This window comes from Megalobrama amblycephala, linkage group LG3 (assembly GCF_018812025.1).
Source record: "Megalobrama amblycephala isolate DHTTF-2021 linkage group LG3, ASM1881202v1, whole genome shotgun sequence".
In the NCBI taxonomy this organism is placed as follows: domain Eukaryota; kingdom Metazoa; phylum Chordata; class Actinopteri; order Cypriniformes; family Xenocyprididae; genus Megalobrama; species Megalobrama amblycephala.
Genome location: NC_063046.1, coordinates 51,596,783 through 51,656,053, shown reverse-complemented (window position 1 = coordinate 51,656,053; position 59,271 = coordinate 51,596,783). Strand labels below are relative to the sequence as shown.

Here is a 59,271-nt window from a genome sequence, read left to right as displayed (position 1 = left end):
CTTAACAAAAATTCTGTAAAACTGAAATAAATAACAACGAAACAAACTTGATTCAAACAAGAAACGTTACTTGGGTAGCCAGGAGCAAGGACAAATAAAATTAATAATTACGCACAATAGTTTCTTAATTTTAAGTGCAATAGTGTTGTAAACACTCTTCAGATTTGCGTGGAAATTGAAACTATACGCCCTTCCTTGTTCTCACACCTGGCAGAACACATCATTTATTACAGGATCACCTGAGCAAAACATTGTGTTCAGCAAATCGTTGAGTACATTTAAATTATAAAACTGCTAAATATGCTATAAACAATAAAATCTTGTATATATCTTTAGGAGACTGGTTACCAATTGTGTAGACTTTGTGATCTTTGTTATTGTAACAATAACAAAAGGATTAGAAAATATATGTTACAATAAAATAACAATAGAACAGATAACAGCTCACCTGCTCCGTCCTGCAGTTCTGCATGAGTTAGGCGTTATTATCAAATCTTTGCCTTTTTGTGGCTGCTCTAACCACACCTGTCCAAAGTTCTCCTTAAGCAAAGTTTAAAATGTAAGAGCCAAACAAGTTTTATCTGCAACACTGAAGAGAGACGATTGTAGGATGTTTCAAAATGGGTTAGGCCTACGCTTTATTTCGATAGTCCACTTTAGACATTCTACTAAATATAAGTAACTTTGCAACTACATGTCAACTAATCTCATTAGAGTATTAGTAGACTGTTAGATTAGAGTTAGTGTTAGTAGCATAAGTTGACATGTACTTGAAAAGTTACATATAGTCAGTGGTATTTGTCGGGGAGCATTAAAATAAAGTGTGAGCAGATAATAAGCAGACAGTCTACTAAATCTCTAATGACTGGTAGTTGACATGTAGTTGTTACAGTACAGAAGGGACGGAGACAGGAGATCACAGATATTGGAGTTTATTGAAACCAGTATGAGTAAACAGCAGTGCAGGTGAGTGATAGGTGCAGCAATGGAGATACTTGTAGTGCAGAATGGTAATACTGACCTTTTGTTGTTGTAGATGCAATAGATCTTGATGCTGATGGAGATGGAGATCGCTGGAGACAAGGAACACTCACAGAGAGACAGGGAGTCACACGAGGAGAACAGGAGACGCTGGAGACAGGTAAGTAGATCACTGGGAGTCCTTAACCCTCAGGGGTCTGAGGCTGATTTGGGGCCTGGAGAAGTTTTGACATGCCCTGACATTTGTGCTTTTTTCAGTTGTTCATAAACATATTAATGGAAAAAGTGTCATTACACTGTATTCAGCACAAACTAGGCTACAATAATATGTAAGGAACATGTATGTACATGTTTGTATTTTTGAAGGAATAACGTTTATGCGTGGTTATTGAAAAAACAAAAAACTTAAGTCACTGAAATAAAGCCAAAAAATATATATTAAATCTGTGTTCACAAGACTTCTGGGTATTGGAGGTTGTAGACTAGAGTTTTTGCTTCAAAAATATGTAAAAATTATCCTTCCTACTCCTTCATATAAAACAATAGAGAGATTTAAATTTTCTAAAACATCTTTGGTCAAGAAACACAGTATGCGTGGAGGCGTGAATAATCATGAATAATGGGTGATTCTCACCTGAGAAGACAAAAGAATCAGATAAAGAGCTCTAATGACCTGCATAAATAATGAGCTCTTTCAGTCAGATAGGCTGTGAAAAAACCCTCTGTTGATCATGTCTCAAGCTCATCATAATGTAAATCAAACATACAGAAAAAACAGCAATACTGTGAAATATTATTACAATTTACAATAATGGTATTCTATTATTAAAATATAATGCATTTCTATGATACAAAGTGTCTGAACAGTTATGTTACCTCTATGGCATTTCATATAGGCTTTTAGCTTAAAAGCATGCACATTTGGAGAAATATTGATGGATTCTCATATTTATGTCAATTTTCTATACAGAGGAGTATTTATTCATTATTTATTGTCATTATTATGAGTGCTGGATACTGTGTTTACAATTCATACTTGCAGCCGGAGGGCGCTCTGTACACTTTTAGTCCACAAATGCCAATGCTAAAGAAGAATAGGCAATCCAGGAAATAACTGAACTAACAGAGGCCAGAGATCGCTAACTATGGCTATTCAAAACACTTTTCAAGACAATAAATACACGATTGAGACGATGAATGCATGTATTGACTGAATTTGCCTCTGAATAGCGCTGGCTCCGTGGGCGTGGCCGCATTAGCGGATAATGAGCTGAATCAAGGACTTCTGACATGGCTCTCTTTTCATACAGATTACATAAACACAGGTTTGTTTTCGTTTTGACTTACACGATTTAAAGGTCCCGTTCTTCGTGATCCCATGTTTCAAACTTTAGTTAGTGTGTAATGTTGTTGTTAGAGTATAAATAAAATCTGTAAAATTTTAAAGCTCAAAGTTCAATGCCAAGCGAGATATTTTATTTAACAGAAGTCGCCTACATCGAACGGCCAGTTTGGACTACATCCCTCTACTTCCTTCTTTAATGACGTCACTAAAACAGTTTTTGACTAACCTCCGCCCACAGGAATACACAAGAGTTGCGTTTGTAGAGTGTGTTTGTCGCCATGTTGTCGAAACGCTGTTATTTTCATCCCGCAGTCCAATCACCGGGTCTGATTCCGGCTCAAATTGATAGGGTAAAATTAAAGACATGTTTACAATAACACTGAGCGCATGCATCTCCACTTTATGGTAAGAGGCGTGACCTTTCTGGGACCTTTCTGCTAAGCTGCTGTCGAATCACAACACAGGAACCACTGGCACAATCAGAACTTGTTACGTATTTCTGAGGGAGGGACTTCATAGAACAAGGAAGTCATCAGCCCGTTTTTATGACAGTGGAAACAGCGGTATACAGATAAGTAAATTATGTGAAAAATACTGTGTTTTTTTACACGCGAAACATGAACACGTTATATTGCACACTATAAACACAATCAAAGCTTCAAAAAAACACGAAAAACGGGACCTTTAAAACCTGACATTTCAATGTCTCTTTAGACACAAGTATAATTTTTTTGTGATTAGTATTCACTAAGTTACAGTTCATTTTCTGAGAACTATCAGATTGGAGTTCGTTCAGAGGGAGACGAGAGATCACGCATCATGTTTGTTTTCTTTATTTTACAAAAAGCACAACATTTTGTTTTTACTCTGAGTGTACACAAATAAAAGAAAATATTCCACAGATTAAAATGGTGTATAACTCTTAATTGTATGTGCAACACTGACAGAGTATTTTGAGTCTCTTTCACACTGGTTAGAAAAAAAATGCGGTGATCACGCCGGCGTGACCGCCGACCCCAGAGTGTTAAGGTAAGCATACAGGTAAGTCTTAATAAAAACAAGACCGGACGAAGACTGTGTGTGAGTGTGAGTCCTTTATACTGTTAGGTGATTGCTGTGTTGATGAGGTGCAGGTGTTGGTGATTAGTACTCTGGTGATTGGGTGCGCTGTGATTGGTGGATGGTGGACCCTGACGTGTCTGTGACAGTACCCCCCCCCTCCACGGCCCGCTCCTGAGTGGTCGTGGTGGCCGTCCTCTTCCACGTGGGGCAGGCCTGTCAGGATGATTGGTGTGGAAGGTTTGAAGTAAGTTGGGATCAAGTATGTCGTTTCTGGGGACCCAAGAGCGTTCCTCAGGGCCATAACCTTCCCAGTCCACAAGATATTCCAGCTGGCCACCACGGCGCTGGGAGTCCAAGATCTTGTGAACCTCATAAGCTGCACCGTCCTCCAGGATGAGTGGAAGGGGGGTTCGGCGGCTGCCACGTCAGGCCCTGTGAGACATGGAATGTAGGGTGAATACGATACTGTGGAGGGAGTTGTAGCTGATAAGTGGTCGGGTTGATCTGCCTGGGGATGGTGAACGGGCCAATGAACCTGGGACTCAGCTTCTTGCAGGGCAGACGCAGTCTGATGTCTCGGGTAGACAGCCAGACCTTCTGTCCCGGTTGGTAGGAGGGAGCGTTGGAACGACGAAGGTCGGCTGTCATCCTGTGTCTGCGCAGGGCTCGCTGCAGTTGGTGGTGTGCTGAGTCCCAGACCCTCTCGCTCTCTCAGAACCAGTAATCCACAGCTGGTTCCCCGGTCCAGGGGAACAGTGGGGGTTGGTAGCCGAGTACACACTGGAATGGAGTGAGTCCTGTAGATGGCTGACGCAGGGAGTTTTGTGCGTACTCGGCCCAACCCAGATACTGGTTCCAAGAGTCCTGGTGGTCGTGGCAGAAGGTACGGAGGAAGCGGCCGATCTCCTGGATCTTCCTCTCCGTCTGCCCGTTCGACTGGGGATGGTAGCCGGATGATAGACTGACGGTCACACCTAGGAGCGAGTGGAAGGCCTTCCATACCCGGGAAATGAACTGAGGTCCTCTGTCTGAAACAATATCCTCAGGTATTCCGAAATATCTGAACACGTGATTAAACATTAGTTCAGCTAATGTTTAATTAGTCTCCATGGCTGTGGGTAAACCTCTCAGTGGAATCCGACGACATGACTTGGAGAATCGATCGATGATAACGAGGATGCAGGTACAGTCATTGGATGCTGGCAGGTCGGTGATGAAGTCCACTCCTAGGTGTGACCAGGGTCGGTTAGGAACGGGCAGAGGATGGAGCTTGCCGGATGGAAGATGGCGTGGACTCTTGGAGATGACACAGCCCTGCACATACCTTCTGACATCTGCTGCCATGTTCGGCCACCAGAAGCGCTCCTTCAGCAGCGAGAGGGTTTCATTGACCCCCGGGTGGCCAGTGCCAAGTGACGTGTGGGCTGTGTGAATAAGTGGAGTGCGTCGTGCCCTGGTGATGTATAGCAAGCCCGGTGGGCAACCCAACGGAGCGTTCGTGGAGGCATTGGAGGAGGATAATGTCTTTTCCGACCAGGAAATTGGACTCACGATGATGGAGCTTGGGAGGATGGTTTCTGGTTCTTCGGGTTTCTCCTCTGGAGAATGGAGATGAGAGAGAGCATCCGCTTCAACATTTTTAGAGCCTGGACGATAGGAGATGGAGAAGTCAAAACGGGAAAAGAACAGGGCCCAGCGTGCCTGTCTTGGGTTCAGTCTTTTAGCAGCACGTAGGTACTCCAAGTTCTTATGATCAGTAAGGACAAGGAATGGATGTTTTGCTCCCTCCAACCAATGCCTCCATTCTTCCAATGCCTACTTCACGGCTAGGAGTTCTCGGTTGCCAATGTCGTAGTTGACCTCCGCCGGGTTGAGCTTGCGGGAGAAGAAGGCGCATGGATGGAGTCTACTTGGGGTCCCCTGCTGCTGAGACAGGACCGCTCCCACTCCTGTGGTGGAGGCGTCCACCTCCACTACAAACGGCAGCTCTGGATTGGGGTGGACGAGGAGGGGAGCGGTGGTGAAGGCTTCCCTGAGAGTGTTGAAGGTGTTGGTGGCAGCTGGGGTCCAGGACAGAGACTTGGGCTGGTTACGGAGCAGGTTGGTGAGTGGATGAGCGGTAGTTCTTGATGAATCGACAGTAGAAATTTGCAAAACCAAGGAAGCGTTGGAGTTCTTTGATGGATGATGGAGTTGGCCAGGTCTTGATGGCTTCCACCTTCCCCTCGTCCATCCGGATGCCACTGTGGTCGATGATGTACCCGAGGAAGTGTATGGAGGGTTGGTGGAATGAACATTTTTCAGCCTTCAGGAAGAGATGGAATTGTCTCAGACGCTTGAGGACCTCCGCAACGTGGTGGCGATGTTCGGCCAGGCTCCGGGAGTAAATTAAGATGTTGTCGATGTAGACCAGTACGAACTTATGGAGGAACTCCCGGAGCACCTAATGAATGAAATCCTGGAATACGGAAGGGGCACTGACCAGGCCATACGGCATAGTAGCAATGTTATAGTTACAGTAGAATGTAGAAACTAGACTATTGAAAGTGATACCAAAGATAAAATGAAGAAAATGAAAAACTGAATAGAACAACAGAGAAAGTTTGAAGGTGGTTTGTAGGAACAGTTTACTTATTTATTTATTTTTATTATTTTTTATTATTTTTTTATTAATTTTGCAATTATAAACTTACAATTTATATATACAGACTGACATATTACACAATAAGTCAGAACATACCAAGATAACAAATACAACAAGAAGAGGGGGAAGTCTATTAGTATGTTTTTCCCCTTTATTCCTCCTTCCCCACCCTGTAACAGATATTTACATATTTCCACAAGATAAAGCAAGAACTGAAATTGCCCTGTTTTCAAATGTACTACTGACTCTTGGTTTTTTATATTGTGCCTCTTTAACAGTTAATGTTTTTTAGTTGTCAGGACCTCACTTCCCCCAAAACAATGGATCTTAGCTCATATTCCATCTGTCCCTACATTTAAACTCATTCATGAAATACATTCATGATGCAAAATCAATGTACATACTGTAACCAAAAATAACAACAATCAAATATATGGAACTGAGCTGAAGAACTTTTTCAGACTCGCCCTGGAGTTCCATCCTCTCTCCTTTGCAAATTTGAACACACTCCCAAAGAGATCAGGGAATGAATCCATCAGGTTGATGCTCTCTGCATCATCTGGACTATGTAGAGAAAAGAGACACCAAAAACATGGTCTGACACACAATATTACTAAATTATTGAACAAATGTGCATCATGTTACATGTAACTCACTAATGCTCATGTAGGTTGCGTATGAAACGCAGCAGGCCCAGTGTGTTCTCAGGATAGACTTTCTTCTTACCATCCAGTTTCTGGACAAGCTCAGATGGCAACTGACAAAAGAAATACGTTTTTAAAAGTAAAAAGATTTTCAAACCAAGTGTAAAGAATGCCGTGAACTACATCCAAATGATTTGTAACAAGGAAATTCTTGAAGACATGATATCAGTTTTTTAAGTTGTCACTATTTTAATTAAATATTAATAATTAAAATGTGTCTTTATTTATACAAATATGTTTGAATATGTCTGCACTGAAATTAGACTCACTTTAGTTTTCCATTCGGAAAAGCTTTTCCCTTCTGTGTATTTTTCAATAGCATGAAGGAGCTCCTCATCAACATTACGACAGCTCTCGGCTTCATTCTGGTTCCCCATTTTTTTCAAATACTCTACTCTCCTGACAGGATTTTAAAAAAAGTACAATCTCTTCAGCTGATAAAGTATCTACAGTAGATGCAATTTCTACTTCATTTCATTAAAAAAATAATCATAATAAGCCAGTATAAGCAGTGCTGAACCTCTCTGGCTTATTTAGACTGATAAATGTCATTGCCAAATCAATGGAATATTCTACCTTTCATCAGTCCAGAAGAAGGGGTGTGCAAGGGTCTGCTCCACAGTTGGTCTGTTGTTTGGATCTTCATTGATCATCCACTCAATAAGATCCTTCACTACATCATCATCCAGATGTTCCAGTGAGTATCTTCCTTGTAGAATGTTGACTTCACAAAATGGACCTTTACCAAATGGATGATGTCCTCTAGAGAGAATGTAGTACACTAACATCACAGCAACCTGGTTACAGTGATACAAGTTTAGAATTTTCATCAAATACAATTAAAATTAATTAATTAATTTGTAATTGTGTATTAATAAGGAAGCCCTGAACCGCATTGTGGGAAAAAAAAAACAGAAAACTTATGGTGGGGAGGAAAAAAAAGAAAACTTATCTCATTATTACGACATAAGTCATTATTTCGACATAAGTCATTATTTCGAGATCTCTAGGCCTTTATTCCATGTAGTTTACATAACACTGGATATTCTATTAATTTATACTTTTTATACTAATTCATACTTCTAATACGTGGCTGTAACGATGTGTACTCAGGCAGATGAGGATGACGAGGAATAGGTACAAACACAGTTTAATAAGAATATATCAGAACAGGAACAGGGATTCACACACTCAACAATATACGAGACCGGACAAGGAACAACAGACAGGCAGGAACTTAAGTAGTGCAGGTGATGAGGTGCTTAATGATGAACAGCTGACACGGGTGAACTCATAACGATGGTGACCATGGAGATGGAAGACAGGCGGGAACACAAACAAAGGAACATGTGACAGATGAAAACCAAACTGAAAGTTCATGAAAACTGAAACTAACGTGACAATATGCCCCCTCCGGCAAGCCGCATCCTAGTGCCGTGGAATGTAGAAGGATGGAGAGATGGCAGAGGTTTAGGAGGAGGACGAGGATGTGGCGAAGGGCTGGAGAGAAGGGGAGGTGACGGGATGGCAGCAGCAGGCAGATTGGACCGTGGAGACGCAGATGGGTGGTGCCAGAAGTTGCCGACCCAGAGCATGACCAGGACGATAGCCCACGGCGGAGTAGATGGAGGGAGGAGCCATGGTGGTGACTTGCAGGGCATCATCCTGGTGATGATTGACAGATGCTCAGCCGCTGGGAGAAGAGCCCCTCACGCAGACGAAGAGCCGAGGGAGCGAAGAAGCGCCAATGACCCTGGTGACCGTGACTGAGCCGCAGCGAAGACCCCCCTGAGAAGGAAGCGGGGATCCTGAGGGCTGAGACTGAGCCAGTGCGACTGAGGGCGTAGGTGAAGAATGAGGGAAGGCGGAGCTAGCCGGAGCCAAAGGGGTGGAGGGCCGGAGGGCCCGCAAGTCCGCAGTGGAGGCGTGGCGAGGTCTGACCCAGGCTGAGCCGATGGTCCGTGGGAGCCCGGCGAGGTCGAATGGCCGAAGGTCAACGCTGGAGTCGAGGGAGGAAGGAGCGCAGGTGCAGGAGCCACGGCGACGGGTCGAGGTGAGTCTGAGTACTCCGAGGCTAGAGGTGGAGCCACAGGCTCAGACCGCCCAGGTGGGATTGGCTCCTTGCTGGTCCAGGGTGGAACCACGGCACTGAGAGGAGGTGACACAATGGGACTAGTGGGAGACAATGACGTCTGGGTGGTATCAGTGGCTGAGGACTGAGGACGGGCATAGAAAGATGAGCAAAATCCAATGAAAAATAAAGTGCTACCAACAGCAGTAAGGAGAGGTGATGGGAGAGGGAGGCTGGGCGGGGTTAACTTGACTGAAGATGATGATTGATATACAGGTGAGTTCATGGGGTAACAAGGATCCAACACTCCGGGTTCTTGAAAAATGTCCAGAAAGTCTAGCTGGTACTCACTCTCAGTGACGGGAGGGTGGGCGTGGCTCACTTCCATTCCCTCAAACTCCATGAGGACTCCCTCGGCGATGGACGGTGTTGCCGGCTCACACCCCAGGTCAGACTCTCCAGGATGCTTTGGCTCTGGGGCGATAGCGGGCATTGTCCTATCTTCATTGGGCTCTGGCTCACATGTTGCAGCAGGCAGAAGCTTCCAGTCTGCGGGGGGCTCTGGTGTGAGATCCATCGATCGGGGTGGTGGTGCTGGGATAGGCTCTGGGTCGGGCAGTGGCGGCTGTATGGATCGGGGGTTTACCCTGATCCATACAGTGATTTCAGCGTCTCTTCGTCGTAGGGAGAGCGATCTGTGAGACGGCAGAACTCCACGGTGAAATCTCTGATGTTATCACTGCTGCTGGCTGCTGCAGCAATCTTCGCTGCAAAATCAATTTCTTGGTCCGGTCTTCTGTAACGATGTTTGCACAGGCAGATAAGGACGACGAGGAATCAGGTACAAACACAGTTTAATAAGAATATATCAGAACAGGAACAGGGATTCACACACTCAACAATATACGAGACCGGACAAGGAACAACAGACAGGCAGTAGTGCAGGTGATGAGGTGCTTAATTATGAACAGCTGACAGATGACATGGGTGAACTCATAACGATGGTGACCATGGAGACGGAAGACAGGCGGGAACACAAAAAGGGACATGTGACAGATGAAAACCAAACTGAAAGTCCATGAAAACTGAAACTAACGTGACAGTGGCCTAATAATTAAAGCTACAATATGTACATTTTTTTGTCGCCTATTCAAAACAAAGGCATAGACTGATGATGCAGAGACTGAGCACGGAATCTTGGGAAATGTCATCTTCACCCCACAGCCAGTGGAAACGAATCAGGATGGGACTCAAGCAGAAAACACGTTCATTGATGAGATTATTAACGTTAATGTAGTATGAAGCAGCGCGGGGCCAAGTGATGTTGGAGCTGAACGAGGCCGCTGGAGCGATTGCTAATGAGAGACGAACACGACACACGCCTCGCAAACAGCTGAACTTTTATTATGCTGCAATCGCCAACTCCGCTTCTAGCGGTCAAGCGTACGAGGTAACACAGCGCTGCTTATTAAGGTTGTAAAACCTGACAAATGTGTGCTGGCATGACCATCCAGCTGCATCACAAATGTCGTTGATGGATACACCTGACATCAAAGCTTTTGATGCCGCCATACCCCTGGTAGAGTGGGCCCGGACATTTAAAGGAGAGGGCTGACCAGCCGCTTCATAAGCAAGTGAGATGGCCTCGACCACCCACTTGCTCATCCTCTGCTTGGATGCTGGGCCCCCTTTCCTAGGGGACCCATAACAGACAAACAGCTGATCTGATTTACGCCACAGGGCAGCTCTGTGCACGTAAGCATCCAAAGCTCTTACTGGGCAGAGCAGATTCAGTTTTTCCTGATCCGAAGATTCAAAGGAAGGAGGATAAAAGGCCTGGAGCACAATGGGACCTGGAACATGGGTAGGGACCTTTGGGACATAGCCAGGTCTAGAATACAGGAATGCCTTCACCATTCCTGGAGCAAATTTAAGATATGAAGGAGCAACTGAAAGTGCTTGTAGATCTCCTATCCTTTTCAAAGAAGTGATAGCTAGCAGCAGAACAGTTTTCAGAGTGAGGAACCTCTCAGGAACCTCCTCTAGTGGTTCAAAGGGAGCCTCAGCCAACCCTTGTAAAACCACGGCCAAGTCCCAGGCCGGAACCCTTGTGCGCACTGGAGGCCTCAACCTCAGTGTGCCACGGAGGAAGCGTGTGACAAGGGGGTCTCGTCCTACTGAGGAATCCCCCTTAAGAGGAGAATGATAGGCCAATATGGCCGCAACATAAACCTTCAAGGTTGAATGAGATAAACCCTCCGAGAACTTTTCTTGGAGAAATCTTAGCACGGAGCTAATAGAGGAATGGACTGGGTCCGTATTGTTTTGTCTACACCAGGTAGCAAATAAGTTCTACCAGAAAGACTCGGAAAGCAAAGAAACGTTTGAATACGATTTATTCAACAGTATGAATGTAAATATCAATGATAAATGATAAAGTTCTTTGGCGTAGGCCCCGTCCATAGTACAATCCGGAGGGTAGCAGACATTTGCAGATCCTGCCTTAAGATGAAGGCAGGGGCGGAGCCTACCCCCGTTGTATGGACAGGGACAGACCTGGTGGTGGTGGGGAGGATGGGGGTGAACGCCGGCGATGGTATCTGCGAACACAATAGTGGGTGGGAACAGAACTTATATACTCAGGTGACGTGTAATGATTGGTTAGATAATGAGCAATGACGTGCATTAGAGTCTTCCGGGTAGAACTTCCGCTAAACGCTCCCATTTCCATTTATATGAATACAGCTTCCCCGTGGCGGGAGCTCTGGAGTTAAGAATGGTCTCCACAACCTCAGTTGGGAGACCGGCGTCTATGAGCCTGGCCCCCTCAGAGGCCAGGCCCAGAGCTTCCAAAGTTCTGGGCGGGGATGTATTATCATACCGCCCGCTTGTGACAGGAGGTCCTGTCTGAGAGGAAGCTCCATCGGGGAGCCATCTAGAAGGGACACTAAGTCCAAGAACCATATCCTGGTTGGCCAGAAGGGAGCCACCAGTATTAGGCTGACTCCCTCCCAGCGTACTTTGTCCAGAACTCCCGGGAGCAGAGCGATAGGGGGAAAAGTGTACAGACGTAGCCTTGGCCCTGCTGTACCATGGCATCCAGCCCTAAGGGTGCTGGATGAGTTAGGGAGTACCAGAGTGGACACTGGGTTGACTCTCCCGAAGCAAACAGGTCGACCTCTGCACGACCAAAATTATTCCATAGGAGGTCCACCACTTCTGGGTGAAGCCTCCACTCCCCGGGCCTCGGCCCCTGCCTCGACAGGGCGTCTGCTCCCACATTTTGATACCCTGGGATGTGCGCTGCCCTCAGAGAGAGCAGCTTCCCCTGGGACCACAGGAGGATCAGACGGGCCAAGTAATACAGTTGGCGAGATCGCAGACCCCCCTGATGGTTTATATACGCGACCACTGCTGTGTTGTCCGTGCGGACCAACACATGGTGGTCTCTCAGGTCCGGGAGAAAGTGTTTCAGAGCCAGAAACACTGCCATCATCTCCAGCCAATTTATGTGCCAGGAGAGCTGATGGTCCTCCCATAGACCCTGAGCTGGTCGACCACTCATGACCGCCCCCCAGCCCGTGAGGGAAGCATCTGTCGTAAGCATTACGCGACGACCAGAAGTCCCCAACACGGGTCCCTGGGACAGGAACCAGGGATCTTTCCACATGGCCAGAGCACGACGGCATCGCCGCGTGACTTTGATCATGCGAAAGGGATTTCCCCTCGGGGGAAACCCCCCTGGTCCTGAGCCACCACTGTAAGGGTCTCATGTGCAGAAGGCCAAAAGTTATGACGTTGGACGCAGCTGCCATCAGACCCAACAGTTTCTGGAATTGTTTTACAGTGAGTGACTGGTCTAACTTCACCCCTTTCACGGCTACAAGAATGGAACTCACACGAGCGGGAGACAGATGTGCCCAGATAAGTGGTAGTCTGAGCCGGAACTAGCACACTCTTTTTGGCATTGAGCCTCAACCCAAGCCTTTTCATGTGACACAGAACAGCATCTCGATGCTGAGCTGCTAGTCGCTCTGATTGAGCTAGGATCAACCAATCATCGATGTAATTTAGCACGCGAATGCCCTGGAGTCTCAACGGAGCCAGCGCTGCATCCACGCACTTTCGTGAATGTGCGGGGTGATAATGATAGGCCAAACGGAAGAACCCTGTATTGGTAAGCTTCGCCCCCGAAAGCAAACCTGAGGAACTTCCTGTGTGAAGGATGGATGGACACATGAAAGTATGCATCTTTCAGGTCTATCGCCACAAACCAGTCCTCGGACCTGATCTGTGGGATAATCTGTCTGAGTGTAAGCATCTTGAACTTGAGCTTTTGAATTGAGCGATTTAGCACACGTAAATCTATGATAGGACGTAGACCTCCATCCTTCTTTGGAACAATGAAGTAGCAGCTGTAGAAGCCTGACAGCTTGCTGGGAGGAGGAACCCTTTCTATAGCTCCTTTTCGCAAAAGTGTCATAACCTCTTGTTCCTGGGCGGGCGAGACCCGAACTGAATTCTGCTTTTCCCTTTTCTATGACGAGCAGCACCCATTTCGATATATTCGGTAGAAGTTTCCATTCTGCCATAAAATCTACTAAGGGAACCAGTCTCTCGAGACTGGCCTCTGATGTTTTTTGAGCACTTGATTCGATGCTCTGACGCGGCGCCGGCAGAGAGACGAATCAAGTGACCGGCCCTCCTCAGAGGGTCGGCGGAGACCGCTGTGTCCTGACGCACACTGGGTGGCAGGGTTAACAGACGGGTCCCCTGAGGGTGCCGAAGGGGAGCGGGGGATAGATATATTTTTCCCCGGCACCCTTCGGAGGGGGCCACCCTCAACGGTTCCTGACTCACAGATGTCAGGACCGCTTCGAAGCCTTCCTCGCGATAATAACGCAGGTCCGTCTTACCCTTGGAAGGCTTCTTTTGAGCGGACCGACTCGATCCCCAGGCACCCTGCGGGGGAGCACGGGCAGCCACGCTCACTTTCTATTGCGCTCTGTGGTGCGCCGAGGAGCTCGTAGACGGCCGAGGCTGCTCCCGCTCAGCAGCCTCGGGGGGATTCTTTGATCGGAGGGGGAGGAACCTCTGGAACGACGCAGATTGCTTTTTAGCCTCCTGGAACCTCTCGACGACTGTTGTAACAGCGGCGCCGAAGAGGCCCGCAGGAGACAGCGGCGCGTCCATAAGGGCAAATCTATCCCGCTCCCTTATGTCCGAGAGGTTCAGCCACAAATGTCTCTCCGTGGCCACCAAGGCTGCCATAGACAGGCCTATTTCTTTGGCCGTCTCTTTGGTGGCACGGAGAGCCAGGTCAGATGCCATTCTGATTTCCTGGATACAATCAAATGTGGCCTCCCCGCTTTCATCGATCTCCCCCAGCAGGTCTGCTTGATAAGCCTGGAGCAGCGACATGGTGTGTAGACATGCCGCTGCCTGCCCTGCAGCCGCATAAGCTTTGCCCACCAAGCTAGATGTAGTTCTCAGAGGCTTGGTGGGCAACGCCTCGGGTGAGAGATAGCCCGCAAGCGTCTCTTCAACCCAGGGCATTGCCGCGTAACCGTGCTGTTTCAGCCCCACAATGTTGCTGTAGACCGAAGTCTGGGGGCTGAACACTCTATATTGCAGGGGCCTTCTCCACGATCTCGCCACCTCGGTGTGGAGACTTGAAACGAAGGGCAAGCCCCGACGCTGGGGTAGCGACCGAGCGGGCAGAAAGCGCTCATCTAGTTTGCTTTTCGGTTTTGACTCTGCCCGCTCTGCTGGCCAATCGATTTTCAACTTGGCAACAGCCCTGGTCACTACCTCCAGGAGCTCCTCGTATGCTGGGGAGGAGGATGGCGGGTCCTCTTCCCCAGTCTCGACGCTCACCACATCAATCTCCTCGGAGGAAGAGAGGTGAAGCGCCGGTGTCTCTCTCTGGGGGGAAGAAACCGCAACACGTGCTTCCGCCGCCTGAGAAGAGACACTGGAACTGGCAGGTGAGGGGCGAGATAAGGCTGGGCCCGTCTCAACCCCCTCTGTCAGATCCATCTGCGAACCCCACGAGAGAAGTCGGCGCTGTGCCTCAGCAGCAGCGGGACCCGACCCGCGGGGAACGCTCGCTGAAGCACCCTCCTCGAAGAGTGCTCGGCGTGATCTCAGAACTCTGAGGGCGAGCTTCTCACAGTGCACACAGACAGCTCCCTCGAGAGCTGCCTGTGCATGCTCAACCCCCATACAAACCACACACATATTGTGTGTTTCCCCATCAGGAATAAACCTGGTACAGGGATGAACACACTTCTTGTATCGTTTGTCCGCCATTATATGTGCCTTATATATATATATATATATATATATATATATATATATATATATATATATATATATATTCGTGGTGAAACTGAAACTCTTGTCCTCAGACGAAGAGATCTTGTCTTTCTAATAAGATAGAGGGAGACAAACAACACCAAATAAGACACACAAGATAACATAGAGTGCTTGCTGAAGACACAGAAGCTAGCGTTCTCTGCATCCGGGTATGCTTTATAGTTCCTGGTCCGTGAAGTCACCCGTCTCTGACGTCTCGCTACGTGATTGGTTAGATACATGAGTGCTTCAGTGACGACATCACGCAGAAGGTTCCCAATGCGTCTCCACGCAGCGTCAACAGTTCCCACGAAAGGGAACTAGATTTAAACATTAAGACTTACTGCATTGAGATATATATCAATAATTTCTTTTCTGACTACAAATGTAACCAAACAGTTGTTCCCTTGTCTAATAAAACATGTAATATATTAAAGCGTCTTTGGTGTTTCCATGGTTTCTACAAAATAAAAACGGAAACCAAGGGTAACGCGGGTATGACACAATTGACAGGCAACTCCCGTACACGTCCCATATCCTTGGTTAAAATTGCGATCTTCTTGCGATTTACAAATAGTTGGAAACTTTTTGGGATATAGTAAGTACTCAACTGAACAAAATATATAACACTGGCCTAGTGGTTTTTGGATATTTTACTGCAAAATTTTACATATTGCAGCTTTAACTTATTTAGCAATTACATAGCTATATAGTTTTGTGCTAATTGCTAGTATTGCTCTTTCAGCCAGCTTCATAGTTTATCTATTAGATTTGGTTTATTTGTTAACATTACACAAGCCTATAACAGAGTGTCTATTTACAGTAAGTGCAAATAGCATGCCTTTTTGGCAAACACTATTTACACTAGCTCTGCCCACCAGTGTCTGTTTAAAAAGTTTAAAAAGGGACACACACAATTCAATGTCTTCAGTGGCGCAGCAGTAGTGAGTAATGCTTGTAGTCCTGGCTATAGTCACTGTAGTGGCCGTTTGTCAAAAAAAAAAACTCAAATCAAACTTTCAAACGACAACTTCTAGCATCCTGGGCAGGTAATGTACGCAGGCAAGCAATGAGTCTACTTCCAAACTGGATTCAGGATTTTGTGGCTGGTTTATTTGTTCCAACTGAGCAAGCAATACAGCATTTCTCACGCTGGTAAAAAACCATATGCCCATCACCCAGATGCCTACAGGTAACTAACTACTTCCTGCCTATATTCACCTTTGCCTGTGCCCACTACTGCCCCCAGGTGTCTAAAGCAAACATTATAATGATTAAACTAACCAAAAATAAAGACTAAACAAACAACAAAAGAATTTTACCAAAATATATTACTAATGTGAGCAAAAATCATAATAATAAACAAATTAATTAACAAAATTACCACTACTGAAAACAAACTAATGTAGCTCCAACACTCCGGCCCCTAATTGTGCTTTATCACAATTACTGAACTCTCAGAACGGAGCTACACACTATGTATTCTAACTATAACAGGCACAGATATCTTGCTGCACCTGCAAGAAAAAAAGACAGAAAGAGAATGATAGAGACAGATGAAGAGAAAGAGAGAGTCAGTTCATGTGATCACACTGCCGCCTCCAGCAGCAGGCACAGCTTCGTCACAGGCCTCTCTAAGATGCTGGTCTTCGTTTGGAGGCGGACAGAGCGCACAACGCCATTCACATCTGATCTGGCATCCAAAACTTTCCCCATCATCCAAGATCCTCTTGAAGCTGTAGCGTCTGCCACAAGAACAACATCTCCAGGTGCAAGGTTTCTTCTTAGTGCTGTCCATTTTTGTCTCTGTTGCATCAATGGCAGATACTCAGAAATCCATCTCTTCCAGAAGAGTTCCGCCATGTACTGTATCTGCTTCCATCTTTTTCTGACATACAGATCATTTCTTTCAAACAATCCTGGTGGCATAATTGGTATACCTTTCAACAACAGAACGTGATTCGGTGTCAAAGCTTCCAGGTCATTTGGATCATCTGAGGCCCTCGTAATAGGCCTATCATTCAATATTGCTTCGACTTCGCAAAAAAATGTTTGGAGTGCTTCATCATCCATGGTCTGCTGTTTAAGGACTGAGGTAAGAACACTCTTCACTGAGCGAATCAGGCGCTCCCAAACGCCACCTTGATGGGAAGCTGATGGGGTGTTAAATCTCCATTCTATGCCTTCCTGAAGAAAGGCTCTTTGAATTTTACCATGATTCAGAGCGGTCAGACTCTCCTTGAGCTCACGACTGGCTCCAACAAAGTTAGTTCCATTGTCAGACCGAAAAGTTGAAACTGGGCCTCGTCTGCAGATGAACCTTCTCACTGAATTTATACAAGAATCTGTATCCAATGTGTATGCTACTTCCAAGTGTACAGCACGACTGGTCATACAGGTGAAGAGCACTCCGTATCTTTTGAGAAGACTTCTGCTTCTCTTAACTTCAATGGGCCCAAAATAATCAATGCCAACATGAGTGAAAGGGGCTTCATCAGGCAACACTCTTTCAGCAGGTAAGTCCGCCATTTTTTGTTCAAGGAGTCTTCCTCTGTTGCGTCTGCAAACAACACAATCTGATATGACCTTTCTGGCAGCAGAGTTTGCATTTATAATCCAATACTTCCGCATTAAACTGGACAACATATAATTTCTTCCAGCATGACCTATCTGCTGATGAATGTGGCGCAGAATTAGTGTGGATACATGCAGGTCCTTTGACAGTATAGCAGGACGCTTGGATTCCACTGGCAGTGAGGCTTTGCTTAACCGACCACCCACTCTGAGAATCTCACCCTCCATCACTGGATCCAATCTGTACAGTGAACTGTCCTTGGATATGGATTTCACACCACTCTGCAACGAGGTAATTTCATCCTTAAACCGTTGATGTTGTACATACCGGATGATTGACAGCTCTGCCCTGATCACATCTTGAGGTGTCAGACTCTGTCCTTTGAGCGTAGCCTTAAAGCTCTGCATTTGGCTTTCCACCTGTTGATGACAGTCTATAGTGTCCATAGTGAGATCAGCAGAGGCATAAAGCTCCTTTCTCTTATGTCCCAATAACACAAGAGTATCCTTGATCTTAAGAAACCAAGCTACAGCCTTCTGCAATCTCTTCCAAGATGAAAAGTAATGAATCAGGTGGCTCGTAGCATTGTCTGTGTCTTTAACAACAGCATTCACTGTCAAGTCCCTTTTGATCTCAGGGTCAGCGCCAGGAATCACCTGAAGATCCACATCTAATTTAGGCCACCCATCCTTGAACTTACGAAGGAAATCAGGTCCCATCATCCATCTCCTACTGTTCAGGAGATCTTCTGCCCTCATTCCTCTTGACGCTTCATCTGCTGGATTTTCCTTTGATCCCACATATCTCCATTGATCAACATCAGTTGCCCCTCTGATGACTGAAATTCTGTTGGCGACAAAGGTATAGAATCGCCGGTTTTCATTTGATATATATTTAAGGACTGTTGTACTGTCGGTCCAGAAAACTGACTTCTCCAGCCTAAGTTGCAACTCCTTCCGTAGCATACGGTCTATTCTAACAGCGAGGACTGCAGCTGTTAGCTCCAGGCGAGGAATTGTTGTCTGTTTCAGCGGAGCAACTCTGGCCTTCCCCATCATAAATGCAACATGCACTTTATTATCCACTTCCAATCTTAAATAAGAGACGGCTCCATACCCAACCTCACTGGCATCAGAGAAGTGGTGAAGCTGTACAGTGACAGGGTTGCCAAAGTCATTAGGCTTAATACAACGATCAATCTTAAACTTTGCCACCTTGTGGAGATCTTCCAACCAGCCAGCCCATTGCTTAGCGAGAACATGGGGAATATCTTCGTCCCATCCAAGATTTCTTTTACAGAGTTCCTGCAGTAACAACTTAGCCATCATGCTGAATGGAGCAAGGAAGCCCAATGGATCATAGAGAGAGCTGACCACCGAAAGAATTCCTCTTCTCGTCTGTGGTTGATCCTGTGCTGAGGCCTTAAATCCAAATTGGTCAGTCTCAACATACCATTGTAGTCCTAATGTACGTTCAACAGGAAGTTGATCTGTATCCAAATCCAGCTCCCTCATGTCCTTTGCTCTGTGGCCTTCGCTAACAGAGCGCAACACTGCACGACTATTGCTGACCCACTTTGAGAGAGTGAATCCTCCTTTCTTACAAAGTGCAGTTAAATCCTGAATCATTTTCCTAGCCTCCTCTTCTGAGGCCATTGAACGGAGGCAATCATCGACATAAAAATTGTTTTTCACTGTACTCACAACCTCTAGAGGGAAGTGTTCTGCGTGGTCATCTGCAGTTCTCCTCAAGGCATAATTGGCACAGCTTGGCGATGATGCAGCTCCAAATAGATGTACCTTCATACGGTATTCCTGCGAAGCCTGTGTAGTGTCACCACCTGGCCACCAGAGGAAGCGGAGAAAGTTAACATGCTTATTTGAGACATGAACCTGGTGAAACATAGATTGGATATCAGCCACTATTGCAATAGGCTCCTGCCTAAATCGGACTAAAACTCCAATGAGGCTGTTGGTGAGATCGGGGCCTTGCAAAAGCTGGCTATTGAGCGATGTTCCTTTGTACGAGGCTGCACAGTCAAAAACAACTCTTAGCTTGCCCTTCTGAGGATGATACACCCCGTGGTGAGGGATATACCATACTTTCCCATTGCTCTGTGTCAGCTGGTCAAGAGGAACTAGCTCTGCATGTCGCTGTGTTATTATTTCATTTAGGAACGTGGTATATTCCTCCTTAAAAACACTGTTCTTGTCAAACTTTCTTTTCAGGCTACATAAACGCTGCTCTGCTATATAACGATTGTCTGGCAGGATTACATTTTCTTTTCTGAATGGCAAGTCAATGCAATAATGACCTCCAATTAGTTTTGCCGTTCTACTGACAATATCCATGAACTTAATATCTTCTCTGGACATTTCAATCTGCTCTTCTGATGATGTCTCATTAAAGTCATGGTGATATTGCTTAACAAGCATTTCTTGCAGGTGTTCAACAGAGATGCGATTTGCTGTTACAGCAAAACCGCCACTCTTACCTCTACAGCTTCCACCATGAAGAGGACCATTAACGACCCAGCCAACCCTGGTTCTGACAGCATATGGGCCCCCATCTTGGCTATTTATTACTTCCCATGGCTCCAAAACCTTAGGGGTGTCAGTTCCAATAAGCAGATCTACACTTGCATGAATGTCATGGAGTATTACATCCTTCAAATACGGCCATGGATCAATATCTGCTTGCCGTGGAATATTAAGTGTAGACACAGGTATGGTTCTTTGAGTCAAAACATCAGGAAGCTCTATAAAATCTTCAGCACCCAAGCCAGACACTTCAAGACCTGTCAAAACATGAGCATTCACAACCTTTCGTTGGCCCATTGTTCTCAACAAAATGCTTGTCTTCCTACCTCGCAAATGTAACCTTTTCGCCATGGTTTCTGTACAGAAGGTGCCAGAACTACCAGGATCCAGAAAAGCATATGTCTGCATGATCTTATTAGTCAATTTGCTTCTGACTTTTACTGCAACAATAGAGAAGGTAGAATCATCTTCTACACCGGCCCCAATATGGCCACACGTCTGAAAAGTTACAGATGAATCACTTGGAAGGCTCACAGGATGTTTGGCTTGTTCTACAGCTGTACCTTTATCCTGTCTTTCTATATGAAGGACACCGGGGTGCGGCTGATGACATACATGGCAATCCAATCGACTCCTACAATCCTTGCTTGTGTGGCCTACCTTTAGGCAACCAAAACAAATACCCTTGCCCTTAATGAAGTTGATCTTGTCCCGGTGCGTCTTGGCTCTAAACTGTGAACACTGACCTAGTGTGTGGTTTCTCTGCAGGCAAAATAAACAGCAATGAGTGGAGGGTGTGCTATGTTCTGCAGGCCGTGCCATAGCTTCTTCCCTCACAGGAGTGACATTTGTAACGTAGCTGCTTCCCTTCCTTCTTTGTCGTAGCTGGCTGACACAGGAAGCCTTGACATTAGGAAGTTGAGGATCTTGAATGTTTCCAAAAACTGGATCTAAAGCAATTTTCACTTGTCTCTCAATAAAATTTACAAGATCAATGAATGTAGCTCTCTGTCCACTTCCTTCTTGCAGATCACATGCAATATTCCTCCATTTTTCTCTTAGTTTATAAGGAAGTTTTAAAATGATACTCCGCATGTTAGATGGTAAATCCAATTCCCTCATATACATTACTTGTTCTGTTAGATTTGCACATCCTCTAAGAAACAGAGAGAATGATTGTAATCCTTTCACATCTTCACCTTTAACGGGTGTCCAGTTAAATATTTTCTCCATGTAAGCAGATGCAATTTTATATTCATCTCCAAAGTGCTGAGCAAGAAGACTCTTAGCTCTGTGATAGCCTTGATCTGGAGGCATATGTTGACAACTATGCACAAGATCCTTTGGCTGCCCCTAGTGTACTGTTCAAGGAGGTACAAACAGTCCCTGAAATTATTCGTTTTCTTCTCAACTACATTTTCAAAGGCTCTAATAAAGGATTTATATTGAAGAGGGTCTCCATCAAAAATTTGCAGATTTCTTGGAGGAAGAGCAGAGGATATATTTTGCTGAACCAACAGTGCAGTGATTTCGTTTTGTTTTTGCATAATGCCCACCATGTCGTTTTGGTTGTTACCGCTTTGAGTTTGAGAGTTTAATAGATGTCCCATTTGACGTCCATTTGCAGTCTGTACTTCTTGATATGGAGCTTCTGGCCCAACTGACCTTCCATACGTTTGTTCTGCAAATCCTTGTCTTGGCTTAACAACTGATGCAGGATCAGGTACAGCAAGAACATCATTTTCATGTGGGACAAAGACTTTGGCAAAAGGATCTAAACCGGTGGATCTTTGAGCCTTGCTCCTCTCCAAATAAGAGTTCATTCCATCAGATCGTCTTGAACCACGCTGTGATGAGTTCATTTCTAAAACCTGAAGCCTTGCAGTTGTAGCTGCCAAATCTGTTTCAAGCGCCAATTGCTCCTTTTCTCTACGAAGCCTTTCCTCCTGCACCTCTATGTGATGTTTTCTTTTTAAAGCTTCGGAGCGTTTAAGAAGAGCTGCTCTCTCGGCTTCCGCATTAATGCGTGCCTCGGATGTTACAGAAGCCTTTGATATGCCAGTGGCACGTGATTTTGCAGAACTTGTTCTTACACTTAAGACGTTAGAAATACTGTCTTCAGGTTGTATTCCATCATCAACGCATCCTGCGTCGATAGATTCTTTAGGCTGTGAGTATGGATAACCAGCTTTAGACAGCCACTCCTTCACATCTTCAATAAATGCATAACATAATTTCATCTTCTCTTCAAAGTTTTTAGTTTTATTGATGAGTATTTCATCTTCTGGCAGAGGCAATTCCATAAATGTTTCGTGTATATCGAGTGCTTCTTCATAACACTTAATGAACAAAGCGAGCTGAGTGTTCACTGCATCTGCAGTTTCATTTAATTCCATTAGGACACGGATTTTATCCATAAGCTTTTTAGCCTGGTTAGTTTTTGCAGTGCGTTTTTCTTGACAAGTTTGTATGTAAAAGCACATTCCTTTAGAAGTCAATTTAATTGACCGCTTTGATTCCGGCCTCTCCACCTCTGTCATTTTGTTGCACACTTATAGCCAATTTGTTAATAATATCAGTGAATGTTCACAATCGGGCAACAAAGTTAGCAAAGATGGCAACGTTGCTTAAAACAACTTCGTTTTATACGAACAAATCCTCTTCATCCACACAAGCGCACACTGCACTGACTTTACTTTTTTATGAGTGTAAACGTTGATAATTCAACAAACACACAGCCAATTAAGCAGTCCTTTTAAGTTCATATAACCTTTCATGAAACCGTCTTCTTATACGGCATTTCTAGCGGTACATACCAATTGGAGATTTCTTAGCTCGTGCCAGGCCTCTGTCTCATGCCAACAGATAATCCACACGTGGTGAATCAAACAATCCATGCTGATTTTCCATCGGGTATCCCAATAATATCCGAAGCGAATTCCAAGGAAAGTTCTTCTTCTTTCTTTAATCAATGAGCGGGTTTTTTACTTGGTGTAGTGGCCGTTTGTCAAAAAAAAAAAAAAAACAAAAAAAACTTAAATCAAACTTTCAAACGACAACTTCTAGCATCCTGGGCAGGTAATGTACGCAGGCAAGCAATGAGTCTACTTCCAAACTGGATTCAGGATTTTGTGGCTGGTTTATTTGTTCCAACTGAGCAAGCAATACAGCATTTCTCACGCTGGTAAAAAACCATATGCCCATCACCCAGATGCCTACAGGTAACTAACTACTTCCTGCCTATATTCACCTTTGCCTGTGCCCACTACTGCCCCCAGGTGTCTAAAGCAAACATTATAATGATTAAACTAACCAAAAATAAAGACTAAACAAACAACAAAAGAATTTTACCAAAATATATTACTAATGTGAGCAAAAATCATAATAATAAACAAATTAATTAACAAAATTACCACTACTGAAAACAAACTAATGTAGCTCCAACAGTCACTTATTGTCACTTTGCATTTACAGCTATTTGCACTGTAAATTATTTTATTTACTATGGACTACATAAATTAACCTCAATAAAGGTTAGCCTGGAATAAATGCATGCCTGACATGAATGCAAATTCCCATGATAAACCTCTGGGATTTTGGAGCACCAACTTATAACAGTAGGTCAGCATAACTACAATGCGTTCTTTAATTGATTCCCTGTCTTATTCTGCCCTATAGTGACTAATATCAAAAGAGAAAATGCTGTTATCATCACTTAGTGTAAATAGAATGCATCACTATTTTCATTTAGTGTAAATAGCATCTACAGCTATTTGCACTGTAAATGATTATATTTATTAAAATGATTAAATGGATGCTGCCTTATTGGGAGAAAAAAAAAAACCCACCTAACACCATTCCCCTAACCCTACCCAGTAAACACTTGTAATATTATCAAACAGTCGTTAGGCAGTTTATTTCCATTTTTAGAATATTATTTTAATTTTTATTGAAAATAAATGTCTTTTTGATGTGATATGTGATGTGAAAATAGAGAAGAGCAAGCTCGGCAAAAGGCAGATTCGAACCCACGGCGATTGTGGTAAAAGCTAAGACTGTAAGCCTTACACGCTACTGTTGCACCACTGAACTTATAATGTTGAAATAATGACTTAATATGTCGAAATAACCAGATATTATGTCGAAATAACGACTTATTTCAAAATAACGAGATATTGTTGAAATAATGACTTAACGAGATAAGTTTTCTTTTATTTCTTCTTCTTCCCCCCACCATGCGGTTCAGAGCTTCCGTTATTCACCGTCAATAATTGAATTTCTAATAATATATTTTTAACTATTTAATTTAGAAAAATAATTACAATATTGTTGGTTAATAAGGAAAGGAGAAACCACCTGAATGTCATAGCTCCTCTTGTACCCAGTGTTGCCCTCCTCATCTATGCTCTCTTTTGCCTTCCAGCATCTAGTTCCAGCAATGCTTGTTCGTAAAGTCATTTGGCTTAAGTTCAGTCGACGACTTATGCCAAAATCAGCCAATCTAGCTTTTCCATTTATGTCTATAACAAACAGAAGTTTCAAATTAATAGGAGAAAGAAAAAATCTGATCATTTGATTTATTCAGGTTTAACTCCTACCAATCAGAACATTCTGGGGTTTGATGTCCCGATGAAGCACTTTGGTCTGTGGTTGGTGTAAAACCTGTAAACTGCAGAGAACTTCCTTCACCAGCTTCTTAAGAACCAAACTTCTCTCTGCGTTATCATCTGGTTATCAAATGCTCTTGGATATATTCCTCCAGTGTGTGCTCACAAAGCTGAAGAGCAAGATATCCAAAATGGTCATCTTCAGCGAAGTCCACATATCGCACAATGAAGGAACTATCAAGTTGTGGAAGATGTAGAAATTCCTCCTCGTTCTTGAGGACCTTATAATTAGATTTAATCATTCGTTTCACAGCCACTTCTGTGCCATCATCCCTCAAACCAAGAAAAACTTCTGTTCCATCACTTCCTTTAGAAATCTGAAATTCATCATTGAGTACAAGAGTAAGGTTTCCCAGCCTATAGGTATTGCTAATATCCATGTTAGCTAGCTTCTCAAGCTTGGGTCTCCAACGGCGGCTGGTCTGAACCCACCTTTTTGAGATATTTGGGTTTTCAGCAGGAGGTGTGAACGGCTGCACACTTGAGTTTGATTCCTCAATGGATTTCACTACAGTGACTGGAAACAGTTCCTCTTTATCCTGCAGCTCACCTTCTTGTGATACAACTTCTTGCTGGATTTTTTTCTTCTTTTTCTTTTTTTTCCTGCTTTTCGAAGGAGCAGCCGTCTCCTCATGTGTCTCCCCATCCCTCGCACCTGATGGATGTTTGAGTGATATGTTCAGGGTTTGTAGCTTTTTGTTTATGGCTTCATCTTCTATCTCTGCAGTGTTAAGTATCATCTCTGGGACTGAAGACAATCCACACAATGCCACAAGTTCAGGATTGAAGTCATTTATGTAGGCAAAGAAACTATATGTCCACATTCCAATTAAACTTGAATAATCAGGATGTGTGAAAGGCAATAGACTTTTGCATAACTTCTCATAGACAGAATGGTTCAATCTCAGTTTCTGCTCAGACGTCTTCTGCATCATGACATTGAGTATTTTGAGTATCAAAAGATTGACTGTTTCACCATTTGGATTTCCAAATTGCTGAAGACTGTTTGTTAGAATTGGCACAAGCTCACTGAATACCTGAGGAGAGATGCTTTCACTGACACACAAAGCTATTTTTAAGCAGTTCAGTTCAATCGGCCAGCGGTCCTGAGGGATTCTTGGAAAGCGCTTGATGACTCCCTCAATGTATCTGTCTGCACTCTTTGTATCTTTCAACCATTTGATGGCGCTCTGATGGTACTGCTCTGCACTTGGACCAATGACACTAAAATAGAGCTCAAAATAAATCAAAGGAACAAAAGGATCCTCTTGAAAGAATAGATTTTGATAACTTCTGTCTGATTATTTGTTCGTACAGCACAAGAAAAAGACAAATATATATGTACTTTCTCAAACACTTCTCCCTGTGAAGATAGTCGAAGAATCATTCTCTCAACCTTTTTATCATGTTCTGAATTCATCCCATAGTTCCTTGCAGGTAAAGCTCCAGCCTCTATAAGTGCTTTCACAATGTCTTCACGGTCACGATCAACAGCACACTGCATTGGAGTAAAAATTAGTAATCCATGTCCATTTGGGTTAGCTTTTGCTGCAAGTAATCTTTTTCACAATACTCAGTTGAACTCCAGCTGTTAAAGCAGCATAATGTAGAGGTGTTAGACAATTTGTTGAAGGTTTGTTGGGATCAGCTGTGTCTTTAAGCAGATAAGAGCAGATTTCTTCATTTCTGCATATAACTGCTGCTGTTAATGGTGTAACATCATCATTCCAGACTTCAGAAGAGTACAAACCATTAATATCTCTGCTTTTTAATAATTTCCGAAGTCTCTCTGCCTTGTTGTCTATGATGCATTTTATTATGGGGTCTGTTTTTCTAGGTCCTGCTGGAACCTGAACCGGAACTGCTACTTGGAACTGGATTTCCATGGATCTTCAAATACTCATTACAATCTGTCAAAAGATGTTAAACACTTAAAAATTCAGGCACTGAGTAGCATTATTACTTCTTTTCTTATTTATTTACACTGATAACAGACACAGTGTTAATCTTTACAAAGTTTTTTAGTCATAGTTTTTGTGTTTAGATTAAAGTCTTTAAATTCTATCAATAGGTTGTAATGCATTTTACATTTTACTCTGATTAAAATGCCAATATTGTCTAAAAAAAGTGATTAAATCATTTAAATCATTAAACATTTAAACATTCCAAAGATTCTGTCCTTGTGAAAACCAGAGCTCCTGAAATAATGGTATATGAGTACACTGAACTATTATTTTTTTAGTAGGGTTAAAAATATTCTTGCTTTAAGAACATTAATGTTTCATGTTTTACAGACTGTTTATGATTTTGCACTTTGTGTAGCCATGTGTTACAGAAATGTAAAAACTTAAGTTACACATTTTGACAAGCACATAGGCCTGCTCTAACTGTGCTTTCACTTTTGCTGTTTGTCCAAGTTCAAAGTAAAGAGCAATCCCTAACATATGAGAATCAAATGTGTTGACCGGGACAAATAATAACTGGACTGGAATTTTTAATAACCAATTCTCCCTCTTCTTCAATGTTTAGCTACATCGTTCTCTATATTATTATAGACTGTAAATATACACTAGTTTGCATGTTTTCATGGAACTGAAACTCGGGGATGGGCGGACCGATGTCGAGCTACTTTCGGTGATGATCCTCACTTAACGAAAGATCCTCACTTAAATGACCAATTCAAGACTTGCGATTTGTATTTAACCATGAAAATGCGTATCACAAGAGAAAAAGAAAAGGTTGGACGGTACAATGCCTGCTGAATGCAGTTGATAGCAGCGCTCATTATACAGATAGAAATATTAGTATTTTCTGAAGTTGTTTTACATCGAGTAGCCACAAAGGGAAATGTGGCATTTAATATACTAACTGGTTTGTGTGATGTTTATAAGTTTAAATTAAAAGTTGGTAAAAGACTGGTAATGATCTGTGATTGCTGATAAATGCTCAACAACACTGAAGTCTGATAATTAGGCTATGTTAAATGTAGCCTACGGCTTTCAAATGTTACTTAGACTAAATGGTTATAATTACCTGTTTTATTCCCAGAAATCGCAAAAACTTTACATTCAAAAGAGATAGACCTATCGGTATTGGTATCGTTGAAATCTGGATAGTAGGCTACTTGGTATCCAATAGAGGGTATGCATCGACGTCACTTTCCTGCTGAAAGCGCGCTCCCTCAGCTGGACTGAGTGGCAAAAGAACTTGCTGCATGACTGGATTTAATAGGGGAAACTGCGTAAACAAACAATTACACTAAAGGTTGGAATTGAATGTGTTCCTTACAACTTGTCAAATAAACCTAATCCATGGATATTGACATGCAGCCAGGAGTCATGTTTCCTGACATTTATATGTGCCTGATTTCAACGGCGGGGAGACACATAAAGCAAATTTGCCTGTGAATATTTTATATAACTACAATATAGGTAGGTTTAAATCTGCGTAATCACTTAGGATATATCAATGTTATATCGTCATATTGTCCAGCCCTAAAACATGTATAGTTTTTGTCAGTGTTTATTGAAAAACACCCAGTTATGCAGAATATAAGATGGAAAATATTTAATTGATGAGTTGTCAACATAATATATAACAATACAATATATACGGTATGATTTTACCTCAAAATCCAACAATTTGACACAAAATGATAACTGCAAATCCATGTTTCTCTGCCTGGAGTCCAGCTGTTTCTGTGAATTGCAGTGATCCATTTGCTTTTTTCCTTGTTGCTTTCTGCGGTTTTTAAATATATACCTCAGGTTTTGTGTCAAAGCTATTTGTACAGTCAATCACAAAGCTCTTTCCCGTTTTGGAAGTGTTTTGTTTGTTTTTCGCGACATTCACGCTGAAAACCAATGCTGCCGCTCAGTCTTTTGCCACTCAGTGGGCGTGACCGCAGTCGTAACGGTCGACGGTGACGTCACGTGCATACTCTCTATAAAATAGAGGTATTGTCTTCCTGGTTCTTGCACACTAAGCTATACGTCATTCTCCACACGAAAGGTTCAGGTAACCACTGAAACTTTTATTAAGGACAGTACAAATAAAAAAAAACGTTCATTTATTTAATACATTTAAGATTTTGTGAAATAGCAAAGTCTTGTTTATTTGGTTTATTATTTAGTTTTGTTTTTATTTAGCCTACTTTCTCGTTTGGTTGATATTTTTGTTGTTGTTGTTGTTTCTGGTTAGTAATTGTTGTTCAAGCATTTATTAAAAAAGAAAACGAAAAAAGTAACCACTGAAACATGTTTGGCACCTTCCTGTACATGACTGACTGAAAGGGAACCACGTTTCAGCCAAACTGAAAACAAGACAACATATCAGCAAACCAAAACTTTGTATGATCAGATTCCAAAAACATTCAGTCTAACACATTCATTCAGGATTTTCTTTTATACTAATTGCTAAAACTTTAGTGAAAATTCTAGTTCATTAAAGAAAAAACAACTTCAGTATGTTTTCACATGGTTTCTAGCTGCTCCTTTGTCGTCATTAATTTCTCATGGCTGGTCTAACCTACTCTAAATTATCAACTAGCTGCTGATGAGACTAGTAAGAGCTAGTAGTTCACCTTGGATCAGCAGCAAACCAGCTACCATGTTTTAAAAAACACCTTTTCACCAGTGGACCAGTTCTACAGGGAGCCTCAGCAAACTTAAAGGATTAGTCCACTTTTAAATAAACTTTTCCTTATAATTTACTCACCCACATGTCATCCAAGATGTTCATGTCTTTCTTTCGTCAGTTGAAAAGAAATTAAGGTTTTTGAGGAAAACATTCCAGGATTTTTCTCCACATAGTGGATTTCAACGGCTACCAACAGGTTGAAGGTCCAAGTTGCAGTTTCAGTGCAGCTTCAAAGAGCTTTAAACGATACCAGGTAAGACCCTTATTCCTCGTCTGGTATCTACACTGAAACTGCAATTTGAACATACATATTAAAACATACACATTATGCATCTAAATGTAATTTTATTTTGTTTCAGTTTTTTCACTGCGTCATGATGTAAAGATGTAGAATGATATCCAAAGGGTGTCACGGTGTGCAAATGGTGTCGAAATAAGGCCAAGATGGCGTAGTGCTGAGTTTATGCTGAGCAAAGAAGACATTAAACGTTCAGACATCAGTTGAAGTGTGATTCTTTTAAAAAGAAGAAAACCTTCAGGAGCCGTTACACCCTTCCTCTCTGGGTCAGAATTGTCATTGTATTTTATACAGATTATTTGCATAACAGCTGTTAACACATAAACCTCTTTGAATCCAACTCTTGAATGCAAATTCGTCAAACGATTAAAGCTGCTATAGTTTCATTATAGTTCCTGCAAAATGTCCACCCAACCACTGAATAGCACTTATTACTTTTTATAATATTTTATATTTAAATCACACAAACACTACATAATACGTTCTTATCATTTGTTCAATAATAGTAATTTTAATTACAAGTTAATTCAATAGCAAATCATGCATGATACATCATAATGTTTCTGGATGGGGAGTTTTACAGTATAATGTAATGTGCAATTGTCATATATATTATGAAAGATGACCTAAAATTTACTTCCTGATAAATCTGTCCAGGGTTATCAAAAGGTGTGATAATGATAAATTAATATATGACTGTTTTCCTGCCAATTTTTAAAAAAATTTTTTTTTTTTCCCCCCACCCAAAACGCATCAAAGCAACAAACATCACAACAGCATGTTTTGCAGCACTGGGAAGGATTCATGATCCATGAGGTCAATTGCATGCAATTACAAAATATTTAAAATTTAATACATATGTTTCAAACTTAAATATTTTTATAGATGTATGTAACAAAAGACTTAGGATTTGTTGAACGAGTAAATTAACAGTTTTTCTTTTTTTTTTACTAGTGATTAAAAGCAAATCTAAAATAGTATGAAAGCTTTACTTAATGTCAGTGTACAATTTTTGTGTCAGTCACTATGTTGAAATTATTGGTGAATGCATTTTATTTCAGATTTACATTCATGATGCCAAGTTGATGTCCATCATGACACTTTCTCTGGTGTTCCACCCTTTCTCCTTGGCAAACATGTACACGCTCCCAAAAAGATCAGGGTATAAAGTCATCAGGTTGATTTTCACAGCATCTTCTTTACTGTAGAGAGAACATCACACAAATATTATTGTGCAAGAATAATGTTGATTATAATTGGTCAGTTGTTACTTTATTTGTACTCTGCCTTGTGTTGTAAACACATTAACAGCTTGGGTTGTATATTATTTTTTCATAATTTAACAGTCTGTTGTTAATTATTTCTGTAACTCACTAATGCTCGTGTAGGTTGCGTATGAAACGCAGCAGGCCCAGTGTGTTCTCAGGATAGGGTTTCTTCTTACCATCTAGTTTCTGGACAAGCTCAGAGGGCAACTGAGAAAAAGATATGTCTGATGAAGCACCAGTCAAAGAAGAATATATACTCAGATCTTAATTTGTATGTATTCATAACTGTATTGAGGTTATACTTTAGTTTTCCATTCAGAAAAGCTTTTCCCTTCTGTGTATTTTGCAATGGCATCAAGGAGCTCCATATCCGCATTACGATTATTTTCAGCCTCTTTCTCATTTCCCAAAATTTTCAGATACCGCACTCTCCTGAGACAGTTTCAGAAACATTATATATTAGGATATTACATCATATATTAGGATAGGATACAACATATAGGAATATATTGGGATTAATGGTTCTTGGGCACTCTGGACTTTTTCATTCAGGTTTCGTACTGTATTTCACCTGTCAAATGTCATCAAGATAATATTGTACCTTTCATCAGTCCAGAAGAATGGGTGTGCAAGGGTCTGCTTCACAGTTGGTCTCTCTTCTGGATTTTCATTGATCATCCACTCAACGAGATCTTTCGCTACATCATCATCCAGATGTTCCAGTGAGTATCTTCCTTGTAAAATTTTGTACTCGCAATCCACATCTTCACCAAATGGATGGTGTCCTCCAGAGAGAATGTAGTACACTAACATCCCAGCAACCTTCAAACAGGTTACAGTTTCCATAATTCTGAATTTTTGTAAATACTGGGTCTGTGTATGTTGCATTCATTAGTTTTTTATTTAATATTGATGGCTGAAAAATTAGACAATTTTTCAAAATAACGAAAAAATGAAATGCCCCTTTCCGCTGAATAGTCAGTCAAAAATTAAACCGTGCATTCATCAGTTCTTCCTCAGTTCAGAGAAATGCAATAATTGTCACCCTCTGTTATTGTTAAATGAATTTTAAAGTGATTTTTACAACACTGAAAAAAATTCAGTTTTCAACATTAAAGCTGCAGTCCGTAACTTTTTTGGTTAAAAATTATCCAAAAATACATTTTTGAGCAAGTACATAACCAGCCAATGTTCAAAACTATCTCATTATCTCGATTAACCATTATCACAACGGTAAGCTTGTAATAATATTTTATAATACGAGCGACCTGGTGGATTTCCGCAGGAAATTCGAGCATGCAGCAGTTTGTCTGTGCGTCATTATGTCACGTCCGTAAACAGAAAGGAAGGAGTCCCGTCCAGGCTTGTCGGTTTTATCACGTGAGGATGCTGCTTGTAGCGAATCATTTATACCCTGTTCTCACAGCAGCTGAAATAATCATTTTGATGGCGGATTGTAATCCAGAAAGATCCAAATGACAATCAGCAGTGACAACTGGAGATTCACCCGTAGTCAAAAAACAAAAGACTTTGGACTGCGGAGTGGCCACAGAAACTGAAATCTACAGGTAACGCTAATATACACTAAATACACATAGTCACGCAATGCTGATGTTGTTAACATTAACAATTTGAGAACAAAGTATAACAGTAATAATAATTTGCAAATTTACGGTTTGGCGTGATCCGAGCTAAGCGATCGTTAGATTTAATCATCATTGGCAGCGCGATTTATTGTAGGCCTAATGCTTTTTTCCTCAGGTGGTCAGAACAAAAGTGGCAAACATGTTACTTGCTTGTTCAGATGATATTATCCAGTGAAAATTCTTATACTGGTCATACTTTCAAGATGTAGAATCTGTGATTCTGAAGTACAGTATCCACCGGGTGTGGTGATTGACAGCAAACATTCTTCCGCGCTGACGATCTGTGCCGATGCACAACGCATGTACAGATAACTATTCCGCATATGACTGCAATTGCAGGTTTCAAACAGAGATGGCGACAAAGAGGAAAAATGGACTGTAGCCTTAAATAAAAAACTAATGAATGCAAAGTCAGACAGACTGAATACACCTTTGAATTAATTGATTAATATTGAAAACACACCTGAATGTCAGAGCTCCTCTTGTACCCAGTGTTGACCTTCTCCTTTATGGTCTCCTTTGCCTTCCAGCATCTAGTTCCAGCAATTCTTGTTCGTATGGTGGTTTCACCCTGTTTCAGTCGGCGACTTATGCCAAAATCAGCCAATTTAGCCTTTCCTTTTATGTCTATAATAAACATAAGGTTCAAATTATTTTAAGAATTGTTTTAATTTAATTTTAATTAAAAAAATTTCATTTAATCATTTTAATTACTCTGGTTTAGCTCCTACCAATCAGAACATTCTGGGGGTTTGATGTCTCGATGAAGCACTTTGGTCTGCTGATGGTGTAAAACATGTAAACTGCAGAGAACATCATTCACCAGCTTCTTCAGAACCAAACTTCTCTCTGCGTTATCATCTGGTAAACGCTCTTGGATATATTCCTCCAGTGTGTACTCACAAAGCTGAAGAGCAAGATATCCAAAATTGTCATCTTCTGCAAAGTCCACATATCGCACAATGAATGGACTATCAAGTTCAGGAAGGCGTAGAAATTCCTCCTCATTTCTGAGGATTTGGTAATTAAACCTAATCATTCGTTTCACAGCCACTTCTGTGCCGTCATCCCTCAAACCAAGAAATACTTGAGTTCCATCACTTCCATTAGCGATCAGAAACTCAGAGTCAAGAACAAGAGTAAGACTTCCCAGCTTATATGTCTTGTTAGCATCCATGTTAGCTAGCTTCTCAAGCTTTGGCCTCCAACGAAGGCTGGTTTGATGCCACCTTCGAGAGTTCTCAACAGGCGGTGTGAACGGCTGCACACTTGAGTTTGATTCCTCAATAGATTTAACTGCAGTGTCTTGATACGGTTCCTCTTTATGTAGCAGCTCGCCTTCTTTTGATCCCACTTCTTGTTGGATTTTCTTTTTCTTTTTCTTCTTCTTCTTCTTCCTGCTTGTTGATGGAGCAGCAGCCTCCTCACATAAACTATCCACTGCATTTGAACCCGCTGGATTTCTCAGTGATTCATCCAACTTTTGCAGCTTTTTTTTCGTGACTTCATCCATCTCTGTCTCTGCTTTGATAAGTATCATCTCTGGGACATGAGACAATCCACACAATGCAACAAATTCAGGAGCAAAGTCATTTATATTGGCAAACAGTCCATAGGTCCAAAGTCTAATTTGACTTGTATAATAGGGATTTGTGAGAGGCAATAGACTTTTGCATAACTTCTCATAGACAGAATTGTTTGTACTGAGTTTCTGTTCAGATGTCTTCTGCATCATGACATTGAGTATCTTTAGTATCAGATGATTGACTATTTTTCCTTGAGCATTTCCAAATTGCTGAAGACTGTTTGTTAGAATTGGCACAAGCTCACTGAATATCTGAGGAGAAATACGTTCACTGACACACAAAGCAACATTTAAGCAGTCCAGTGAAATCGTCCACAATTCCTGATGGATTCTTGGGAAGCGCTTGATTAGTCCCTCGATGTATTTGTCTGCACTCTTTGTATCTTTTAACCACTTGATGGCACTCTGACGGTACTGCTCTGCACCAACACCAACAACACCAAAGTAATGCTCAAAATAAATCAAATTATCAAAAGGATCCTCTTTAAAGAAATGTTCCTCATAGATTTTGATAACTTCTGTCTGTTCTTTCGTTACTACATCAAAAGGAAAAGAGAAAGACATATACACTCTCTCAGTCACTTCACCCTGTGAATATAGTCGAAAAATCATTCTCTCCATCTTTTCATCAAGTTCTACATTTATCCCATAGTTCCTTGCAGGTGAGCCTCCAGCCTCTATAAGTGCTTTCACAATGTCTTCACGGTTATGATAAACAGCACACTGCATTGGAGTACAGTTTTGTAATACATGTCCATCTGGGTTAGCTTTTGCCGCAAGTAATCTTTTCACAATACTCAATGGAACTCCAGGTCTTAAAGCAGCATAATGTAGAGGTGTTTGTCCATTTGTTGAAGGTTTGTTAGGATCAGCCGACTCTTCAAGCAGATAAGAGCAGATTTCTTCATTTCTGCATAGAACTGCTGCTGTTAATGGTGTAACATCATCATTCCAGACTTCAGAAGAGTACAAACCATTAACATCTCTTCCTTTTAATAATTTATGAAATCTCTTCAACTTGTTGTCTATGATGCATTTTATTATGGGGTCTGTTTTTCTAGGTACTGCTGGAATTGAAAACGGAAGTGGAAATAGGAACGGGAATTCCATGGATGTTCAAATGTTCATTACAATCTGTAAAGAGATGATAAACACCATGGCCATTATGGATATTTAATATAAATCTCAGTGATTAATGCTTCTTCACCACCAGAAGTTTTCTTTTTCAGAAGTCGTATAAGAAGTAAAACCACAAAAGTCACAAAACAGCAAAAATGTAAAAGTTATGTACAAAAATGTAAGACCATTGTGGGCCAATATATATTAATGAATAAACTGTAAACATCTTTGTCATCCTTTCTGTTAAAATCTACACTATATTGCCAAAAGTTTTGGGACTCCTGCCTTTACATGCACATGAACTTTAATGACATCCCATTCTTAATCCGTAGGGTTTAATATGGAGTTGGCCCACCCTTTACAGCTATAACTGGAAAGGCTTTCCACAAGGTTTAGGAGTGTGTTTATGGGAATTTTTGACCATTCTTCCAGCAGGGCATTTGTGAGGTCAGGCAGTAATGCTGGCGAGAAGGCCTGGCTCACAGTCTCCGCTCTAATTCATCCCAAAGGTGTTCTATCGGGTTGAGGTCAGGACTCTGTGCATGCCAGTCAAGTTCCTCCACACCAAACTCGCTCATCCATGTCTTTATGGACCTTGCTTTGTGCACTGGTGCGCAGTCATGTTGGAACAGGAAGGGGCCATCCCCAAACTGTTCCCACAAAGTTGGGAGCATGAAATTGTCCAAAATGTCTTGGTATGCTGAAGCATTAAGACTTCCTTTCACTGGAACTAAGAGGCCAAGCCCAATCCCTGAAAAACAACCCCACACCATAATCCCCCCTTTACCAAACTTAACACTTAGCACAATGTCTGTAGCTATTGACTCTGCAGAAAGTTGGCGACTTCTGCGTACTGTGTGCCTCAGCATGCACTAACCCCTCTCTGTGATTTTATGTGGCCTACCACTTCCTGGCTGAGTTGCTGTTGTTCCCAATTGACCCTTCGCAAAGACCCGCCCCCCTTAGTTACTGTTGCTTTGTCCAACAAGCCATGACGCTGTCACGCCACACAGAGAGAAAAATACATCGCGGAGCAAAGACAAAGCAGGTTACTTATGATGTTAAACAAAGTCCCAGCTTTTGAACTGTAATTTTTTAAGAAATTCAAACAATAAAAAACTTTTTGTGGCTCTTTAATGTGTCGTGACTGATCACTGTAGCACCTCAGCTCAAGATGCTTGTGAACTGATCATCTCTTCTTACTAGTTAATTTATATGTTGTTTCAAAGGCAGAAAGACGTCAGTACACGCCATTTTTTTTTAAGTTCAAGTCCACCGAGCTTAATCCTCTAACTGCTGACTGCTTTGTCAGACAAAATGGTGGATTCGGCGTTATGATTGGTTAGATCGCTTGTCAATCAAACTCCCGGCGAAGGGTCAATTGCTTCCACTTTGTTATGAAACTACTAAAAGTTGAACGTGGAATATTTATTAGTGTGGAAATTTCACGAATAGACTTATTGCACAGGTGGCAACCTATCACGGTACCACGCTTGAATTCACTGAGCTCCTGAGAGCGAACCATTCTTTCACAAATGTTTGTAGAAGCAGTCTGCTTGCCTAGGCGCTTGATTTTATACACCTGTGGCCATGGAAGTGATTGGTATGCCTGAATTCAATGATTTGGAGGGGTGTCCCAATACTTTTGGCAATATAGTGTACCTCAATATAATTGTCCTGTTCTTATGTTATTTGGTTCACCTGTTTAACCAACAAATCGAGCGCAGCGTTAGTTCAGTCAGGCCACGTAGGCATTGTGCAGCGACCAGCTGATGTGGTCAGCTGTCAAACCCCCATAAGGAACCATACCGCCAAAGATAAATTGTGTTCAATAAACACAAGTGACTTGCCAAAGTGGTCCTGTCTGAACTATAGTAATAGGATTGAAAATTGTAATTCATTATTTATATAAAACTGGTTGTGCAACAGAAAACAACCATTTGGATCCTTGTGAAATCCTAGGCTATATGTTAAAAGAATATTTATGCGACCAAAAAAAACAAAAAAAACAACTCATCCCAAGGTTTATTGGGATGTCAATTTACCAATAAGTATGCTATCTTAATTTTGTTAATTTGTGTGCGTGTGTGTGTGTAAAGAATTTTCTGTATTATCTAATAGCCTGTACCATAGCCTATGTTCTGTAAATACTGTAAATAGCTGACAGCCATGGCAATAAAGTTTTGATTATATGACTTTATTCTGTAGACGCACAGGAATTTTATGGGAAGTTCACTTTACAGGAATTTAACATATTTCATTTTATATAGGTTTAATGGGCATAATATTAATAATAAATAAAGATACGATCAGTGAATGGATTTAAAAGGCTTTGAGATGGATAATTTTCTTGAAGGCCTTTTTTATTTTATATTATTACATATTCTTTTATCATTTATTAATATTAAGAAACTTAATTGTCACCGTAATATCATATAGCCTAGCATCCGATTTTAGATGTAAGTGATCAGGGGCCGTATTCACAAAACATCTTAAGGCTAAAAGTAGCTCCTAACTTGCTGATTTAGGAGAAACTCTTAAAAAATAATGGGCGTGTCAGTCCTAATTTTAGGAGTCCTAAATTTTTGCTCTAAGAGTATTTCACAAAGCATTTTAGCACTAAAACTAGCTCCTAAATCTGTGAAACGTTAGGAGTAGTCAAGAGGACTCCTAAATCACTAAGACCAAATCACAAACAGTCCTAATCCACCCAAAGACACTGTACACCATTGAAGCAATAGCGATAGAGCATTGGGTGCTGAATCTTTTCTTCATAAATGCAATACATTTTGATTTATAGATTCGAATCAATGACGAGACGCCAAAAATAAATCTTTAACAAATAAATAAATATTGTCTGATTACCTGTGGCAATGGTTTTCATGAGTTCACACTTACAAATGATTGAATAGAGTAAAAAATATACTAGTATAATAAGCGTATTTGGTGTGCTGTCCAAGGGGAAAAACCCAAATTTCTCCCCGTATCCCCAGCCGAGAGTGAGGGACGGGGTGGCGGAGGGATGCAGAAAACTGTCAAAGTAACAATAGGTGAGTCGGCTCTCGTCTGTGTTCTCGAGCTGATTAGATAGACCGTTTGAATGTATTTCTCCCAAACTTTGTTTATAAAATATAATTTGTCGCTTGAATTCTGCATTCTCGGTCCACAATTAACTGTATATACTAGTTTAATTAGTGACACTTAGTCTACATTTTAAAACCTTTATGGAAACAATATGGCAATTTTATTTTAACTATGGCAGCATTTTTATTAAAAAATATTTATTTGAATAGGGCAACATTTTTATTTTAAAACCTTTATTTTAATATGGAAACATGACACCTCATTCTACAATATTTCTATGATTAAATCGCTGACTCCTCCCCCATCAGCCAATCACTGTGTGTTTACTCCATAGCAACGAGGTCAACCCCACTTAGTAAAAGTTGGTCTCAGCAGCTTTGTGAATAGGTTTTAAGAGAAAACTCTTAGCTAAGAACTTTTACTGCTATTTAGGAGAACTAAAATGTTTGATAATGTAAAATGTAAGATAAAATGTTTTGTGAATACGGCGCCAGATATTTAGTTTTTTGTAAAATCCCGGAGGACAAAAACAAACGCGTTTTGTTTTTATGGAAATGAAACGATCTCGAGGAATTGGCTAGATCCTTTCGGTGATGGTCCTCAGTTAACAAAAGATCCTTATACAAATCCTAAGTATTTAAACTAGGAATTTGCAGCTTATTGTTTTTTAACCCCATTATCAAATGCGTATCACCGTGTTAAAAGAGTAGCTACGAGAAAAAGTTATGAACAAGTTCTCCTGCAGTCTAAAAACGCCCGCTGCAAGGCACATCATAAGGTCAATAACAACGCGCTCATTTATAGCCTATTGAAAGAGTAGCCTAACATAGCCTGAAGTTGTTTACATTCGCCACGAATGTAAATGTTAAATTTTATACTAACGGGTTTGCGTGATGTTTGTTATAAGTTTAAATTAAAAGTTGCTAAAAGACTGGCAATAATTTGTAATTGCTCAGAAGTAGCCTATGATAATTAAATGTTAAAAGTTTGGCTTTGAAATATGCTTAATGGTTATAATTACCTGTGTCAGTCCAAGAAATAGCAAAAACTCTCTATTCAGAAGAGATTATAGACTATATACATAGTAGGCTAGCCTACTTATCCGATGAAACAGGTAAGCGCCTTATCTTCCTTGTTCTTACACACTGACACGTCATCCACCCCACGCCCCAACTGTGAGGAACAACTGAACTGTGTTTGACAACTTGCTGTAGGCTTATAATACACAGTCGATGCTACGTGTGCCAATATGAATTAGCCTTAACATCCAAAAATTAAGCGATTGCCTATATGATTGCATTGCAACTGTACCTGAACTAACTGTGCTTTGTAATTCAGTAGTCTACTAACTTTGTCCAAAATTTGCTATACACCAAATGAAGCAGATGGTAAAAAAAAAAAAAAGCTTTTGAACTTGTGTAATGTCTTGATGTGTAATCAAAATGAATGCCTATGGCCAATTCAATCTATTTGTTTTGATCCAGTAATATTTATGATAATTCAATATCACTATGATAATATCATTCCTCATCAGTGGTGAAACGTGAAAGTGAAAGTGAAGTGTGGCCACTTATATTGTCCTATACTCGGAATTTGTGCTCTGAATTCAACCCATCCAAGTGCACACACAAAGCTAACAATCTTCATTGGTTTAAAACACCAACTTTACATTTTGTCAGCAACCAAGAGTGTAGGGTTATAATAACAGCATGCATTAAAATAATTATTTGTTATGAATTAATAATCAAATGATAATCAGTGTTCATATGCATTTATTTACATTAGTATTCAAAAACATATGCCTAAAATTCAAGGCATTTGCTTATCAGATTATGCTAAAACGGGTATGAATAAGGACATTGTGTGATCAAGTAAGAGTTGAGAATTGAGTATTTACAAGACTTAAAGGTATTGAATATTAATAGCTGAATGTCATCATTTTTGCAGGCTGCAATAATTATTTGGGGTTTTAATTGTTCTCTCTGTATCCCAGCTTTCCAAAACAGTAAGGAAAATAGGTTCTTATTTAAACACATTTGTTATCAAAATAAGTTATACATTCAACATTTATGTCACTAGTACTTAAAGATGCAGTAAGTGATTTCTGAGAAATGCTGTTGATATTTGAAACCAACTAGCGCTGGGATGATACATCGATTCTCGATTTGCGATACAAAGAACCTGGAGCAATTCTGATATTTTCAATGTATCGCGATTATCTCTCGAATCATTTCTGAGCTTAGTTTTTAACAGCAGATGGAACTACGTGCTTTAGAAACACCCGTAACGTTACCCTGCTTGCTTCCAGTTCATAAAGTTCAAAAAGGTACAAGCGAATTAAAAGGGTGTTCGCAGTGGGCTGTGTTTACATTAATCTCGTATCATAAAAGCATTCTGAGCCAAGGTGCAAGTATATTTAACCACTTACATATCTCAGCCAAACACACAAGCGCTCTCCAGCACTTCATGAGCATTTGAGTATGTGGATAAAAACTAGTCTAGAGTGCTATCTGCTGTTAAAACTAAGCTCAGAATCGTTTTGAGAGAGAAAATATCAAAATCGATACAGAATCATTGTATCAAGAATTAAGAATCGATGTATTGTCCTAGCCCTAAAACCAAACAAACACACTCCTCCCTTCATTGCTCTTCCCCCAAAATGCTCAAATACACAATGCAAGAGTGGATGTCTCTTTATCATAGCTGAAGTGAAGATGACTAACAAAGGACAAGAGCACAAAATGAACATACAGTACACAGGAGTATATATAAGCAAGAGCTCATTGTTGTCGCCACTAGAGGTCTGCACAGGACTGTTTTTTTCCATACCGCTCCGCTTAAAATCCCGACAGATCCCGCTCTAGATTTAGATCTCAATTTAAATTTCCCCTAAAGAATGAGAAAGTGATTGGAGATAGCAAATATAAAGTGTTGGCTATACAAGAATTTTATTTTTTTATTTGTCTTGTCATGATATTGTCAACGTAAAAAAAAATACAGGCTAAAATAAATACGGCATCTGTTACTCAAAACTATAAGCCAAAAATATGAGTAAACGAATGTTGGCTTACTAGCTATAGCCTGCTGCAAAATTAAATCTTTTTTTAACATCTATGCAAGAACAGAATTTCGCAGAGCGCTGACTGACGACCAGTGTTGGGCGCGTTACTTTAAAAAAGTAATTAGTTATAGTTACTAGTTACTTCTCACAAATAGTAACGGAGTTAGTAACTGAGTTACATCATTATAAAAGTAACTAATTACCAGGGAAAGTAACTATTGCGTTACTTTAAAAAAATATATAAAAATAAAAATATGCCAAATAAATTGAATGCCCGCAATATTACATATAAGTCTCAGAATAAATTATTCTTGATGCGACTCCTGACTCATGATCTGCTCTTGCTCACGACATGAAATTTCTCTGTACTGTGTTGGTAGCCATTAAAGAAAACGTAGTTTCATATTTATGTTTAAATAGTCCTATGTTATGTTTTAAATCCATTTATTCGATTATGAAAAGTGAACAGCGTGAGTAAGATGCATCATAAGATGCGCAAATATGTCGGGAGACATGGCGTGGGTCAGACATGATTTTAAACACTTCATTAAATGAACGCACCCTGAAAGGCAGCTGAGATATAGCTTCTCCAATTGGGCTAATAGTGCAATTTCTCCTGTTACTGTATTGTCACATTTGTCAAATTCATGGGTCCATAACTTAATAATGCTACAGTAAAAACGTCTGACAATTTGCATGGTGACAGTCAAGTGCACTTGGAATAAGGCCCAAGTGCAACTTTGAATGCACCCTTAAAGACAGCTGAGATATAGCGCCTCCAATTGGGCCAAAAGTGCAATTTGTCCTGTTACTGTATTGTCACATTTGTCAAATTCATGGGTCCATAACTTTAAAATGCTACAGTATAAATGTCTGAAAATGTGCATGGACACAGTCAAGTGTACTTGGAATAAGGCCCCAGTGCAACTTTTAACGCACCCTTAAAGGCAGCTGAGATATAGCGCCTCCAATTGGGCCAAAAGTGCAATTTCTCATGAAACTTTTGTCACATTTGTCAAATTCATGGGTTCATAACTTTAAAATGCTACAGTAAAAATGTCTGAAAATGTGCATGGAGACAGTCAAGTGTACTTGGAATAAGGCCCCAGTGCAACTTTTAACGCACCCTTAAAGGCAGCTGAGATATAGCGCCTCCAATTGGGCCAAAAGTGCAATTTGTCCTGTTACTGTATTGTCACATTTGTCAAATTCATGGGTCCATAACTTTAAAATGCTACAGTAAAAATGTCAGAAAATGTGTATGGAGACAGTCAAGTGCACTTCGAATAAGGCCCCAGTGCAACTTTTAACGCACCCTTAAAGACAGCTGAGATATAGCGCCTCCAATTGGGCCAAAAGTGCAATTTCTCATGAAACTTTTGTCACATTTGTCAAATTCATGGGTTCATAACTTTAAAATGCTACAGTAAAAATGTCTGAAAATGTGCATGGAGACAGTCAAGTGTACTTGGAATAAGGCCCCAGTGCAACTTTTAACGCACCCTTAAAGGCAGCTGAGATATAGCGCCTCCAATTGGGCCAAAAGTGCAATTTGTCCTGTTACTGTATTGTCACATTTGTCAAATTCATGGGTCCATAACTTTAAAATGCTACAGTAAAAATGTCTGAAAATGTGTATGGAGACAGTCAAGTGTACTTGGAATAAGGCTCCAGTGCAACTTTTAACGCACCCTTAAAGGCAGCTGAGATATAGCGCCTCCAATTGGGCCAAAAGTGCAATTTCTCATGAAACTTTTGTCACATTTGTCAAATTCATGGGTCCATAGCTTTAAAATGCTACAGTAAAAATGTCTGAAAATGTGTATGGAGACAGTCAAGTGTACTTGGAATAAGGCCCCAGAGCAACTTTTAACGCACCCATAAAGACAGCTGAGATATAGCGCCTCCAATTGGGCCAAAAGTGCAATTTGTCCTGTAAATGTATTGTCACATTTGTCAAATTCATGGGTCCATAACTTTAAAATGCTACAGTAAAAATGTCTGAAAATGTGCATGGAGACAGTCAAGTGTACTTGGAATAAGGCCCCAGTGCAACTTTTAACGCACCCTTAAAGGCAGCTGAGATATAGCGCCTCCAATTGGGCCAAAAGTGCAATTTCTCATGAAACTCTTGTCACATTTGTCAAATTCATGGGTTCATAACTTTAAAATGCTACAGTAAAAATGTCTGAATATGTGCATGGAGACAGTCAAGTGTACTTGGAATAAGGCCCCAGTGCAACTTTGAACGCACCCTTAAAGACAGCTGAGATATAGCGCCTCCAATTGGGCCAAAAGTGCAATTTGTCCTGTTACTGTATTGTCACATTTGTCAAATTCATGGGTCCATAACTTTAAAATGCTACAGTAAAACTGTCTGAAAATGTGTATGGAGACAGTCAAGTGTACTTGGAATAAGGCTCCAGTGCAACTTTTAACGCACCCTTAAAGGCAGCTGAGATATAGCGCCTCCAATTGGGCCAAAAGTGCAATTTCTCATGAAACTTTTGTCACATTTGTCAAATTCATGGGTCCATAGCTTTAAAATGCTACAGTAAAAATGTCTGAAAATGTGTATGGAGACAGTCAAGTGTACTTGGAATAAGGCCCCAGAGCAACTTTTAACGCACCCATAAAGACAGCTGAGATATAGCGCCTCCAATTGGGCCAAAAGTGCAATTTGTCCTGTAAATGTATTGTCACATTTGTCAAATTCATGGGTCCATAACTTTAAAATGCTACAGTAAAAATGTCTGAAAATGTGCATGGAGACAGTCAAGTGTACTTGGAATAAGGCCCCAGTGCAACTTTTAACGCACCCTTAAAGGCAGCTGAGATATAGCGCCTCCAATTGGGCCAAAAGTGCAATTTCTCATGAAACTCTTGTCACATTTGTCAAATTCATGGGTTCATAACTTTAAATGCTACAGTAAAAATGTCTGAATATGTGCATGGAGACAGTCAAGTGTACTTGGAATAAGGCCCCAGTGCAACTTTGAACGCACCCTTAAAGACAGCTGAGATATAGCGCCTCCAATTGGGCCAAAAGTGCAATTTCTCCTGTTACTGTATTGTCACATTTGTCAAATTCATGGTCCATAACTTTAAAATGCTACAGTAAAACTGTCTGAAAATGTGCATGGTGACAGTCAAGTGTACTTGGCATAAGGCCCAAGTGCAACTTTGAACGCACCCTTAAAGGCAGCTGAGATATAGCGCCTCCAACGGGGCCAAAAGTGCAATTTCTCCTGTAAATGTATTGTCACATTTGTCAAATTCATGGGTCCATAACTTAATAATGCTACAGTAAAAATGTCTGAAAATGTGCATGGTGACATTCAAGTACATTGGGAATAATGCCCCAGTGCAAGTTTTAACGCACCCTGAAAGGTAATTTAATTACACAATAGTCTTCTTTTATGAGATGATATCAGAACGTAAAAGATATTAAGATATTACTTCTTTTATTAAGATATTAAGATATTACTTCTTTTAAGCAAAAGTAGTGTGCATGCAAAGCAATGATAACATGATCATTTTGTATAATCATCCATGTTTGATGTTCTGGAGTCCTTCATCTGAAGTCTTCATAAAAGGCTGGATCCGAGCTGGAGCTGGAGCTGATAGTCTCTAGTTACCTTGTGATATTGAAATCTGTAATATTTGCATGAATAAATTTTTTATTCAATTGATTCATTAATGCATTCAAATGATGACGTGCAAAAAAGAATGATGTAATTGTTTTTTATATACCTTTGTAATTGTACAGTAATTTTCACAGATATTTCGGTGTTATTTACATTTCAGAATAGTTTATTCTTTTTTTCTAAAAATAGACAATATAGCATAAAAAGCGTGAACAAGAGAAAAACCACACGGTCCTTCAAGTTGAGCTGATGACACGTTCAATAAACAAAGAATACTATAATTATATTTTAAGTGCCTTTACATTTTTGCAGCATATTTTCGCTGATATATCAGTGCTATTTGCATTTCATAATAGTTTATTTTCCTCTAATTCTGAAAATAGACACAAAAAGCAGAAAACAGAAAAACCGCACTGTCCCTAAACTGAGCGTGAGTAAGAAGCTACAAACGCGGAAGCGTCGCGTCTTTTAAGGTGGACCGGATAGCGTCAATAAGAAGCTGCGAATAAGAAGCTGGATTCAGCCTCGTTCATTAAGTTTTGTTTTATAGAAAGCCTCTCTTTAAAGTGAATTTCGTTTTGTAAAAATTGTATCTTAATTTTAATCAATGTTTCATCAACCAATTGCTTGGATTTAATATATAACAAGCAAATATAGCAGACAATAAAATCATGACATGGAGGCGCGGGCGCGATCACTGGCGTGTGAACTGGAGAGCGTCTTAGGCTAAATGAACCGAAACTCAGAGCCTGCTTGCCTCGCAGACATGAGAAATATATCTATAGAATGCTTGAAATATCTACTTTAACGAAAATGAAGTAATTAAACACGAAAAGAAAGAGGCTACTCTGATTATATAGCCTAATCCGAATGAAATGTGCGTTATCTCTCTAGGCGCGTCCATATGAGCAGATGATCAGCAATGAGAATCAGCAATGTCAACTTCATCTTTGCAGCCGACACTGATTCAGAAAACATTACTTTATTAATAAACAATTAAAATGTCTCCTTGCTGTTTTTGTCACTCTCATAATCATTACTTTTGCCGGTTCTTTATGGCAATTATGCGTGCCCTTGAGTGCTATATAGCCTATATTATGTAAACGCTCCTTATTATGGTTTATTCTCTCCAGTATTTAAGAAATTAAATTAATATGAATGTGATTAGTCACCTAATAGCTTAAATGAACAACTACTAGTCGACTAGAAAAAAACTCATTTCACATATTTTCGATCAAGCATCAAAAAGGGTATTCTGGTTTGAGCTCGCGCTTCGCGCGCATGCTCTGACAGACACACACACAGTTTATTATCAGTTTAAAATTATATTTGTGTATGACTAACCGCAGCACACACCAGAGAAAAAACTTTGCAGGTCCTATGGCTGAGAGAGAGCTTACTCGGATGAAAACCGCTTCAGTGAGCTCAATTATAGTAATGCGGCATTTTTTTTTTGTCAGTAACGCTAACGGCGTTGTAACGGGAGAAAAAGTAATTCGTTTGATTACTCGTTACTGAAAAAAGTAACTGCGTTAGTGACGCGCGTTATTTATAACGCCGTTATTCCCATCACTGCTGACGACTGTTTCAGTACCGAACATCTCTCCTGCAGAATCCGACCACAAAGGCTGAAGGTGCACCCGTGGCCGGGATGCAATATCTTGTCAGGTTGCTCAGGACAGGGAAATGGGAACTGTGTGAACACTACCACTGCACAAAATTTTGTTCACTTCGAGTTCAAAAGCGGATGCGCTGTTTTCGGGAATGGCCGGGCTATTGTCAGACCGCCCACTCCCGTCCAAAGTATACCAAAGTATACTGACTGATACCGTCTTTCATTCAGAAATTTAATCCCCGTGCCACAAGAAATCAGATCGGGTCCCCGCGGTTCCTGCGGGAGAGCCACGGAAATGCAGCCATCTAGTCGCCAGCAGCAAATCAGTTCCAGACAAACAATGATGCTCAAAACGGTCCTGTTACTATAGCAAACATTACAACACCAGCATATCTTGGTTCTGTGAAACATAGAAAAACCAACATTACTCGCATATGGAGCAGAAACAACAACCTCTGCATCTGTTTTCAGGTCTACCTGCTTAGTTCTCTCCAATGCTGGAAAAGTTTTCTAATATTAAGCTCTTTCCTGATCATAACCCTTCTTTTTCCAGTGATATTCCTTTTCTCCATTTTCTCTTTTATAATGTCTCTCAGCCATCTCTCTTTCTTTAGTCTTCCTTCAAATCTCCCTCTTGCTCTCTCTCTCTCCTCCCCGATCATGAGTGGACACACCACCTACTGCTGATTAGGTGTGTTGTGGTGCTCGGTCCGATCCACTTTCAACAGCATTTCTTAGAAATCACTTACTGCACCTTTAAAATAAAAAGCTGTTTACATTCATTGCACACACACAACAAATCTTTTGACTCCAAAAGTCAGTTGGAGTGTTCCTGTTCCACTGATAGATGACCGGTACTTGGGAATGGCTTGCAAGGATAAGATGGGCGTTACCATCCAAATTGACAAACTCCGAATCTGTATCATGAAACCATTCATGAAGGGACTAGGAGTAGAAGCCCTTGTCATTCCATTTGTCGAGAGAGGACAGACCAGCCTTAGAGCTGTCAGCGATGATGAAGAACCAGTCATTGCCAATCTAAAAGTCCTCAATGTCATTCGGCTTGGAAATCTTTAATACCTCAATGTCCTGGAACTTTGTGATCTTGCTATCAAACTTATAGATGTGGGAACCACCAAAGAGTTAAGCTACGATGACAAAGACCTGGTTCTGGATAATCACAGACTTGCAGCCAACAATAGACTGACCAGAGATGAAAGAAAACACACTGCATGAGATTTGTTCCACCATACTCCAGAGATGGGCACTCCAGTCACATTTTACTTCAGACTTGACTCGGACTCGACTCGACACAAAAGACTTGTGAATATTTTAAAAACAACTCAAGTCTTTTACCCTTAACCACTGATATAATAAATAAAGAATTTGTGTTGTGTTTGAATGGTTTTATAATATCTGGTTTTATAATGGTTTTTATAATGGTTTTATAATATCGACAATTTTTTTATCGTGACCAAAGATTGAGCCCATAGACAAGTGAACTGAGTTTGGTGTAAATATCTCATTTCTTTCTTGAGTTATAGCCATTTTATTAGAAGTGGCTCCGCCCACATCGTACGCTTTGGCGCATTTTAGTAACCGTGAACCAAAATTTAGATAATTATTCATATTCAGACTCCAGAGAACATTTATGCACTGGGTTGGTTCTGATCAGGTCAAAAACTTAGGACTAGTTCACAAAAGTAGGTTTTTCAAAAAACCTGAAATCTCTATGACTTACGGTTTAGTCTGCCCGATCATTTTTAGGGGAGAATGCTGATCCTTGGAAAATGTCAACTAATCTCATTAATTTGCAACTACATGTCAACTAGCTCTCAGAGTATTAGTAGACTGTTATATTAGGGTTTGGGTTAGTATAATAAGTTGACATGTACTTGAAAAGTTACTTATAGACAGTAGTGTTTGTTGGGGGACCATCAAAATAGTGTTAGGCAGATATTAAGCAGACAGTCTACTAAATCTCTAATAACTGATAGTTGACATGTAGTTGCAGAGTTACTTATTGTTATTACTTATTGTTACTTATTATTCTGGGCAGATCTGGCAGAACAGGAACACAGAGCACTGAGAGGTTAGGGTCTTCCAGGGCCGTGTCAAAGCAAGCAGGGTGTTCCAGTTTGATCTCTGTGGTCATCTCAGGGCAGGTAGGAAGTTCATGAACAACCTCTGCAGTGCAAACAAGTTCAAGGCAGTTCAAGAGAGACCTCCATGGTCATGTCTGGGCAGACAGAAAACTCAGGGACGACCTCTGTGGTCGCATCTGCATCAAGTTATGTAGGCATTCTCAGCGTCAATATCGGCGACTTCAATCAACTTCAGAGGGCACATGGAATGACTCAAAACATCTGATTCTTCATCATCAAAGCAATTTATTGAAAATCTTTCAGCAACAACTTGATCTTCATTTGCTTATTTTCAGAGCTTAATTCAGATGATTAGTTTAATATTACTTGAATACTCACAAATTACATAAAGTACATAGCGGTTAAACAGCAACACTAAATCAAATGCATTTACTGCATATGGCCAGTTAGCATATTAGATGCTAAAACCACGAGCATTAACAAACAACTTGCTCTGGGTTTTGCCATGGTTTAGGACAAAATGTTGCCCCAGTGAATATTGTGATTTTTGTGAATAGTGAATATAGTCACGGGTTTTTATAAAGTAATGAGAAGGTCAGGGTATTTCATTACATCAATTTTATTAACATTTAATAAACTCATTATTCACACATACATTTCTTCAATTAGGTTTACATGCAGAATCTGTAGGATGTTTATATATTTTTTATTTGGCATGAAGTTGGTCTGTAAAAGATATTTACATTTTTTCCACAAGATAAAGCAAGACCTGAAATAATAATTTTAAAATGTACTACTGACTCTTGGTTTTTTATATTGTGCCTCTTTAACAGTCAATGTTTTTTAGTTGTCAGGGCCTCACTTCCCCCAAAACAATGGATCTTAGTTCATCTTTCATCTGTCCCTACATTTAAACTCATTCATGAAATACATTCATGATGCAAAATCAATGAACATACTGTAACCAAAAATAACAACAATCAAATCTGTGGAACTGAGCTGAAGAACTTTTTCAGACTCGCCCTGGAGTTCCATCCTCTCTCCTTTGCAAACCTGAACACACTCCCAAAGAGATCAGGGAATGAATCCATCAGGTTGATGCTCTCTGCATCATCTGGACTATGTAGAGATAAAAGACAAAAACATGGTCTGACACACAATACTACTAATGTATTTAATAAATACTGTGCATCATGTACATATAACTCACTAATGCTCGTGTAGGTTACGTATGAAACGCAGCAGGCCCAGTGTGTTCTCAGGATAGGCTTTCTTCTTACCATCCAGTTTCTGAACAAGCTCAGATGGCAACTGACAAAAGAAATATATTTTCAAAATGAAAATGATTTTTTAAACAAAGTGTAAAGCAGGCCATGAACTACATTCAAATGATTTGTAACAAGGAAAGTCTTGAAGACATTACATTAGTTTTTGGAAGTTTTTACTATTTTTATTTAATTAAATATTAAAATAATTAAAATATGTTTATACAAATATGTTTGAATATTTGAAGTTAGACTCACTTTAGTTTTCCATTCAGAAAAGCTTTTCCCCTCAGTGTATTTTTCAATAGCATGAAGGAGCTCCTCATCAACATTACGACAGCTCCCAGCCTCATTCTGGCTCCCCATTTTTTTCAAATACTCCACTCTCCTGACAGGATTTCAAAAACAGTACAATCTCTTCAGATGATAAAAAAAGAGTATATACAGTAGATGCAATTTCCTCTTCATTTAAAATCATAATTGGCTTAGTACTATAAGCAGTTCTGAACCACTCTGGCTCATTTAGACTGATAAATGTAATTGCCAAATCAATGGAATATTCTACCTTTCATCAGTCCAGAAGAAGGGGTGTACAAGGGTCTGCTCCACAGTCGGTCTGTTGTTTGGATCTTCATTGATCATGCACTCGACGAGATCCTTCGCTACATCATCATCCAGATGTTCCAGTGAGTATCTTCCTTGTAGAATGTTGACTTCACAAAATGGACCTTTACCAAATGGATGGTGTCCTCTAGAGAGAATGTAGTACACTAACATCCCAGCAACCTTCAAACAGGTTACAGTGTTACAAGTTTAGAATTTTAATCAAACACAATTTAAATTAACTGTATTTGTAATTGTGTAAGTCAATAATTGAATTTCTAATATTATATTTTAAATTATTTAATTTAGTATAATAATTACAATATTGTTGGCTTATAAGGACAGGAAAACCCACCTGAATGTCAGAGCTCCTCTTGTACCCAGTGTTAACCTCCTCATCTATGCTCTCCTTTGCCTTCCAGCATCTAGTTCCAGCAATGCTTGTTCGTAAAGTTGTTTGGCTTAAGTTCAGTCGACGACTTATGCCAAAATCAGCCAATCTAGCTTTTCCATTTATGTCTATAACAAACAGAAGTTTCAAATGAATAGGAGAAAAAAATCTGATTTTTAATTACTCCAGTTTAGCTCCTACCAATCAGAACATTCTGGGGTTTGATGTCCCGATGAAGCACTTTGGTCTGTGGTTGGTGTAAAACCTGTAAGCTGCAGAGAACTTCCTTCACCAGCTTCTTCAGAACCAAACTTCTCTCAGCGTTATCATCTGGTAAATGCTCTTGGATATATTCCTCCAGTGTGTACTCACAAAGCTGAAGAGCAAGATATCCAAAATGGTCATCTTCAGCAAAGTCCACATATCACACAATGGAGGGACTATCAAGCTGTGGAAGACGTAGAAATTCCTCCTCGTTCTTGAGGACCTGATAATTGGACTTAATCATTCGTTTCACAGCCACCTCTGTGCCGTCATCCCCTCAAACCAAGAAAAACTTCTGTTCCATCACTTCCTTTACCAATCTGAAATTCATCACTGAGTACAAGAGTAAGCCTACCGTTTCCCAGCCTATAGGTATTGCTAATATCCATGTTAGTTAGCTTCTCAAGCTTGGGTCTCCAACGACGGCTGGTCTGAACCCACCTTCTTGAGATAGAGATTTGGATTCTCAGCAGGCGGTGTAAATGGCTGCACAGTTGAGTTTGATTCCTCAATGGATTTTACTACAGTGTCTGGAAACAGTTCCTCTTTATGTAGCAGCCCACCTTCTTGTGATCCCACTTCTTGCTGGATTTTTTTCTTCTTTTTCTTTTTTTTCCTGCTCTTCAAAGGAGCAGCCGTCTCCTCATGTAAACCATCCCTTGCACCTGATGGATGTTTGAGTGATATGTTCAGGTTTTTGTAGCTTTTTGTTTAAGGCTTCATCTTCTATCTCTGCTTTGATAAGTATCCTCTCTGGGACTGAAGTCAATCCACACGATGCCACAAGTTCAGGACTGAAGTCATTTATGTCGGCAAAGAAACTATATATCCACATTCCAATTAAACTTGAATAATCAGGATGTGTGAAAGGCAACAGACTTTTGCATAACTTCTCATAGACAGAATGGTTCAATCTCAGTTTCTGCTCAAATGTCTTCTGCATCATGACATTGAGTATTTTGAGTATCAAAAGACTGACTGTTGCACCATTTGGCTTTCCAAAGTGCTGAAGACTGTTTGTTAAAATTGGCACAAGTTCACTGAATACCTGAGGAGAGATGCTTTCACTGACACACAAAGCAATTTTTAAGCAGTCCAGTGCAATCGGCCAGTGTTCCTGAAGGATCCTTGGAAAGCGCTTGATGAGTCCCTCAATGTATCTGTCTGCACTCTTTGTATCTTTTAACCACTTGATGGCGTTCTGATGGTACGGCTCTGCACCATGACCAACAACACCAAAGTAGAGCTCAAAATAATTCAAATTACCAAAAGGATCCTCTTGAAAGAAATGATCCTTATAGACTCTGTAAACTTCTGTCTGGTCTTTCATCAGTACAGCACAATTAAAAGAGAAAGATATACGTACTTTGTCAGACACTTCACCCTGTGAAGATAGTCAAAGAATCATTCTCTCAACCTTTTTATCAAGTTCTGGATTCACCCCATAGTTCCTTGCAGGTGAAGCTCCAGCCTCTATAAGTGCTTTCACAATGTCTTCACGGTCACGATCAACAGCACACTGCATTGGAGTAAAACTTTGTAATTCATGTCCATCTGGGTTAGCTTTTGTTGCAAGTAATCTTTTCACAATACTCAATGGAACTCCAGTTGTGAAAGCAGCATAATGTAGAGGTGTTTGTCCATTTGTTGAAGGTCTGTTAGGATCAGCCGACTCTTCAAGTAGATAAGAGCAGATTTCTTCATTTCTGCATAGAACTGCTGCTGTTAATGGTGTAACATCATCATTCCAGACTTCAGAAGAGTACAAACCATTAATATCTCTGCTTTTTAATAATTTCCGTAGTCTCTCTGCCTTGTTGTCTATGATGCATTTTATTATGGTGTCTGTTTTTCTAGGTCCTGCTGGAACTGGAACCGGAACTGCTACTTGGAACTGGAATGCCATTGATCTTCAAATACTCATTACAATCTGTGAAAATATGTTAACTTCTTTTCTTATTTCTTTACATTGATAATAAACACACTGTTAATCTTTACACTAATCTTTAAGTTTTTTAGTCATAGTTTCTGTGTTTAGATGAAAGTCTATCAATTCTGTTAATATGTTGTCATATGCATTAATCTCAGTACATTTTACTCTGATTAAAATGGCATTATTGTCAATAAAAAAATGTGTGATTAAATAATTTTGATAAAATGTATAAACATTTTGAAAATATATAAATATTTACTATTAAAACATTCAAACTAAAGATTCATAAACATAAAAATAACATGAAACTGTCCTTGTGAAATAATGGCATATGAGAACAATCAATTATTATTTTGGTGTTAAAAATATTCTTGCTTTAAGAACATTATTATGTTTCATGTTTTACAGACTGTTTATGATATTGCACTTTGTGTAATCACACTTGTTGCAGAAATGTAAAAACTTAAGTTACACATTTTGACTAGCACACAGGCCTACTCTAACTGTGCTTTCACTTTTGTTGTTTGTCCAAGTTCAAAGAGCAGAGCAATCCCTAACATAAGAGGATCAAACCAGAACATATAATAATTGGAATTCTTAATAACCAATTCTTTAACTTTTACTTGGTTTCCCTCTTCTTCAGTCTTTAGTTACATCGTTGTCTATAATAATATAGATTTTAAAATATACGCTAGTTTGCATGTTTTCATGAAAATGAAACTCGGGGATGGGCGGACCGATCTCGAAGAACTACTTTCGGTGATGGTCCTCACATAACGAATGATCCTCACTTAAATCACAAATTAAAGAATTTCAGTTTATATTTAACCAAGAAAATGCGTATCACAATAGAAAAAGAAAAGGTTGTAAGCTACAATGGCTGCGGCACATGCAGTCGATAGCAGTGCTTATTCATACAGATAGTATTAGTATTTTCTGAAGTTGCTTTACATCGAGTAGCCACGAACGGAAATGTGCCATTTAATATCACTGGTTTGTGTGTTGTTTGTTATAAGTTTAAATTAAAAGTTGCTAAAAGACTGGCAGTGATCTGTGATTGCTGATAAATGCTCAACAAAACTGAAGTCGGATAATTGTTAAAATCACGGCTTTCAAATATAATGTTACTTAAATGGTTATAGCCTACCTGTTTTACTCCGAGAAATCGCAAAAAACTTTACATTCAAAAGAGATCTGCATTTGGTATCTATCGTTGATACCAGGATAGTAGGCTACTTGGTATCCGATAAAAAGCGGTAAGTAAGCGCCAGGTCTTCCTGGTTCTTACACACCTGTATAGCCTACGTCATCCACCCCACAAAAGGGTGTTGCACTAGAGGTGTGTTCGACATCGGCTGCGGCTGGATGTAACCGATCGGCGAGATTAGCCGCGTGTATGGCAAGCCGTTTTAACATTTAACAGCTAGACTGGATATGTGTTGCGGATATCTGTATTTCAGTTTTGCCTCGTCGAAAAGAACATTTCGGATCTCCGCAACTACATTCTTCCTATCCATAACTGTCATTTCAGATATCCACAAAGACATTCTTCCTAGGACAAATGACGTCACTTTTGCCATTCATTTGTTTGGGGTTTATCATTACAGATATCTACAATTCAGTTGCAGATATCCACTATGTGAATTACGGATATCTGTAACTGAATTGTAGATATCTGTAATTCCAGTTTGAGATATCTACAATTTGATTCTGACTAGTCACAACTCCAGTTCAAGATATCTTTAATTCAACTCAATTCAAGATATCTACATGTTCCTTCTCAGATATATGGCAAGCCGTTTTAACATTTAAAAGTTAAGTTCGACTATTCGGAATTAACGTTGTAGATATCACCAACGTCTTTCTGACTAGTCGTAATTACATTTTGGATAGTTGGAATTGTCATTCGAGATATCTGTAACGTAATTGTGACTAGTCGAAACGACAGATAGAGATATCTGTAATGCAGTTTTGACTAGGCAAAACTGAATTACAGATATCTGCAATGACGTCATTGAAAACGACATTCAACTCGTCACACATCTTAAATGACAATTGCAGATATCCGTAATTCAGTTTTGCCTACGCAGAATGAAGGTTAAAGATATCTCAAACATCATTATGACTAGTGATGGCATGGTGCCAATCAGTGCTAATTACGAGTTAACAGGTGCGATTTGAATGATTAGAACAATAACACGCTCTGCTCCCGCCTAAAAGTGCCGGCCTAATTTGCATAAAGATATCTGCAACGTCATTTCGCCTAGTCAAAACTCTAATTCAAGATATCTGCAATCACATTTTGACTAGACGGAATGAAAGTTACAGATATCTCAAATTTCAGATATCTCTAATCAAAATTCATTTCAAGATATCCATAACTTGATAATAGATATCTACAATTAAATTATGACTATCCCTAACTCCAGTTTGAGATATCTACAACGCCATTTTGACTAGTCATAATTCCAGTTACAGATATCTACAACATCATTTCGCCTAGTCAAAACTTAATTTGAGATATCTGAGAAGGAACATGTAGATATCTTGAATTGAGTTGAATTAAAGATATCTTGAACTGGAGTTGTGACTAGTCAGAATCAAATTGTAGATATCTCAAACTGGAATTACAGATATCTACAATTCAGTTACAGATATCCGTAATTCACATAGTGGATATCTGCAACTGAATTGTAGATATCTGTAATGATAAACCCCATACAAATGAATGGCAAAAGTGACGTCATTTGTCCTAGGAAGAATGTCTTTGTGGATATCTGAAATGACAGTTATGGATAGGAAGAATGTAGTTGCGGAGATCCGAAATGTTCTTTTCGACGAGGCAAAACTGAAATACAGATATCCGCAACACATATCCAGTCTAGCTGTTAAATGTTAAAACGGCTTGCCATAGAGCGTGTTGTTGTTCTAATCATTCAAATCTCACCTGTTAACTCGTAATTAGCACTGATTGGCACCATGCCATCACTAGTCATAATGACGTTTGAGATATCTTTAACCTTCATTCTGCCTAGGCAAAACTGAATTACAGATATCTGCAATTGTCATTTAAGATGTGTGACGAGTTGAATGTCGTTTTCAATGACGTCATTGCAGATATCTGTAATTTATTTGTCATGGTTACATTGGTTTAATGGATTATTTCGAAAAGGTAATAAAATATCCAATGTTAGTCAACAGTTCACATGTTCAAAACAATGCGTAGTTTGTGTAATATGATAAATCGTCTGAGCTAATTGAGTACAAGACAGGCATTCAGATAAACAGTTAACGTAAGGATACAGCAGAGCAAACATGAGCCAATAACCTTGTTTTACACTGTGTTTTCTGTTTAGCTTTTTTTATTTATTTGAGGATTTAGAAAGTTTTTGAATAGTTTGATTAGTCTTCGTTGTTATTCTGTGACTACAGTACTGAATAGTGTTGACAACTTGAAACAAACCTCTACAAATGTATCTGTCCTAATAAAATAAGCTATAGACTGGTGTGAATATTCAATGTCAACCTTAATTTCTTGATTATTCAATCAATATTGGTGCACATTGTGTTTTTCACTTTCAGCTGTTTTTCCAGGAAATTACTTAACGTGTAATATTTGTGCAAACAATATACAATATAAACTGAACAAATTTCACAGACGTTTGACATCTGAAAGTCTGATGTGGCACCAGCTTTACAGAGCATCTCATCCTCAGCACCAGATTTGCAGAACTTGCTGTGAGATGTTACACTCTTCCATCAAGGCAATTCACATTCTCAAACATGTCTGGGGGGACTTATGGTTACATGTGTTTTGGCACTGGAAGGACAATTTGTCTCCCTGTCTGTCCTTCTGTCTCCCTGTAGCACTGTCTCAGGCATCTCCGTGTGTGTGTGTGTGATGGAGTGATTCCTGCCGCTGTTTTGACTCCTTTACACATTTTAGGAACATTGCAGTTTATTGCTCTGTTCTCATCTGCGCTCCTCTTGTCTCTTGCAGCAAGACTAAGGCACATTCACAGAGACCCTGGGCATCTTTATTCTGGTGTTTTTCAGAGTCAGTAGAAAGGTCTCTTTAGTGGCCTAAGTTATTGTAACTGTGACCTTGATTGACCGATAAGTGCATGTGCAATAATTGAAAAACATGACAAACATTGTTAAAACCTTTTCTAAAGATCTGTAAAGATTATTTGGAATGCACAAAATTATCTTAAATATTATCCTGAAAAATGACTTTTCTTTGTTGATGTTTTTTTTTTTTTATTTTTTTTTTTAAAAAACAACAAATCCAGTTAGCCTATATAAATATAACAAGTACAGAAGTTATTACTCTATGAATGTAACTCAAACTGAAAAAACATTTAAAGGCTTCTGAGGTAAATATTAAAGGTCCCGTTTTTCGTGGTTTTTTGAAGCTTTGATTATGTTTATAGTGTGCAATATAACATGTGTTCATGTTTCGCGTGTAAAAAAACACAGTATTTTTCACATAATTTACTTATCTGTATACCGCTGTTTCCACTGTCATAAAAACGGGCTGATGACTTCCTTGTTCTATGAAGTCCCTCCTTCAGAAATACGTAACGAGTTCTGATTGTGCCAGCGGTTCCTGTGTTGTGATTCGACAGCAGCTTAGCGCTCCTTGCCCGGAAAGGTCACGCCTCTTACCATAACGTGGAGATGCACGCGCTCAGTGTTATTGTAAACATGTCTTTAATTTTACCCTATCAATTTGAGCCGGAATCAGACCCGTTGATTGGACTGCGGGATGAAAATAACAGCGTTTCGACGACATGGCGACAAACACACTCTACAAACGCAACTCTTGTGTATTCCTGTGGGCGGAGGTTAGTCAAAAAACTGTTTTAGTGACGTCATTAAAGAAGGAAGTAGAGGGATGTAGTCCAAACTGGCCGTTCGATGTAGGCGACTTCTGTTAAATAAAATATCTCGCTTGGCATTGAACTTTGAGCTTTAAAATTTTACAGATTTTATTTATACTCTAACAACAACATTACACACTAACTAAAGTTTGAAACATGGGATCACGAAGAACGGGACCTTTAAAACAGGGCCTTGGCACTCGGGAACAGCCTTCATGTATGTCCAGATCACACACTGCCAGAGCTATCCAAGACTAGGGCTGGGCGATATGGACAAAAAGTCATATCCCGATATATTTAGGCTGAATATTGATATACGATATATATCCCGATATTTTTTCCGCAAAGTGAGAGCAAATGTTCAGTCAAAGTCAAAGCCAAATATGACGTCACAAGTAGTTTTATTGAAACCGGCCATTTCAGTGAACAGTTGCAAAATCAAATGAATAAATAGTAAACAGGTTTCTTCACCTGGTTCATAATTAAATGCTCAGCTGTTCAAATAACAATAAAATGTAAAAAAAAAAATACTGTATAACAATAGGACAGGAGTACCTTTTTTGAAATCAAAGCTCCATAAGGTGCACATTTAACTAAAAAAAATTCTTAAAAATAGCCTATAAAATAAAATAGGCCAATCTTTTTCCGAAATAAATATATTTATATGAGAAAAGTACAATATCAAAAATTTTTAGTTTTACAACTATAAATGGCTTATTAAAATCCAATAACAGATTTTATTCTCCTTTCTAACAAATCCACAGATGCAAATAACGAACATTACAAAAGAATATGACAAACCCTAGTAACTTAAGGGCAGCATTTACATATAAAGAAAGAACAAAATAAAGTGCTCAGTTTAAGAACATTTTTTTTAAACATCAGCTTGAGATTACCTTTTCCTTTTTGTTAACTCAATT

The 59,271-nt window shown here is 40.2% G+C and overlaps 3 protein-coding genes across 3 annotated transcripts; all 3 read right to left on the bottom strand.

Annotated features, from left to right (window-relative positions):
* Nucleotides 1–5,278: 5,278 nt before the first annotated feature.
* On the bottom strand, nucleotides 5,279–51,695 carry LOC125265661 (sensor for unfolded proteins in the ER ire1-like). Its single transcript, XM_048186017.1, has 6 exons — nucleotides 51,473–51,695; nucleotides 33,260–33,423; nucleotides 31,752–31,972; nucleotides 31,453–31,582; nucleotides 31,257–31,357; nucleotides 5,279–6,596 (listed from the first exon to the last, which is right to left on the bottom strand). Exons 3-6 carry the CDS (start codon nucleotides 31,961–31,963, stop codon nucleotides 6,458–6,460), a joined length of 582 nt encoding a protein of 193 aa, XP_048041974.1. The 5' UTR covers nucleotides 31,964–31,972; nucleotides 33,260–33,423; nucleotides 51,473–51,695; the 3' UTR covers nucleotides 5,279–6,457.
* LOC125265659 (probable serine/threonine-protein kinase irlF) lies at nucleotides 24,517–26,996 on the bottom strand. The gene is made up of 2 exons (XM_048186015.1): nucleotides 24,878–26,996; nucleotides 24,517–24,799 (listed from the first exon to the last, which is right to left on the bottom strand). The coding sequence occupies exon 1, from the start codon at nucleotides 25,879–25,881 to the stop codon at nucleotides 25,003–25,005; it is 879 nt and encodes a 292-aa protein (XP_048041972.1). The 5' UTR covers nucleotides 25,882–26,996; the 3' UTR covers nucleotides 24,517–24,799; nucleotides 24,878–25,002.
* On the bottom strand, nucleotides 49,614–54,771 carry LOC125265660 (sensor for unfolded proteins in the ER ire1-like). The gene is made up of 6 exons (XM_048186016.1): nucleotides 54,616–54,771; nucleotides 51,236–51,399; nucleotides 50,843–51,063; nucleotides 50,536–50,665; nucleotides 50,223–50,323; nucleotides 49,614–50,131 (listed from the first exon to the last, which is right to left on the bottom strand). The coding sequence occupies exons 3-6, from the start codon at nucleotides 51,052–51,054 to the stop codon at nucleotides 49,993–49,995; spliced, it is 582 nt and encodes a 193-aa protein (XP_048041973.1). The 5' UTR covers nucleotides 51,055–51,063; nucleotides 51,236–51,399; nucleotides 54,616–54,771; the 3' UTR covers nucleotides 49,614–49,992.
* Nucleotides 54,772–59,271: the final 4,500 nt, after the last annotated feature.

What these genes read in the sequence shown, in the direction of transcription:
- LOC125265659 (XM_048186015.1), bottom strand. Translation starts at nt 25,881, where the DNA reads ATGATGCAGAAGACGTCTGAGCAGAAACTGAGATTGAACCATTCTGTC.
- LOC125265661 (XM_048186017.1), bottom strand. Translation starts at nt 31,963, where the DNA reads ATGTTAGTGTACTACATTCTCTCTGGAGGACACCATCCATTTGGTGAA. An exon ending in TTCTTCTGGACTGATGAAAG is followed by an intron (nt 31,583 to 31,751) that starts GTACAATATTAT and finishes AAACTGTCTCAG; the next exon opens with GAGAGTGCGGTATCTGAAAA. An exon ending in TTTCTGAATGGAAAACTAAA is followed by an intron (nt 31,358 to 31,452) that starts GTATAACCTCAA and finishes TCTTTTTCTCAG; the next exon opens with TTGCCCTCTGAGCTTGTCCA.
- LOC125265660 (XM_048186016.1), bottom strand. Translation starts at nt 51,054, where the DNA reads ATGTTAGTGTACTACATTCTCTCTAGAGGACACCATCCATTTGGTAAA. An exon ending in TTCTTCTGGACTGATGAAAG is followed by an intron (nt 50,666 to 50,842) that starts GTAGAATATTCC and finishes AAATCCTGTCAG; the next exon opens with GAGAGTGGAGTATTTGAAAA. An exon ending in CGTAACCTACACGAGCATTA is followed by an intron (nt 50,132 to 50,222) that starts GTGAGTTATATG and finishes ATCTCTACATAG; the next exon opens with TCCAGATGATGCAGAGAGCA.